This window comes from Callospermophilus lateralis, unplaced genomic scaffold (assembly GCF_048772815.1).
Source record: "Callospermophilus lateralis isolate mCalLat2 unplaced genomic scaffold, mCalLat2.hap1 Scaffold_94, whole genome shotgun sequence".
Lineage (NCBI taxonomy): Eukaryota > Metazoa > Chordata > Mammalia > Rodentia > Sciuridae > Callospermophilus > Callospermophilus lateralis.
In genome coordinates, this window is record NW_027517559.1 from 2,480,059 (window position 1) to 2,552,147 (window position 72,089).

Genomic DNA, 72,089 nt, shown 5'->3' on the forward strand with positions numbered 1-72,089 from the left:
AAAGTCTGCATTTCTTTCAGGAACAAATGCTGCATCCAGTTTAATTCACAGAATGAAATAGATTGGTGGTAGTGACTGATATACCTCTAGCCCAGCGCCAAACCCTGTGAAAATAAGGACATAAAAGGAGACACTGGCCCCACCCTCAAGGAACTCCTTTGAAGGTGGCAAGCTCTTAAGATCCGAAGGCTGTGATAGCGATGGTGTCACTTCAGACCCTGTGCAATCTTCCATGGAGCATTGATGACTCTTCATTTAGTCGAATCTCATTCTTTTTCATAAAACAGATAACCTTATGTCTATTAAGCTTTGCTGTGTCTAGCATCTTTTAACTTTCTTGAGGAACGATAGATTGGATGGTGACATGAGTGAGAATTGCCTCTGAACCCTTTCACAAAAGGCCTTGTAAGTTAAGAGGAAGAACCTGATTCGGAGCAGCCAGATACTGATTCAAATTACTGCGTGACCACATATTAGCTTAATTCCGCGAAATGGTGATAACCTACTTCTAAGTGTTTTCCAAGTGCCTACCTCATGCCAGGCACTTTGTAGGCCCTGATTCAAAGGTCCACTGTGTCCAAGCCACAACTAGCAACCCACGTCAATGTCAGAAATAGGAGTTAGCAAGTTGCTTCAAGCTTTCATGTACAAATAAAATTGTACATAAAAGAACTGATGGTATAAACTGCTTGAGAGTGTTGCTTACTGTCGCAAAATCTTGAGTAGCCACTGACCTTTCAAATGTCCTCAAATGACATTAATTTATTTGTTTTTGTTACTTTTAAAGGAAGTCTGAAAGGGGCTAGCTGGCGATCAATACCGTACTTAGAGAGATGGACGAAAGGAGACAATGCCCAGTCCTTGGTGGAGGCAGGACGGATGGAGCTGCTCTCTGCGATCCTCTTCTGATGAGGCTCAGTTGCTGCACAGAATCTGGTCTTCTCTGTTGTAAGTTGTGGTAGAGAGAAGCAGAGACCTGGCAGCCAACAGCTGTGCTTACTCACAGAAACACCTGTCATGAAAACATGTTTAATTCAGGCCAAGAAAAAAATATATATTCCTTATTAACCTGATCCAAATGGTGGGAACCATTCAGAACTCTCAACCTGGGCCAGGCTTTGCAATGGGGCTGGAGGTGCCATGACTGTACTACACAGAAAACTGACCAGGCTCCACTTTTTATTTACAACAATGTCTATCACTCAGTGGGATGAATGTGTAATAATAATTTAGGATCATCACTGGTGAAGGAATACACAGGATATTCTTTGTACCATGATTACAATTCTTCTATAACATAAAACTATTCAAAAATTAAGTTTGTTTTTAAATGTCTGACACATTTTCTATATTAGTATAACATGAAGTTCAGAGGTGACTGAGGAAGCTTGGACATATTTTCAGGAAACAATGACAATTAAGCTTAAAGCTTAAAATATGAGTAGAAAGTAAGGTGTATTAATAATGGTAGGGAACCATGTTTGGAGCCTAGTCTTTTCAAATAATATCTCATAGACATCTTTCTATGACAGTCACTAAAGATCTACTTAATTTTTGTTGGGCTCATAGTTCCTGGAATAAATGTACAATAAGTCAATAATTTCTTCAATTATGGACATTTATGGAATTATCATTTTCTGCAGAAAACATACAATAATGTTTCCTCTCATATTTAAAGTGCCTGTTTAATTTTCTCCTGTTGAACTATAATCTTCTCAAGGACAAGAACTGTGAGTTATCTTGCTCCCTCCTTAGTCATCAGTATATAGTATGACTATAAAATTTTAAAGTAGCATATGTAAAGATATGGACAGAAAAATAGCAATAATTAAGAGATTTCCTTAAAATAGGTTTTTAAGATGTTGATGAAATTTTATTTATTTATATGTGGTGCTGAAAATCAAACCTAGTGCCTCATACATGCCAGGCAAGCACTCTACCACAGAGCTACAATTCCAACCCAAAAGTGTAAGATTTGCAAGTAATTTTCTATAGTGGGGTTAAAGGCTGCCTATTGTGGAATTTTGAGAAATAAGGAAGGAATTGAAGGGGTTTACAATCACTAAAAGTAAAAAAAAATATATGTTAATTTTGGATTCATTTGTGCTTAACACTGTTACCACAAATATAAGGAGACAGAATTGCTCACCCAGAGAGGGAGTTTATGAGCATGTAGAGCCCATAATATAAAGGAATGTCCTTTTTTCTTCCATTTAAAGACTACAGAAAGATTTGTAGAAATGTTAGAAGGACTTTTCAAATCAGCTCCCTTCTCTGCAGAAGGAAACAGAGAGGTAATGTTAGGAAACAGATACTCAGCTGTAAGTTTATGCAATAACCTAGAAAGAAACAATTAATGATTCTACTAAATTACTGTGGAGACTGAGAGCATGGTTGGAGGGGTAGCCATGACATGCAGGCAGCTGTGAGGAGAGATGCAAGAGGAAGACGGGTGTCTATCAGGGTACAGTGTCAGGGCTGCTGTAGGTCTGCCTGGGTGTGGAGGTAATGTGCACAGCCTTGAAATCCAAGTCCTTATCAATGGCTGGTATCACTGTGTTGACAGAAATGGCACCTGCCAAATGAGATCATCCAGAAAGTTAGCACAGTTTGGTGTATGATCAGAATGGGATGCCCCAACCTGTCATGGTGAAGGAAACTAGAAGGCTACTCAGTGAGGGTGCCCAGCAGGCAGGCAGGTATGCTGGATTCCAGGGAGACAGCTCTGGGCCGAAGACCAGGGTCTCTGAATTACACAGAAGCAAATACCACAAGGTGAGTCATTGTAAATGAAAACCTGCAATAGGTTTAACCAGAAGAGAATTCAGAATTGGCTCTTAAAAGAACCAGCATTTAAAATGGAAGAAGAAATTAGAAACCCATTTTAAAATCATGGTCAGAATGATGGGAAGGAGAACTCACTGAATTTGATTAAAGAAGAAGGGACCACTTTTAGCACTACAGGGTGTCAAAAAGGGGTTGCATTACAAAGCCCCATAAGTATCAGGAGTTCTCCTTTGGACATCATCCATAGCCTTCCTTCAAGCAGGGCTGGACCCTGTCAATTGTTTCACATGGAGGATCACATTTAATGTACACAATAGCTGATGAGATAGGTCATATAGTCTTAGTTTTACAGATCAAGAATAAGTAGCTGATTCAAATATATGATAAGTCAAGGTCATTGTACTGTCATGCATAACTAATTAAAACAAATTTAAAAAGTGGAAAAAAGCAAAAAAAAAAAAAAAGAATAAGTAGCTTTACTAACTGACTCACACACATGCAACTAGTTATCAGTAAAACTCTGATTCAGACCCAGGAAAGCAGGTGCTGAGAGCTGCACTCTCAACAACCAAGCTCTACTGTGCCACCCACAGACACATCTAAATATATTCAATTCCCCATTTCACAACAATTTGGAGTTTTGTTTTGTCCTCTAATTTTTCATAACAATAAATGGTAATTCTCTCATGCTATTCTAAAGTATCATCAGGATTCAGACATGTCATATGTGTTGTCCCAAGTTTTTAGCCCAAATAGGGATACCCAGTGTAAAATCCATTCAGTAAATGATATTGAGCAGAAATAGGCGTTGAGGGTACTAAAGCCTGGCAGACCATCCAGGTTGTCCTCCACTGAAACAAATAACATATCAAAAGAACTATTTGATCATGGCCTGTGTTCCTTAGTTCTAAACTCTCCTTCACAGTACTTCTCCAATGACTTACGTGCAAAATCTCCAAGGTTATAAGACTAGGCCACACGCAGACCTTGATACCTCCATAATGAGTTAATAATGTATACTCCATACTTAATGTATGAGGAAGCAAACCACAGAAAGTGCACAAAAGGGGTCAAACACACATCTCTGGTGGGCAGTTCCTTTGAGCTTTGAGTCTACAACAAACTATTGTGGAAAGAAACTGCTTTTCATCTTCCTGCTAATAAATAAGAGGTGAGGCAAAGAACCTCACCCCCCCACTGGTGCATAGACCTATCCACAAGTATGGCTGCATGCTGGACCGGTAGTCAGTGATGGGTATGATCCAGTTGCAGTGGTATCAACCTAAGACAGGAGGCTGACGCCTAAAGGTCAGTTTTCCAATGACGGGTAAGAACCATATGTTGAACTGGACAACCTACCAGGCAGGGTCCTTAAGCCACATTACTTGTTGTTTAATTAATCAGAAGGGGAGAGATGCTGGGAGCCATCAGCCAAGTAGGTATGACAATTTCCTTGCCAGCGTACTCCCATACTTTCTAGTGGAAGGACTCCTGAAAGGTGACCTTGCTCAAGGACCAGAGCGGATCCGTGTTTAGGGTGTTCCCGGTTTAGCATAATAAGAGATTAGGATGTTCCCCCTTTAGAATAGGGCGTATCCTGCTTCTGAGTTCCTCTTGAGTTCTTAGGGTCAGACAGTATATTTTGGGGGACAGAAGCCCAGTGGGTGGATTTGGGCAGAGAAGGTGGATTTCCCCAGAACGTGTTTGTAGCGTGCCGGTGACAGTTCGGGAATAAAGAATTGCTTTTTGAATCAACAAGCTGTGTGGATGCTCGTGATTTGTGCCCAGCCGGAGACTGTGGCACTCCATCCCCTGCTTCTCCTGCCTCCCTTCTCCAGGAGGATGTTCACATTGAACATTCTTCCATGTTTCTCCATGCTCATATAATTGAAGACACAAAGTCATTTATACATATTCTCTCCCTCCACAATCCCTCACTGAAATCCCCCAGTTACTGGGTTTAGGTGTGATTTTATTTGGGGACATTGTTGGTATTCCCTGGTGTGGATCTAGCATAATTTCTTTAGCTGTTCTCCTATTTATGAGAATTTTCTTTAGTTTCCTCCCACTGCTTTTGGCACAAAGATTGATGCCATTATAATCATTCTTGTACAAACATCTTTAGTGTACTGTTCTTCCCATGAGCTGTATTCCCAGGAGCAGGAATTGTTTTGTGTTTCACTGGATGTAGCCTTCTTCATAGAAGCTGGACTGACCTCTAACACAAATAGTGCCACCCAAGTTCCTAAGTGGCATTAACTGAACAGTGGTCTAGGAATCCTCCCTGTTACTGGGCAGCCAGCATGGACACAATATGGCCTTGGAGTGAAACAAGGGATACTAGAACTACAATTGGCTTGGGGTAAAAGTAAAAGGGAAAGTCATTGGGGGAAACCAGAGGGAGGGACCTATGTATTACAGTGGTCCCTTGGCCAAGACTCCTCACGGAACTCATCTCCTTCCAAACAATCCATCCCATGAAAGCACCGTCCTGAGCAGCTCCCAGCATCCCAAATACATGACTCTGCTTTCTTCTCTGTAACATAAAGAGTCCCTATTCCAGGAGCCAAGCACTTTGGCAATCCAATGGGAATATAATCCCCTAAGACTTTTGAAACACGAATCTACTCTTTTGGGTAGAATCTTGTGAATTTTTCTTCTACTTGCTTTATTCTTATTTTTTTCTTTTTCAGTTTACTACTCCTTTTTGTTGTTCATTAAGTTTATAAAATGACCTTCTAAGAAGAGTCTACCCTGTTGGAAAGTATATAGTATTGCCCCCTCAGTTACTCCTGGCTTGGCAGTGTCCTGAAGGCTCTCTCAGACCTGTTCAGTCTCTGGGCTGGTCTACAGCTGCACTGGGCTCCTGTACTTTGAGGCTCACAGTGTCCAGTTCCAGCACTGCTGGACTTGAAGACAGTGATCCTGGTCCAGGTCCTACTCCAGGCCCATATACCACCCCTATAACTTCCTTCACATATAATAGCCCTTTCTGTCCTATATCCAAACATATTAAATAGAAAATTCAAAAAAAATAAAAATATATATATAAACAAAAAAATTACATGTTGTTCTGAGTAGTACGAAGAAATTTCACACCATCGCACACCATGTCACCTAGGTTGTGAATCATCCCTTTGTCCAGTGTATCTACACTGTATATGCCACTTGCTCATTAGTCATTTACTAGCCAACTCAGTTATTATCAGACTGACTGTCACAATATTAATAATTCTCATATATAAGGTTCAGACTACCCACAGTTTCAAGTATCCACCAGGGGTCTTGGAATTTTATCCCCAGAGAACTGGGGGAGATGACTATATTTTCTCTTTTCTCTTTTCCTGATCAGATGTAGAAGAACCATTAGAGAATGGAGAGTCCTAGAAATGATGGAGCCACCGGATGGAATAAATCTGTATTCCTGAACAACTTCATGGGGCAACCCTCCCCCAAATGGGCCTGCAAAGTATTTACCCACTGAGAGTTGGTGGCTGTTTGTTGCAGAATTAGCATTCCCTGATTAACACTGAGCAACCCAAGATCAAAAGAGCAAGCCTATAAGAATACCATAATGCTCATCCAATCTCAGACTTTTCCATACAAAATGCCTGATGGCCCCAGAGCCTGAGTAGAATATACCTCCATGATTACTGCCTCAGGCCCAGGAAGCTCCCATCTACAATTAGAAACGTCTGTTAAAAAAAAAAAAAAAAAAACTGTGTCCAGCCAGCCCTGCACCATCTCTGCCATCCCATATTTTCTCTACCTGAATCATGGAGTGTCTATGATCACAGAAGGAAAATGAAATATGATTTGAGGTGTCACCTTTCAAAGGGTGTTAGTGACTGTCAGCTAAAGTGATTCAAGCCCTGGAAAAACCCCTGTGTCCTCTTAACATCCAAAATGAATCCTCTTCACACCAGACATCAATGTTAAATAAACAGAGATTTTCATTAACCTGCACCTCTGTACATTTATTTTTAAAAAGCAGTGTCACTCTCCTTTAAATGAACATACTAATTAGTGTATTAATAAATAGCTGAATGGAATCAATGAGACATGTAATCAAGGTCTGACCGGGAGTCAGGGCCAGGTTGAAGGGGGTGGAGGAAGAAAAGAAGAGGAGAGAAAAGAATCTTATTAGCAGGTTTCCTGAGGAGGGACACGTAAAATCAATGCCTCACATGCAGCCAAGATGTGGCCAAAGTTGACAGTATGTGGAAAGCTAAGTGGTGGCCCCGCCTCCCCCTTTTGACAGGAAAGCTCCTATTGAGAGTTAATGTGAGGAACAGGGAGGATGTTAATTGGGGCTGGAAAAGCCATTCTGAGGAGATGTCCAAGATCACAGAACTTCTGTGCTGGAGACCTAACTCCTAGACCTTTATTTAAAGTACTAAAAAAGAGCAAGCTGAGGAAAGCTGATTTAGTTCTCAGCAAACATTCACTCTCAAAAAAAAAAAAAGCCATCATAGAAGCTGTTTCTTTAGGTCTCTTTGTTAGTTTACTCCACTCCAAAAATACTGGCTCACAAGGAGTGGCTGGAAGTACCTCTGTCCCTGCATGCAGGGCACTGGGAGGTCAAGGGGTGACCCTCTGGAAGCAGCATTAGGGAGGGGATAGGTGATCTGCTTCCAACAGCAGCTCGCAATTTCCTGCAGCACACCTCATAGCAGGAATGTTCTAGAAGGTGAGAAAAGGAAATTCTTTTGCAGGCATGAGGTTTCCAGCTGACGTGGGGATCTGATTACCTATACTGTTGCTGCTGGAGCTCAGGTGAGCACAGAGGCTCCATTTCCTCCATCTGGAGACACAACTCTTTGGGCTGCAAGTCCCCAAATAAAAGAAGCTTGGGTTTCCAGTTATTTACCTGGATATGAACATAGGAGAAACACCCTCCTGCATAGTCACTTGGGTGCTTGGATCCCTCCCCTGCAGTTAGCTAAGGGATGCTGGCTGAGGGGGACACTGCATTATACTGAAAGGGACTCAAAAGAGAAATTTTGTCCTGGGCCCGACACTGCCCACATCGCGCCCTCCAACCAGGAGACACGATGGGCTTCTTCGCCCTGGAAAGACTGCAGTGGGGCCCCACATCATGAAAATGAGGCTAGTCCTGCTACTGGTTGCTGGAGAAGTCAGTCTGGGTGAACTTCCCAAGCAGAAAGCCTCATGCTCGCTGCTCCAGCGGACTCTCTCTGGCACCCCCATCCACACAGGCAGGATCTACTACATCCTGATGTCTACTTCTGCCAGCACCAGGTGTGGCCTGTGACCCTGAGGGCCACATTTCCTGGAATGACAGTGAGGACACATTAAAGGAAATGTGCCGATGTAGGGGGAGGCAGCACTCAGCCGCCCCTGAGCTATTTTCCACATTACTGCTAATAGTGTGTGGTCCCAGGAGGCTCATAGCGCTGCTGAACATCTCCAGGTCCCCCAGACCTGCCCAGACCCATCAGAAAAGCCAAAGGGTGACATCCATCAGCTCAGGAGCAGGGCTTCCAGACAGGATCCACACAAATGAAATGCAGAAGTAAGGGCCAGACCCAGCTTGTCCCTCAGACAGTCTGCAACAGACACATGGAGCAACAGGGACACACAGGCCTCCCTGTCTGGTTTGAGAGGTTCTAGCAAAGTGCCCCTGTACCAATCAACATCCACTGAAATGCCACAATTGTCACGTTGCTTCTTTGGGTCAAGTGGGATGCTGTCTTTCAACAACCTGTGTCCCCCTTTATCACCTCTGTTTCCTTGTGATTAGGGGACTCTGTGGGAGAGCAGAAAAGGAGAGGAAGGAGGAAAGGGTACCAACTGCAAGGTCCCCACTGATGTACCTGGATACTTAGTGTGACTTAGGGAATGCTGTGCCTTCTTGTCAACCAGATCTTGGTGGGCAGAAGGCATCTTGGTGGAAGAAAAAGGCAACATTCTCCTGAGCAAAGAGATGTAACAAGGCTTGGCCAAGGGACAAGGGCAGGATGTCAGCTCTTACTTGCCCCTGGGCCACTGGTATGCCAACCACAGTATAGAGCACTGGAGGTTCTGTCTAAAGAAGGAAGGACAGAGGTAGAAAGGAGACATCTAAAGTGGTTCTTACAGCAAAATTTAACTACCTCTCATTTTTTTTTCCAAATGGACCCATTTGAATAGAGATTGGAGATAGATAGATATATAGGCATTGATGTAGACAAAAGTACAGATACGATGACTATTTTCAAACCAAAAAGTATCAGGACACGTACTCCAGGAATCGTGTGGAATATCCGGGACGTGGGCTTTCCTAGGGTGTATTGGCCTGTGATCATTCCAGATGTGAGGAAGAGTAGAGTGGCTGGGCAAGGATCCCAGGGAGAGACAGTGAGCTAGTGAGATGCCTCCTTTCCTTTGGGGACGAAGAAGACCATCTTACTCAACGCCGGCTGACTCTATTCACAGAGGCTCCATCATCTTCAAAATATTCAAAGCTCCCAGCCTTTGTTCCCTCTCCACAGTGGCTAATCACCTTTCTCGATAGTCAACCAATGGTTCCTTCCTCTCTTAACCAGAATGTTGCTGGAATAACGCAATATTTCAAGCTTAATAGCTTGTCCTTATGCAGAGATTTCACCGATTTCAGAGCTGAGGTACCTGGAAAAATGGAGATGCTCTGAAAACCAGGGTGTCTCGGGGCAAAGGATTCTGATTGGACAGCAGGACACATGGTGAAGACCAAGAAGAAAAATCTCAGAGGCCCTTACCATGTAGTTTGGGGCTAACTTGCCAGTCAATCTGGGCCTGGGGCTGGAGACCCTGTATCCAACTCCTATACACCCCCTGTTGGATGCAGGTGAGCATATCCAAGTATGTGGATATGCTGGGCACATTGAACACACCCCTCTGGTCTCTGATGGACCACTTCAGCTTTATAACTCTGTTACAGGCACACATTAGCAGATGTCTCATCCTGCAATGCTTGGCAAAAAGATCAAATAGACTCCAAGCAATAATTACCCATTCGTTATGAGCCAAGAGTCTCCTATCTGCTCTGTTCTAAATCAAATTTAGTCTTGAGTGGCAAAACTGAAGAAAAAAAGGAACCAGATCATGGCCTGGAAAGAAAAACACATTATCTAAGATGTCTCTCTTGGTCCTATAAAAATAATGTACATCTACATATGTGCACTGACAAATGGATGGGGAAATTGAGCACAGATTGGATATATAAACATGGCTGCTAAATCTGGACTCTGGGGAAATTCTGGATCTTCCAAAAGTGAAGGAATTCCTGTAAATATTTTTAAATCTTTTTAAAGAGGTCATTCTGAGAGGGAGAGCCAGGATTGATGTAATAGGAGTAGCCACCTGCTCTTCCTCTCTTCCCATTTGCTGGTAGAACCTCAAGGCAGTAGGTTCGTTGGAACCCAGTTTTAGAAAGAGATGTGACTATTTATAAACCCAGAAAATTGAAGTGTCTTAATCCAATGCAGGGGGGTGAGAAGAAGAACTAACAAGGTTTAGAAACCTACAGAGCAGGAAATAGCTTCCCACAATATAATACCTCCATTGATGAAGCATTTAATATGTGCCAGCAGTGTACAAACTAGTTCCCATTTTTCTATCTTTTAAGTGTCACAGTAGTCCTTAAGTTTATTTTACCTCTTAATGATAAAGAAACAATATCATGGTCATGGTCACAGAGTTAAAGGACTAACACTTGATGATATCTGTACATTACAGTAGTGCCCTGCTTATTCACAGGTGTTTCATTTAAAGACCCTAAGTAGATGCTTGAAACTGCATATTGTTTTGATCCCAACATGTACTATGTTTATTCCTATACAAATAGACCTATGATAAAGTTTAATTTAAAAACTGGGCACAGCCAGGCACAGTGGCACATGCCTGTAAATCCCTGCTGGGATTAATCCCAAGCTCAGGAGGCTGAGGTAGGAGTATCACAAGTTCAAAGCCAGCCTCAGCAACTTAGCAAGGTGCTAAGCAACTCAGTGAGACCATGTCTCTAAATAAAATACAAAAAGGGGCTTGGGATGTGGCTTAGTGGTTAAGGTTTATAAAAATAAAAATTGGGCACAGTAAGAGATTAAATATAATTATTGATAATAAGATAGAATAAGTATAATGAGATACTGTCATAAAAGTAGTATAAATGTGGAAATGTGCGTGTGTTCTCTCTCTTAAAATTTTATGTACTGTTCTCATTCTTCTTCTTGTGATGACATGAGATGATACAATGCCTATACAATAAGATGAAGTGAGGCAAATGTTATAAGCATTACAACATAGCATTAGGCTACCACATACGAATTACTTACACACAAGCACTACAATACCATAACCATCAATCTGATAAATGAGATGGCTGCTAAGTGATTAATGGGCAGGTAGAATATACACTGTGGATACTATGGGCCATCCAGGAGGTCATGAGATTTACCATGCTACTCAGAATGGGGCACAATTTTAAACTTTTGAATCATTTATTTCTATAATTTTCCATTTAATATTTTTTTGGATGACCACTGATACAAGTAACAGAAACAGTAAAAAGTGAAACTGTAGATAAGGGGGGACACTACTATACTTAAAAATTACTACATTGTGACATGATAAGTTAGTTTTAGTCCACACCCAAGGATGTTGTAATGAGAAATGAATACCCCAGCCAGGTGTGGTGGCACGTGCCTATAATCCCAGCAATGCAGGAGGCTTAGGCAAGAGGATCACAACTTTGAGGTCATCCTGAGCAACTTAGTGAGACCCTGTCTCAAAATAAAAAAATGAAAAGAACTGGGAATGTGGCTAAGTGGTAAAGTGCCCTTGGGTCCAATGCCCAGTACCATATGCACACACACAAATTTAAAAAAAAGAAAGAAAGAAAAGGATATCCAAGGTGGTAAGTGGGGTTTTGAAAGTGTTCCTTCGGCATCTACTCTGTTTCAACCACACTTTCCCCAAAAGGCACTACTGGGTTTGTTAAAGAGCATAAGAGAGGCTAGCAATAATTTTCACTGGGAAGTTAAATGGTGCCAAAGACAAATGATTGTTTAGAAATACTGTCCTGGAATCTCTGCCTATGGACATGAGAATCTGGCAAACCCAGAGCCTATTGGGGCTCCGTTTTTACATAGGGCTCTATTAGTTCTGGGTTCTAGCTCTCAAAGTCCTCTGTCCTCTGATCCTAGTAGAAGGAGAACTGAACCTTGCACCCAAAGTATGGTTGTAGCTGCCTCCGAAGCCTTCCCTCCCATGGCCTCTGCAGAGTCAGAGATGGTGTTTCACTTCCTTCACTTGCAGAAAATGGTAATAGTGTTGCCACACTCAAGGGTCTCTGCCTGCCACATGCCTTATGGGCCCTCTGTCCAGCAGGGAGAGGGTGGGTTAAGGTGACCCACCACCTCAGCAGACTAGCTGGGGCAGACAGGAGGACCCTCTCTGAGCTTCCAGAACAGGCTGAGTGGCTGTTGTGCCTGTAGACTGACGAAGACCCGTAGGAGTGGGAGAACTGAGTCTGCAGGGACCAGATTGCAGCAGAAGAGAGTGGAGGATGGGGAGACATTCCGCTGCCACCTACCTGTAATCACTGGAAGATGAGCCCCCAAATGATCAGACCACGGGGCATGGCCAAGCTGGCACAGGTCAGGTGGCGCTGCCAGGCCTGTCTGACTCCAAGGTCTATCCTGGGTCTTCAGGGCTCCTCTGCTTCTTGGGCCCAAAGAAGGTGAATCAATGGTTACTTGTCAAGCCCAGAAGCAACACTCTCCAGAAAATGCCATGCCAAAGGGTTCTGTCCTTGGTGGCTATGCTGTTTCATATTTTTATCAGTAATTTGAATGGAGACAGGGAGTCACATTTATCAAATTTGCAGATGACAAATTCCAGGGCTTGTGAAGGTCAAATGATATAATATGAGAGCAGTCGTGTGGCATTACGGGAAGGCTCAACCCTCTGAAAGGAATAACAAAGTTTAAAGATATCTTGGCAGCCAGGAACAGGGTCCAAAACAGACCCCGGAAAGAAATTTTATGTGATTAAAAAAAAAAAAAGTTCAAAATTTAAATTTCAAAAATGAATCGATAAAGTACCAGACAGATGACACAAGTTCACGTAAGACATGTACAAAATGGGAGTGAGGTAGGACTGCCCCTAGTTCCTGGGGAAGCTTCTGACCAAGAACCCAGACATACCATGACTTGACTTTGGACTTGGCGCTCTCTGCACAGTGCAGACTGTGACCTGCCAGGTAGATGTGGAGCCAGCCCCAACTGCAATGTGGAAATGCAATAAAAGAGAGAATCCTCCGTGGGTGAGACCAAAGTTGGGTTGTTCCCATTCCCTGGAAATTTTCCAAACTTGCCAGCTCAGCCAGGATATTTGGCTCAGAGATAATGGATGGGAAGAGAGTTGGTAAAAGCCTGAAATTGAAGATCTTCTTCACAGACGATGGAAGAGTGGGGGAGGGAGAACATGAAAATAGACCATCTACTGCCAAGCCACAGTGGTATGTGCCCTTAAAGAAAAATCTCTTTATTTCCATGAATTTCATTTTGATGTTTTCCTTTATTTTTAATTTTTCACCTTTGTGGAATCTGAGTAACTTTCTGCCCAACACAACAGGAAGTCAGTCAAATTTAGTGTAGTTTTCGTATGGATAGAAAGTATCAGGAGCTCCTATGTGCCTATCAGGAAATGGGGTAAGTCTGTAGTCAGGACCCCAACTCATTGGATGCTCCACTCCCTATGCATTAGGGAGCAATAATAGTTAAAAGCAAGAATAAAAGCCACAGCATAGCCATCACCACATGCAGACTTCTCCATGAAACTACTTCCGGCTTCCTGAATTCTCAGGGTTGCTACAGGATATGTAATGTCCTCTACTGTCCCGACATTCTAATATTCCTCTTTGCAAGTACAGAAAACCCAGCTGAAGGTGAAAAGGGAGAGAAGAAAATCAAACAACTTTATATTGGGTCCAAAGGGAGCTGTAACTGTTTGTGAGGCAATGACTGCTTTTGAGAAATTTGCAACTAAGTAGATGAAAATCCCATAAATATAAGTCAATAAATTACAAATTACCAGGAAAATCTTGGCAGTCTGAATTTTTCAACAGTCTCTAAGTAAACTATTGTCTTTTTACAAAAGCACTCAGACTTGGCTAATGCCTGGAATGTGGAGAAGGCTACTTGCAAAATTGATTAGTGGGTTAAAAACTCTTCCACGTCTAGCAATATTTTAAAGTTTGCAAATATAAGTTTTAGGTGAAATGCCATTCTTTAAAAACAATATGTGCCAGGGAAATGTTATTTGACATTTCTAGAAAATTAGTTTCTATTTTTGGCCATGTGATATTCCTTAGGCTTTTTACTCTGGTTCTCGTGAACACTCCAAAAATGGGCCTCATCAAATTAAAGTGGGAACTCTTACATCACCTTAAATCCTAGAAGCAAATAAAATACCATTTCACTTGTTAATGATAGTAATATAAATATAGTGTATACCAAGTACTTCATGAGTTTCAGTATCTGCAAGAATGGCCGGTCTTGCTAATATTTACAAGAGGAGGATGGACGGCAGCGAGTTCCTCACGTATCAGGGCTGGGATGGCAATGCTGGCTCTCTCCCACTACCCCCACACCCAGCTGGGGCTCACCAACAGCCCAGATTCTCTGTCCATTTACCCCTGTGCCTGGTCACCATCCTATGTCAGAGCATTAGACTCATTTCTAGGATCTTCACATCTGACCATAGAAGCTGTCACCCGCCGAAGGCATCTAATAACCTCCAAGTCAATAAGAAGTCTTCAAATGAAAAATAAGAAGAGGATTCAAGGAAAGCAGGAATAGTAGAGATTCCTTACCTTTTTTCAGGCTTGGGGACAGCCTTGGAGAGGACTCAGCTACCCAGGCCTGGAGGCCCCACCACACTGGAGAGTGTGCAGGGACTATAACCAGGACGCCCAGGGTGGTGTCCACTGCTCCAGTTCAGTCCTACCCACATGTCATTGTGGTTAGGTTGCTTCCTTTCTTGGGGTCCCAGGTCCTGCCCTCTGTCCTCCTGTAAGGAAATGCTGTACCACCAGATAAACTGGGGGAAACTGCAGAGTTTCCTGAGATCAGAAGTGCAGTTACACCAATATGCCACATGCTGAGAACAGTTGAGTAATGAATAAGGCTGGAGACAGAGGTGTGAGCAAGGAGGAACAGACATCCTGCCACCTCTGTGGGGATCTTGAAAGGTTAATACCCCCAAAACGCCCCAGTCCCTGCTCCTACCCACAAGAGAGCTCCCAGAACAGCCATGTTCCTTAGACATTCACAAATGATCCAGAGGACAGAGCAGATCCATCATCCCATTTGCAACTGTATTGCCATATTGCAGCTAAAGTTTTTTGATTCATTGTACATAAACGGAGCAGAATTTTTCACTTCTTTGGTTGTGCATGAAATAGAGTCACACCATTTGTGCAATCATACATGTGCCTACGGTCATGATATCTGTCTCGTTCCACCATCTTTCCTACCTCTTTGCCCCCTCCCAAGTTTCTCCACTCATCCCATGCCCCTGCCATTATGGATTAGCATCCACTTACAAGAGAAAACATTCAGCACCAAAACAACAAACAACCCAATCAATAAATGGGCTAAGGAGCTGAACATACACTTCCCAGAAAACTACACACACACACACACACACACACACACACACACAAACATACAATCAATCAACAAATATATGAAAATAATGTTCAACATCTCTATTAATTAGAGAAATGTAAATCAAAACTTCTCTAAGATTTCATCTTACTCCAGTCAGAATGACAGTTATCAAGAACATAAGAAACAATAAGTGTTGGCAAGGATGTGGAGGAAGAGGCACACTCATACACTGATAGTTGGATTGCAAATTGATGCAGCCAATCTGGAAAGGAGTATGGAGATTCCTTAGAAAACTTGGAATGGAACCATCATTTGACCCAGCTATTCCACTCCTCAGTCTATCGCCAAAGGACTTGACTCTAATATGTTAACCCATCAATTTTTCCCCCACATATTGGAAAGAGAAGGAATAAAAACTAGTCGAGTGTCTACTAGCACTAGGCTGTGTTTGGTATTTTAATTCAAATGTCTTCACCATAGATGTGCAAAACAAAAGTACAAGACTATAGTGTAGATCCTGTGACACCTTGGAAAGACCATCACTCCTAAATTTAGGCAGTAAAATAATAACTCTTTATACCAAGCCACAGCTGTCTAGTGGCTAGATCCTTCCCAAGGGCCTTGGGTACGCAGAATGACTCCTACTACCCAGGATGTGGAATTAGACAAACTAAACATCATTCCTCAGGAGTAAGGTCAAAATTTTAATCACCATCTCTTAGCTCATGGTGGAGATCATTTCACTAGATCATGCCATTTGCAGTGAGTGCTCAGTGAACCTGGGGGGCACGTACCAAGAAAGGGAACAAGCTCAGGTGCAGATAAAGGTTGGTCATTTGCCATTGACGTCCTTATTAGAGTTTGCTCTGTGATAGCCAAAGTACTATTCAGCCTCCTGGGACCTTTTCTTTTCCATTGGAAAATAGCAGGGCTCTCATAGGGGCACCCTGGAGTGCTATCAGAGTAATCTCAAGTAAATCGTTCAAGATGGTATGTTTAATTCAAAACACGGACCACTTGAAAATGTAAAAATCTACCTGTGGGTCTTCTTGCTTCTTTACCAAGCTTTTGCCAGATCCCAGAGGGAATTGCTAAAGTCTACAACTGGGATCAGAAGCAAACAGCAGGGTAAGCACGAAAGGCAGCTGCTAGAAACACAAGAGCCTCACATTTGTCAGCCTGCGGTCACCTCCACCTGCAAATTCCATATGGGCCTCAAGCCACCATGTCCAGAGAAGAAAGCACCACCCCTCACCTGACACGCACCCCCAAACCTGGTCTCATTCTAGAAATTTCTACCTCCATAAACCTTCCACTAGCTACCCAAGCTAAACACCTGCAGGGCATCCCCAACTTCCTCTCCCTTGCTCCCACCACCTGCACCACCATATACAACATCTGTTATGGTAGAGCCTCTGTACCTCTCAAATATGACCTTCGATCAGCCCCCCTCTTGGGTCTCCCCTGGGTTGCTAGAGTCGCTTCACTGCCAACTCTTGTCCACATGAACCCCATCGAGGTCTGTCCACTACATGAATCTGACTGTGTTAATTGTTTTACTTGGAAATCTTAGAGCCCAGCCACTGCCTGCCAGATAAATCCCTTGGCTGGACACTTACACAGGTCTTGGCACAGCCTCTGATACACATCACACTCAGCTTTGAACTACTGCAGGTGGCCCAAGGGCTGTGTTTTTTCACCTCTTCTTACCTGTGTTGCTTCCTCCACCTGAAACCTCTTCTCCTGATTGGATGCTCCCTGCTTTTGCAGGAGGTCTTCTCAATGCTCTGCTTTTCATATCTGACAGGTGCCAATCTTACAATTCCCAGGGTACTCTCCTCATGCCCCCATCTCATGCCGCATTGCCCCTAAATTCTCTATTCACCTTTGTGCTGGGGCTACACTGCGCTGTAAGCTCCTTATTGACAGGAACCATATCTTTCATCTGTGTCCCACCAACTCTAGCATGCACAGTACCTAGCACACAGTGGGCCTCAACAAATACTGCCCAAACTCACTGATTGATCAATTAGGTGGTTAAGCATTCCATCACATCCCATCTAACCTCCCTATCTAAATTAGATGGAGCACAGTGAAAGCCAGACATAGAGGGAGGTCATGACCTCTTTCCTTTCTCCAAAGTCCCTGGTTTAACCTACTACTATCAGTACTGGGATCCACCCTCACCCCCTAATACGCAGGTCTTTTCTCCTGTGCTAACCCTTCCCCCCCCCCATTGTCTCCTGATACCCCAATTACGGTCTCTTTTCTGATCCTCGGCAAGTGACTTTTGCCCCTTATAGCTCTTCCCCAAAGCAGCAAACACAGGAGCTGGTAAAGGTCTCAGGTGAGAGGCCCAGTTCCGTCTTCATTCTCTCTTTCTTGATCTTCCCTGACTTTGTGTGCAAATACAATCTGCATGTAAACAGAATCTAGTGACTCTCACCAGGTCCTTGAATATGTATGACCACATTCATGTTCACCTACTGGCTGCAGATGGGGGACAGCAAGGGTTTATTTCCAGCCTTCAAGAAAAAGAAATTGAGGCCTAAGCCAGAAAGAACTCACTGGAAGATATTCAGCAGATCTGGGATTAGAAGCTAGGTCTCCCTATTCCCTGGCCAGGACATAATACTTCTTCAATTGCTCTGAAAATGAAAACCTCAGGATTATTCTGCAGGAGAAAAAGGGGGGACGCCTGGAGGAGCTGGAGCCACATTTCCCACAAGCTCCATTCAGAGGACACTGTAACTTACATAAACAATTTCCTATTACACCACAATTGTCACTGCAACATGACAGTCTTTGCCGCTTCCTTGAAGTGCTCTCTTTGTTGTTCTCCTGTGCAGATTCCCCAGAAAGGAGAATCAAATATGGTCCGAGCAGGAAAACAAACCACACGACACCAGCAGCCCCAGATTCTCCTTCCACGTGATCCACCTAAGCAGGACCAAAGAGAATGCGAAGAATAGTCCCCCATGGACCTGAGCCCTTTCCCACCTGCCCTCTTCCCAAGACTCTGCTGTGTCCCTGCAAATAGGATTCCTTTTCTAAAAAAAAAAAAAAAGAAAAAAAGAAAGAAATGAAGTGGCAATTTCTCAGCATGGCTGGGAATCAATACAAGCTGTTGTCAGGATTTTCCTTTCAAAGAGTGGCTGCCACGCTTTTCCAAAGTCAAGAGCGACAGAGGTCCAGTGCTTGACTTACAACTGTTTCATCATAGCAAGATATTTTTAATTTAAAACTCACTGCAGTTGGGTTTGAACTCAGCTGGGACTTGATTTACTGCTAATTCATTTCTCCGATTCCTATATTTCTAAACTCAGTCACCAAACAGTTTAATGCGGATAGAATCACCAGTGCAATGCTTTATGAATGGGCACCAGGGGAATTTTGTTAGTAAGTGTGTGTTAGCAACTGTTACTCACTTTGGAATGGAGCGCAGTGCTTGGGCAAAGCATGGCAGAGGCCCTACAATTGGGCAAGTGAGTTATTAGAGGGTGTTCCCAGATGATCCAAACCCAGACATCTCTGAAGTGATACCCTCCTTTACCCCAACTCTTTCTCTCTCACAGACACATCATTACCTATGTAAAATGGTCCCAGGCGGTGACAGTGATCCCCATGGGAAATGCCTAACTTTACTCTCTGGGTCACTACCTAATGATGAAAAACAGGAACATACTCTCTAATCAGAAACCTTCAGCCCTCTCTAGAGCAGCAAAATCTACCCACCCCACCACCAGGAGAAAATTTGTTTCAACCATCCAAAATTTACACCTGAATAACTCAACGCTCCTTTGTTAATTTGATCAAGAACATTTATCCTTGTCAGTTATATTGAAGCCTCTTATTCAATAAGTGTAGCTGGAAAAAAATGGAGAAGGTGAATGTCATCACTCACATAGTTTGCAAACATCCATCTTGATCTGTAATGAATAATAATAATGATAATAATAAAAGTGCTACTTGTTGGAAACAAGTCCAGAATCTGTCAGAGCTGCATTCACACTTCTAGAAACAATCCTTTTAGAAAATGGATACCTGACGGCAGATCACAGAGCCACGGTCACTGAAGTTATATGGGATTTCACAGTCATCTCTGGGATTCTCAAAAGCAAATGACAAGAATAGGAGGCAGGCAGCACCTCTGAAAGTTGAGCCTCACGGGTCTCCATTACACCACCTCAGTGAATTTATTTTCCTATTTTTCTTTTCTTCCTTCAAACTGAACTTGAACTTGAAAGCTTCCAGTTGAAGGCCAGCATCTTCCAAAATGCTTTCTGTCATACACTTGTTCCAGGATGTCAGCAGGTTGAAATACACCCACACAGAGGGACCCTCCACCCCTAAATAAACTAAAAATAGCCAGATAAGAATTAGCAGGCTTCCCAAGGGAAGGTGTCCTTCCCATTATTCAATGCCTACTGGGCATTTCAAGTCTCCACAAGGAAGACACAACTCAAGGTAACTGCAGAACGTACTTGGCCCTGGAATGTTTTCCGGGAGAGGTGCCTTGTGGACTGATCTTTGGAATACCCTGGGAAATGCAGCTGGATCATCCCTCTCAATCCACTGACACCCAAACCATAGCGAGTTTCACACAGAAATCAAGACCAATTCCATGCCCATCCATGCGAAAACACCACTGTGCCCTCCCTCCCCTCAAGCCACCCTCACCCGGGACATGGTAGGGTGACTGATGAGCTCAGCCTGAACTGATCTCCAGCTTAATCCTCTGAAATAGGTCAGTGGGTCTGCCTTGATATGCTCCAATCCAAGCCAGCTGCACAGCAGGGTCCCGCCATGTCCTTGCCTAGTTTTGCCTTTTTAATGTGTTCTTCTCCACCTTGTCTACTCCAATGTACAGAGTCAGCAAATATTTATCAATCACTTCCAGGAGGATAGGATCTGGGTTGAGCATAAAGTACAAAAAAACCTAAGAAATGGTCCCTCTCAATCTAAGACGTAAAGATACACAGTCATCTTTGCCATCCACAGGAAATTGGTTGCAGGACTCCCCACAGAAACCAAAACCTGAAGATACTCAGGACCCTTGAATAAAATGGTATAGTATTTGCACATAACCTATGCATACCTTCCTGTATACTTTAAATTATCTCTTGATTACTTAAAATACTCAGTTCAATGGAAATGCTATGTAAACAGTTGTTATATGGCATTATTTAATACAGACGCTGTTGTTTATTATTTTCAGTCCACAGTTCATTGAATCCTCAGGTGTGGAATTCACCAATATGGAGGGTCAGCTATACATAATTTCAATTGTCATCACTACCCATTCAGCAGCAGCTTCTTTGCCATTATGAAAAAGTATGAAGTGAGTTCCTGATTGCACAAGAGCTTGCTTCAGGTAGGGGCTGGCCCTACTGCCTGCCCTCAGGAGCCAGAATGGTCAGGGAGACCCAGGTCTCTCCAGGTCAGCGTGTTGCTCACATTGGTCAGCAGTTAAGGGCAAGTGCATTTAGGGGAGGAAGAACAGGGGTCGGTATCTAAAGGGGAAGACAGCTGAGACAGAGGTCTTGACCATAGTGCAACCATCAGTCCTTTGCCCAGCCTGACCTTCAAGGGGCTTCATAGCACAAAAGTTAGTTTTTGTTATTGTTGTTTTTAATGCAGGGAAGGGCAGACCTGGCTAGAAGCAATGACTTTTGGAAAAATATTCATGCATAAATTTACTCTGTTTGATTTTATTTCAATGCTTAGAATATTTCTTAACACCAGGAGAGTAGCAGAGGTCATTTGCCCTCAACCGCTTCCAGCAGCCGTGCCCCTCAGTAGCAGACATGCCTGGCACGTCCCCACACCACTCCATGAAGGCACTCTTAGGGTTCACATACCAAGTTAAGAAAACCTCTTGAAATCTGACTGGCACTCATTCTGGATGTGGATCCCATGGCGTTCTAAATTGGGAGACCCACTATGTGGTTGGCTGGTGCTGCCATAGCTCTGGGAGTTTGGAGGGCTTCTTAATGGAGCATCCTGATCAGGACAACGTTCTAAAGAATAACATATCCTTTATGCAGAACCAGCTCCTTATCCCTGGTTCCCAGTTGATGCACCTGCCCTTGATTTGTCCCCATGTCGGGCATCATGCCCCCCACCTCTTTGGTCTGCTTCTCGCGAAGGTGGCCCCAGTGATGCTCTTGTCTTCCTACAACTCCTGCTGCTTCTCCATTTGCAGAGGTAAAGGCGGGTCTCCTATAAGGGTCCCCCTTTCAGGCAACACTAGGGAGAACCCCACCTTATGGACCTGAGCTTGGAGCTTATCTTGACCTTGTATAACAAGGTCAAGTTGAAGGGGTTGGTTCCTCGTGGGGTGGCCTCTGACTAGTGAGTGACAGCAGATTGGAAGGACCCACAGATGAATGCCTGGCTGTGCCTACCCTCCACTCTGTTCTGAGACCCTGTGTTTCTATCAGACCTCTTCTTCTACATCCTGAGTGATCAAGCCTACAGCTGGGTTCCCGCTAAGCTTGACTAGCTCGGGAGTATTTGTTTGCCTTCCTTCCCCTCTCTGTCCATTCCCTTTCACTAGTGCCCCCCCTGCAGCCCCACCCCTCAGTAAAGTGATATTACATGAGCTTCCAGGGAAGCCAAGCTGAGACTGGGGTGACGGACAGACAGGCCTGGGTGCAAGCCCAGCCCCCCAGCTTTACCCAGAACATCTGCAGTATTTGAGAATCCCATGCAGAATCTCACTTGACAAGAGGACATACAGATTTAATTTTTTTTCTTTAAATCACTTACCTAGAACGACCTCCTCATTTCATAACTAGTAATGCTGAAACCCAAAGTGACGCCTTAGCTGCTAAGGGACAGAGCTGGGATTCCTACATTTTCCTGTGTCCAGAGACTACCTCTTCCTACAACATGAGTGCTTTGCAAGCAAGAGAACTTATAGAACAGGATTCTTCTATGAACCTAAGAAAATGTGCACAAGCTTGAGAAAGTCTACTGCCTGCAAAGGTCAAGGGGAAGAGTAGGGCATGGAGACAGCTGAGCAATGTGGAGGCTGGAGGTAGATGGCTGCTTACCTGACACAATTCAGCTTGAGAACCTAGGGCCTGCACAATCCCCCAAACCCAGGACTTGATGTCATACTAAAGTTCAGCTGAAATTACTCAGTCAAGAATGAAGGTGTGTGGACATTCGTATGTGCAGCTATGAAACTCCTTAATCCAGTGTTTCTCAGTAGATGCCATAGTATGTCTACTTGGGTGGTTTCACAATCCCTTCTAATGTGTTAAAGGCTCTGAGAAGTCCTGCAACAAGGAACTGCTTTAGGTTTGCTTTACCCCCAAGGTTTTTTTTTTTTTTTTAATTATTAGACATGAAAACTTTTGTGTGTTACACCAATTCACATCCCACAGAATAACTTTGGGAAGGTTTGCTCTCTTATAGACATCACCTTCAGGACGAAGGGCTGAGAAGATGGCAAGAGAGAAAATGGACACCACTGATGCCTGCAGTGTGAGTGACATTGAGCACAGGCTGATGCAAGTGCCATCCCACCCCCATGCCCTCCTCTCTTTCTCTACTCCCTCCATCTGAAGAAGCACAACCAGCTCTGCTTTGCTTAGTTTCCCTCCTCTTGACCTCGGGCTGAATCCAAGGTCCACTTGTCCACCCTCTAGGTCTAGGCTCACATGGCTCCAGGGAAAAAGAGCTGGGCTCACACAAGAAGAGCCTCATGAGTGTCAGACAGGAACAGTTTGAAGAAATGACCAGGAAAGCTTTGGAGTGGCTGTGATCTTCCTTCCTAAATTCCCAGGACCTCTTACTCCATTGCTTCTCTTCTCACACTCCCTAATGAAAAGATTCTTCCCTGTAAAACCTGGGGAATCGATTGTGCTAGGCCATGGTGAGTGCGCTGACTGCAGAGACAAGATCCTCTTAACTGGTGATCTGTTTTGTGTCGGAGTGACAAAACATCCTAAAATCCAATTTGCTATTGAGAATCCTGGTTCGTGGAGAAGACACGGTGTAGAGGAGGGGACTGTCCATGCTTAGCAGCCCAGAGAGGGTGCCCGACAGTTCAAAAACCCCTGTTGGTTTAAGAAGGTGTAGTTTCTGCCACTCTGTGGCCTCTGAAGAGGTGATGAAATTCTAAATGCACCCCTTCTAGCCACTCCAAGTTTGACAGAACTTTCACTCACTTTAGAGCAGAGAGGAGAAGCCAAACAAATAATGCATGGAATGAAAATTTATCTTTTGAAGAAAAGAAAAAACAAAACAAAACAAAACAAAAAACTAACTAAACACCAGGACCTTACTTGTGACTACTCCCTAAAATGTGCAGAGAAGAGGGGCTGAACTTTCACCCTCACTTTGGGGTAGGACAGCACCCAACCTGGTCTACGGTGATCTCAGGACCTTATTGCCCACATCTCTCAGCATCGAGGTGTGATTCCTCAGGCCTCACCCCAGCCTGTGTCATTGCAGGTCCTGATTCTTTTCTCTACACTTCTGGGTCTCTGACAAAATTCTGCTGGACTCTATAGGCCATTAGCACGGATTTCTAATGAGCCCTGCCCCAGCTACCATCAGGTTTGGGCACCCAGCCTGGCATGACATCCATGACAGAGATTCTTTCCTGCCTCTGGATTCCAAATTCTAGAATCCTAGAGTTAGTGAATGAGTAGCACAACGGTAAGAATCCTTGCCCAAGAGTGAACCAGCCATGGGAAGCTTTGTTAAACCTGGGGCCTGCAGCATCTCACTGAAGCCCTTTCCCAGCCTACGTTCTACAACCCCTACCTCACACAGTCACTTTCAGGATTCAATGAGAAAGCACCATTTCCACAGCACCAGGATTTCCAAGCAGTCAGTAAGGAGAGCCAGACTCCCACTACACTTAGAGCATTCAAGAATCAAAACCAGAGATGGGGACTTCACTCATTTCCTCCCCCTTAATTTTTTCCAGGAGAAAACTGGAGATGCCAAACAGAGTAACACTCACCCTCAGGAAGAGAACATTCTTCTGGAAAGATGCTTACAACTTTACACCACAGCCAAGGATAACAATCATCTCCCTTTGAGAATGGGGTTGGGGACATTGAGGCTCAAAGAAAAAATCTGGTCAGAGATAATCCAAGGGCAAAAATAGGGCCAGATATTCTCACCTGGCCCCCGCACACTCACCCAACACTGGGAAGCATCTTGCTGAGCGCATACATTGTCAGGTGGCCAGCAGCAGAGTGACCAGGGGCCATGGCCAGGTCAGACTGCTTAGGGCTGAGCTGTGGCTCCACCACTTGGTGGCCATGTGACCTTGGACTAAGTCCTTAGCCTCCCTCATCTCAGTGTCATCCTGGAAAACATGGAGATAGCATTAGCAACTGCCTTTCTGGACAGTTCTGAGGAATAAATGAGCCAACATGTGTGAATTACTTGAATGATGTCTCTCCCATCGCTGCATAAATACTGGCCACCGTTATCATTATTAATTCATATTATTTTCCATTCCCTTGTGTTCATAAGGACTAACACCAACACTAATATCCTCACAGCCTCTTCCCCAGAGAAACTGATGCCCCATGATTGTAGGACAGGGATCCTCCTGTAGACTCCAGGAGCTTTTCCTGGAAGCTGCTTCATACCAGTCAGAGAAGCAGCCTGTTCCTTCTAGGACAAGCCTCTGCTGAGGAGCCCATCCGCCTGGTCCACCTTCCCTTGAAGGTCCGTCCCTTACCACCTGGCAGCAAAGCCCCCTCCAGTCTCCCCACTGGATCCACCTTCCTGCCACAACTAGAATGCTGCAGCCTGGGCAGCAAGGACAGAAGACCCAAGACTAAGTCTGGACCCTGAGAGGGGATCAGGTGGGCTTTCTGGGGGAGGGAGTGGTGGGACTCACAGCTTTTAAAGAGACAGTGTCCGCAGGGCTCTGTGTGGACTGAGCCATGCTCAATGGAGCCTCCAGGGCAATTACCCTAATCACTAATCACGTGCCTCTCCCAAACAGCCTTTTGATTTATTAACGCAACATCTTTTTAAAATGCCGCTCTTAAATATAAATAACACTTATTCATCCAGCTGTCGTTAAATTCATGTTATATTGATTTCTTGGAGTGCCGCAAATTTGAAGGCAAATGGGCAGGCGGAAATGTTCACAAAGCCAAGAGGTGGATTAGCAAGGGGGCAGCAGGAAACCAGGAAGAAGGAAAAAAAGGGTGTCATGGGAGAGAAATCAACCCTGTTCAGAAGCCCAGGGTCAGAACCAGTTTCAATATGGGTAGCACCAGACACAAATCAGAGGAGCGGAGAGGATAGTACATCTGTTGCACAGACTAATAATCGCAGTTAAGATCATGATCGGCTGTCGGTAATGGGTAATGTTGCAGCCCCGTCATGGCCAGTCACAGAGCCACTCCAACAGGTCTCTGATGTGCATTGTCTGTGAGGTGCCTTCTCAGGGTGAGAATGGGGAGAAGCAGCTAAGAAATGCCCCCTAGCTGACTATGAGGAGACAGGCTTGTTGCAATTTCTTTGCATCAAAGCCAGGTGATAACTATGAGCTAAGAGTAGTTACTAAGGCATCCCCCCAGTCCCCACCCCCAGGACTGCTGCTGCCCTAGAAAGCCCCCCACTCAACTCCCAGCAGCCCTCATTGTGATTAAAAGGATCTGGAGGCCAAGTGTAGGCAGAGTCTGCCTTTGCAGATTTCCCTGTCTGCAGGGAGCTGGAGCTGGGGCTGCAAGAATAGGAGAGGCACCGAGAAGCAGAAAGGAAGCAAGTTGGCTGCCTCTGATTCCTCCGGAAATGTTTGCAGAGCGTCAGTGGGCATCCAGGATGAAGTCCGGGAGGACAGAGGGAGCCCTGGGATTCCAGGAAGGAGCTGCTGTGGGGGTCCCACACCTCGTGTTCTCGGGTGAGCAGCGGGAACACAATCCAGCAACAGTGAGGGGCGTGGAGAGGATCATTTGTGCCTGGGCCTTTTCCAGGGTGGCTAACTCCCTTCCTAGTGAGGAAGACCCTGGAGAACTTGGAGGGAAGGCATCAGAAGAGGTATGGAGGGAGAGTGACCCTGTAGCATATCCAGGGCTGGGCAATGAAGCCAGGAAAAAAAAAATTAGAAGATGTATATCCAGCTTTACACAGATGTTAATTAATGCCTGACTTGGCCTAGAAACCAAACTGGTACCCTTAGAATAGTGCAGAAAGTGTGGGGGATTTTTGGACCCTGGTATTCAGCTTATAAGCAGCATAATGAGTGTTGACTTGGCATTAAAATGACAGCTCCTGAGACTGCAAATATGCAAGAAAGGAAAGACAGGATGTCGGGAAGCAGAGAAAGGAGCCCAGGTCTGGGAGGGACAAATCAGCAAGATCTGCACCTTAACTTTTGCCCCTTCCACGTCCCATGAGGATGTTACACTGTTGCTGGAACTCACTATTCCTACCGCAAACCATGTGCTGCCCTGCCCTATGTGTTGGTGGGATCTCCCTGTCCACGCACTCAAGGGTATGCATGTGGAGACTGCCGGTTTTCCACAGCCCAGAAAACAGAGATGGACCCCACTATCACACATGGTGGGACCGATTGAACACATTTGACTAGACTCCGAGAACACGTGTGTCTATCTGCATGCGTGTGCACAAACCCACCATTCTTAAAAAGAAAATAATATTTCTTCCTCCATGCACTGAGCTCTCCCCAGCTTGAGAGCTCTGCTTTATTCCATCTACCCTTTTCAATCAAACAAAGGGCAGCTCACACTGCACAGCAGGAATACAATCTCCCTCCTGGGGCGTCTGCTCTTCTCCCCAGCCTAGCCAGAAACATTTGCAGGAACTGAAAAGTTTGAAAATAGAGCTGGGGGTATAGAAAAAGCCCTCTATTTCCACATCCATCTTCAGGATTTTTAAAAGCAACCCCAATTCTGTGCCCAGCACTGAGGCCTTCTTGTTCAAAAGAATATTTGCTCCTTGCCCCTCATGTTCCAGAAGGCTTCTAACCTATTACTCCCATTAGTGGGCTTGTGGGACACTCTGACCACATGACTTATATAGAGGGTGAAAGCTTATTCCTTTCTTGGAGGGGACAGGTTGCCCAAAAAACCATCCCAGAGAGACAGCTATAGAAATATAGAAGTTTGTTATATGGATATTCAACCCTGAAATAATGAAATACTGTTTTATTTGACTCTCCCACTCTTCTTACAATAACTGAACCCCTAAATGAGTTACTCTTAGGCAGCCAAGATGGGAACTAAGAAAATACCCCTCTAGAACCTCAACTACCTTCTTCCTCCTCCTGGAAAAGTTTGAAAATGAGCAGCCTGTGAAACTCCAACCTGAGAGAAAAGGAAAAGGAAAGGTTCTAGGAAATAAAACCTGGAAGCACTGGCTTCTGGAGAGATTTCTACTCTCAGGAGCAGCCAGGGCTCTGGGGGATGCTGCCAGACCTGAGAATACCTCATACGGGGGGCATTGCCCACGTGGTCATGAGAGAGAGGACCTTCTTCCCTTGAAGACTACTCCCCTCTGGCTCTGGCTCCTAGGTCTTTTTCTCAAACCCACACCTCCAAAGGCATGTGACAGGTGTTGGCCAGAGACAGGGGAAAGGGTAGGGAGGTGAGAGGGAGACCCAAGTCCTGAGTCCCAAGCTCTGCCTGCTTATGTCTCCTAGCGACTGGGGATGTGAATAAGGTCAAAACTTTTAAGGAGGCTCTGACCCAGGCACCTTCCCTAGACAAGCCGCACACACCCCAGCGATGCGATGCTGAAACCCCTTACTGCCTGAAATCCTGGCGCATTCCCGGGAAGCAGTGCCACGCTTTGGAAAGGCGTTTGTGCTGCCTCTTACTGGGGAAACGCAGTGTCTTTTCCATATGCACCGCCCTACAAAACTGCAGCCCCATCCGCCTATGTGGCCTCCTCCCGGTGTGCGGGGCTACCACGCTCTCCAAAATTCTGTCCGAATATCTGTCAGTCTGCCTCTCATTAAAACCTCAGGGTGTCCAAAGGTCACAGGGCAGCGACGCGTTGGGCGGGTCTCCCAAGACCTCCCATGACTTCTCCCGTTTTAAAAACCAGCTAGAGATGAAAGGGGCTGGAAACTGAAATATCGCTCCCTCATCCTACCCGGGTGGGAGGGAGAGCCATTCATACACCGAATCCCACCCTGAAAGTCCTGGGTAAGAGAAGTCTGAGTCCCGGAGCGTACGAGGAGAAAGAACCCGGGAAATCCCTGCTCTGGCCGCGCTGCACCTATGCCGGTGTCCAGGTGGGATGTGGGCAGGTGCATGAGCGCAGTGTGTGCCTGTGTGTATTTGTGTGTGTGCGTGTTTGTGTGTGTGCAATGAGATGGCTCCGGGTCAGCGAGGACTCCCGGACCAGACCCGGTATCTTCGCCTGCGCTACCCTTGCCGCCCGCCCAGCCCGCGTCCCAGCGGATCGGTTCCTTACCTGGAAGCACCGCATTTCCCTCCTTCAGTGGGAGCGCCGCATTGACACTGCAGATGGTGCCTGTGCCACTGCCTCTCGCCCTCCTCTGAACGTGTGCGTGTGCGCGCCTGTGGCTGCCTCCTCCAGCCCCAGCCCCAAACACAAATACTCCACCGAGGCACAGGGAAGCCGGGAGCAGCCAAAGAAAGCGGAGGGGGCCAAATCAGAGCCTGCGGGGTTTGACAGCTCCTCTTGCAGCGTCCAAGGTGGGCGTAATGTCCAACAAAAAGGTCGGAAAATGTGGATGAATTCCAAGAACCCCTTTCCTCCACCTAGCCCCGGAGCCCAAGCAGCAGCGGCGGCTCTCGGGGGCTGCAATGGCGATGCGGGGCTGCCCCCATTCGTCCCCACCCCCGCGGGCTGAATGTCCTTGATGCCAAGCGAGCACAGTGGCGTCACTCCGCACCGCCCATGCTCGCTCGGTGGGGCCGCTGCCCGGGTGCAGCGAGTGCATTGGGGACCCGCCGCGGAGCACTCTCAGCGCCTCTGCGTGCCTGACTGGGCAGAGGCTGCAGCCCCCCCCCCACGACCCCCCCCCCCGCAGTCCGCTGCCGATCGCGACGCTGCTGCCCCTGCCCCTGCCGAGGGACTCGCGGGGTAGTTCCCAGGGGCTGGGGCTGGGCGGCCGCGGGAGCCCCCGGCTGCTCCCCTGGGAGGCGCGGGGCTGCAGCGGTGGTGGCAGCGGCGGCTGGCACTGCGGGGGCCGAGAGCGCGGCGGCAGTCCAAGCTGGGCCTCCCGGGTGTGCCCCAGGCCCCCCGGACGGGCTGCTCGCAAAGTTTGCAGGGGGCAAGGAGCCGGGCCGCCACTGGCTCTGCCGCCGCCGGAGCTCCCGGGCTGCCTGCTGCAGCCGCGGCTTGCTGCTGCTGTGCATTGAAGCCTGGCCAAGTGCTGCAAAAACTCCAGCTGCCTGGCGCTCTCTGGGTCCTCCTCTCCTCCGTCCCGCCCTCCCTGCTTCCCTTCCTCCCTCCCTCGCCTCGCCTCCTCCCCTCCCCGCCGTCCGCCACCTGCCGCCCGCCGCCCGCCGCCGCTCCCTCTCTGGCTCGCTCTCGCTGGCTCGGAGCTCGAGGCTGACACGTAGACGGAGGGAGAACAGCCGGCAGAGGGGGCAGGGGGCGCCTCCCCACAGGCACACGCCCGCCGCCGCGGGTTTGCCCGCTCCCCCCAGCGCGGATGTGTGCAGACACCCTCCTGGGTCCCCTTGGCTTGACCTGAGACATCCTGACCTTGGTGATGTGGGATGGAGGGGTGCAGACACCGAAACACCCGCGCACGATGCGCACTCGGGGCAAGGCACATTCAGCCACCTCCAAAGGTGGTGATGTGGGCGTGGACCATCTCATCCGAGGGACCGAGGGTCAGAGATGACATAAGGCACTCCCCAACACCAAAGTATACACACATATCTAATCAGAACCCCCCCAGCCCCCCCCCCCAACGAAGGCACCCCTGTGTGGCACCCGAAGTCACCCCGGACCAAGGACTGAAGACCTGGGAGAGAGAGCATGAATGGCCAGGTGCCCCAGAGCTCGCTGGTTACCTGACTTGTCCAATGATGTCTACATGATGAGGCTGGACTGGCTGTTCTTTGAAACCCTAGATCCTAGACTACATCCTAAACAATGATGGTATCAGGGTAGTTTCAGAAAGCCCCCAGAAAGAAATCAGAGGTGCTCTGGTTTAAAAAGCTTTAGGACAGGGAGGAAATAGAGGAGAACAGGAAGTGAAACCCTTGCATAGACCCCCCCCATGAGCCCCATCCACCAAAAGAAATCTCAGGGGTGCCCACCTTGTTTACTCAACTCTGGAAGTGCATCCCTCACCCCTGCTCCTACCATAGTTCCAGAGAAGTGGCATAGTCTTCCCCGGATGGACACCCATCAAAGATGTCCATGGTTTCATCTCCTCCCCACATGTCCTTTCTCCCACCTAACTTTTCCTCACACCCAGAACTTCCTGCCCACTATTCTCCCTCCCATCCAAACATCTCAAAACCTTCTTATTAGGTGGTAATGACTGACAACAGCATAAAATCCAACACCTTCCCATAGAGGTTATATTTTCACAGAAATCAAAGTTGTAAACTAGGGAGACTTTGATGACAGGTTATACAAGTCCCAAAGTGGGCAACACATGTGGGTCAGGCTGGACTTACCCACACAGGACTTTGCTGAAACTGCTCTCACCGAGAAGGTGATGAATCAAACCGAGCAGGAGGAATCCAATGTTTGATTCTTTGGTTAAAGGGTATTCCAGGAGACAGCATGGAGCCCTGTTACTCTCCAGTTCTCCTCTGAGTATTACATGACCCAGAAGGCAGCAAGGAGTCATCTTATTAGCTTACGTTAATACATTGATCTGACTCCTCTCTTCTCAGAAACCCTGGATCCCAGACTCTAGATAAAGCACACAATATCAAGTTAGTTTCAGAAGTACATAGAAACATATTACAAAACAACTCAATGCTGCTGCTTCTTTCACATCCTTCTGGGGCTGAGGAAGCCTGTGGCCAAATGTCTGTCTATGCAGGACGGAGACCAGCATGAGTCCAGCAAGACATCTTGGAGAGAGAATCTAAGGGGCCCCCACTCTCAGGGCTTGTAAACCAGGCCTCTGTGGGTCCTGGCCCCATGTCCAGGGGTCTCCTCTAATATTGCTGCATGGCACTATTATAGGCCATGCCCAGAGATGACATCAAGATAGTCCTACAGAAAACCCTATTGGGTTGCTTAAGGAATATATATATCAATCAATGTGTGTGCAATGGAGTCTTTTCAAATGCCTATTTGCCTCGGAGCTTTCAGGATATGCTATAAAAATATTGAAAGGAGAGGGAAGTAGGAAAACAGCCCTTGCTCCCTGCTCAGTCATTCCAGTGTGTAGTTTTAATACCATCTGATTGTTTTTTCTGCCTGTTGTAACTCTATGTGTGTGTGTGTGTGTGTGTGTGTGTGTGTGTAAGAATATAGCTGCAAGTTCCAGACCCATTTCCTGATGGATGGACCAGAAGTCACAGACTGTTTTTCAGAGGTGGCAAATAAAATGTGTTTATTATTCTTTATCTGCCGTCTAGCATGTGGTGTCATTTATTTTCATTGAGAGAAATGAATGTCACGAGGTGTCTGAAGAGTCATATCAGAGCTGAATGATGGGGAAGAAGTGTACAGAAAGCGGGGTGACAATGGGCAGGTGAGGGACACCCCCCCCCGCATACCCAGTTCTCCTGTTCTTAATGGGGGCCCTACCTCACACTGCCTTTCCTGTCCTTCCATTGAATGACACAGGTGAAAGGCACGGGAAGGGGCAGTGACAGTGTAATGGAAGAGCAGGAAGGGTCAAACTAACTCCCTCGTGCGGCTTGTTAGTGGACTATTGGACTTGCTCCCTCAAGTCTGGAGAAGGGGATGAGGGGGCTGAAGGTCTCTGTGCTGCAGGTAAAACCCCTGTGTCCTGTTCCTGGCTCTGCAACTGCCCAGCGCTCTCATTTGGAGAAGGCCATGTGCTTCCAGTGAGACTCCATCCCTCACCTGCCACATTTACGCCTAGCAGTGAAAGTCAAGGAAAGCACTATCTATTGGTGTTTTTTGAGACCCTAAGGTAAGGACACTGCCCACGTGAGGATTTAGTATCTCTTTTCAGGTGAACATGGCTTTTTTTTTTAAAAAATTTCAAAGGGCACATCACAATGAGGGCAGGCCCTCTGCTATTTTGACTCATCTCTGAATAAAAGCACTACGAAAAGAAGAGCCGCACGGCCTTTTGGGCGTATTGGTACAAGCCCTCCAGCTCCCACACCTCTGCCACCTGCGGCAGCTGGTGAGGGGGAAGGGAGACCCTCCAGGGCAGTCTAGCTGCTCCCTAAGGGCACTGTTCTGTGAGTCACCTGCTCTACCTCTAGCCTGTCATTGCCTGGCCCCATGGCCACAAGAGGGAGAAGTAAATGGCATTTTGCTCCACAGACTCCTATTTTCTAAAAAGCCTATTTTTTGTGTGAGATTTGGTTGTGGTTTATTGCCATGTTTGGGGAGAAAAGTACTGGCTCATCTCTCACAGCTGAATAAAAAGGGCCAGATTTAATAGAATGGAGAAGAAATGCTCGTTTTCCCTCACTTAACTAGCCCCATTTTATTAGCGTAGAAACAGCAACACTGTTTTAAACCCAGATATGCCTGTTAAACAAATCGCCAGAGCCTGGTGGTGCTAGAGAGGAATGTTTTCTCCAAGAGCTGCCCCATGACTGGGCCTGCAGGGCTCGGGGTGAAACCTCAGGCCGGCTGCGGCTTGAAAACCTACATTGTGGCGCCACCTGCAGGAGAGCAGAAATATCAACATTTCCCAAATCTCAGCCAGGAATGGGAGGGAAGAGGAGCCTGGCACAGTGGTGTTTCCCTGCTCACGCTAGGCCAGGGTTATGGACAGAAAGAAGGATCCCGACTGCCCACTGACCCCTATGTCCTGCATGAGTCACCAGATGGCTTCCCTATAGCCAGTACCTTTCAATTAGCATCCTCCTTGGAAGCTGCCATTTCTAGGGATCCATCCTTGGCAGCTCTAGAGACTGTCAATTCATTCAAACTTATTCTTTCCTTGGTTTACTAAGAGGCTAAGTTCCCAATCTAGGAGTTCTGTCTTCAGGATTTCAGGCCACAGGATAGGAACCCAGAAGTAACCCTTGGAAATAGGCAGGGAGAGGAACATCCCCTGGCCACCCCAGTCCCTAGCTGTGGATTGAACTCTGTGGTCGAACTGCTCCAGGTTTAACCAGCCACTGGATGTAAATAGGATCAGATATTGACATCTGAATCTCAACCCCAGTATTCTCTGCTCTTCTAAGACTTTGGCCCCCGGTGATGTCCCCCTTACCAGTCAGAGACTCCCAGTGGTAATAGTGCTTAGGAGTCCATCATGTTAGTCTCCATAGGTCTCCTCACTGTGTCCACTGCCCACGAGCCATTTGATGGGAGGACATCTCGATATTGCCAGCAATGCTGTGTCCTTCTAAGGACACCATGTGGCTATAGTGCTGTATGTGGTCAGCTCTGCAGCTCTGCTGTGGCTTTCTGGGCCACATGAGGGTGGATACCAAGATAACGAGGGTCCCCCATTCCCAAAAAGAGAGGGAGAGAAAGAGAGTGTGCATAAGTCTTCATCCTCCAGGCCTCAAACAGCTCCTGCCTCCCATGGCCCAAATCTTATTCCCTTTCTCCCCACAGCCCTTCCTCCACTACCACCTCTACACAATCATTCCTTCTTTTTCAGCTAAGAAGCAAATTGATCTTTTCAATGGCAGAAGTCAAAAGTTAGAGGAAGCAGTGGGGTGAAGGGAGATGGGAGAGGAAAGGGTCTGACCTAATTCCAGTGGCCAGAATTAACAGTGTCCCAGATCTGGCCAGATCCATGTCTTGCTACAACAAAAACCATAAATATAAATACTTTAGCGTGACCCTTCTTGTAGGTTTAATCCTAGAAGGTACAAAGTCCCACAGTAGGCCTGAATTCCAAGGACTGCAGGAAGTTTCAGGCTCTTTCAGAAAACCTCTATCTTGGCATCACCAGTTCATTTGCCAAGTGGTTTAAGTGAGACACTTGGCCTCCCTGGGATACAAATAGCACAAAGGCCCCCAGTTGTTTCCTGGTAGTGAAGATGGATTTATATTGGTGGATTGGACGCTCTTGTCTGGTAGCAGACGAAACATGGGTGACTGGGTGTTCTGACTATATCTATCTAAGGGACTATGGTAGACAGCCTCCAAAATGGCCCCCGTGAGCCTCACCCATTGCTATATTCATGCCTTCATGCAGACCCCTCCCACACTGAATCAGAGCTGACGTAAATGACCAAGAAATTACTGCAGAAGGGACAGTGTGTTCAAAGCTAGGTTGAAAGACATTTCAGTGCCCAGCTCTGTCTTTTGCATCACTTAGGGGTGGCTGTGGGGTAAGAAAGTGAGGCCACCAACAAGAACCAGCACCAACTTGTCGGGCCCAAGAGGGAGCCACCTTGTAAACAAATCCTCCAGCCCCAGTCAAGTCTTCAGATGTTTCCAGCCTTCAAAATCTTTCAAACGAGGCCCAAGACATTGTGAAATACAAACAATATATTGTTCTAGGATGAATTTTTATGCAGCAGAACTTGGTGAATACAATGGCTTACAGAGAGAAATCATTCCCCTGGCTTTATTTGCCTCTTTATCTTATTATTTGAGCCCATTTGGCTACAGAATAAGAAGGACAAAAGGGGGCATGTCTGACATGTCATATTCCCATATGAGGCAGGACTGGAGCCAGTAGTTGGACTGTCAGGACCTCCCTTCGGGGCTCCAGGGTTAAGCCTCTTAGCACATTTCAGTATGCTCCGTGAAAATGAGAGAACCCAGCCCCCAGGGCTGGAAGGCATCTGCCTATAGAGTGCTGGAGTCCAGCGCTCCTGTGAAGTGGTCTATCTTCAGGTCCGGGGTGTCAGTGATCAGAGATATCCAAGAATGGTGTGGAAAGCATTCTGTGTGCCCTGTGCAATTCAGCAAGCTGTCTGGCTCCTGCCCCTGATAGAGAGCTTTCTGGGGGCCAGGTTGCTTGGACCCTAGTGTGAGACCTTGTGTCTGCTGAGCACCAGTCCCCTTGGGGCTAAAAACTTTTCCTGCACATGATCCTGACCCTCACCATACTGCAGGGCAGGAAAGAGGTCCAAGGACACTATGGTTGACAGAAAGTACCGCAAACAGAGACCAAGCAAGACTGGAAGCTGATAGTCCAGATTTTCTTCCCCCAATTTCTATGAGGACCTTCTTGCATAGCCTTCTCTCCTCAGTCCTCAGCAGAGACTGAGAGTTAGTAGGACCAAGGCCAACACAAGGGTTGGGAGGCAGGGGAAGTAAAGAGGAAGAGGAAGAAGGGGGGACGTTCTTGTCCCGAGTCAGAATAGAAAGAGAGCCAAGACGTTCCTCAGGGAGGTCGTGGGCACAATTCTCAGGCCTAAGGTGACCTCTTCCCTCTTAAATGTCTCCACAGGCCTCTGTACTGTTCCCATTCTCCTTCTGGCTCTATTTTCCTAGCCAGACCACATTCGTGTACCTCTGTTTTTAAAGTGCTTCCTCCCCAAACACAGGGGCTGGCTGTAGACTTTGCAAGTATGAGGTGCCCTTGGGAAGTTCAGAGGGAGCAGTGGCCACCAAAATCCCAAGGCCACTATGGTGTGCAGTGGCAAATGAGGGTTTGGGAGAGCCAACTATGCACATCTCTCCTTAGCTCCTCTTTCAGTGGAACCCTGCTGGCGGTCAGAAACCAGCCACTATGGAAGTGTTTACATCGTGGCAATCAGGTACTCTTATTTTTGTGGAGACCCAGTTATTTACAACTTGCCAGCACACCACTGGTGAGGGCCAAGGACAAACCAGGTATAGCGGGTCAATCCCCAACAAGCCTTCACAACCGGTCAGGAAAGTTTTCACAGGAGAAAATTATTAATTTTTTGTTATTATAATAAAATACCAGAGACTGGGTAACTTTATAAAGAAAAGAGGTTTATTTAGGTCACAGTTCTAGAGATTACAGTGCATGGTGTCTGCCTTAGCTCAGCCCTGGTGAGGACCTGGTGATGTGTGGTATACAATCCCAATAAGAGTATACAATAGGGAGAGATCACATTGCCAGACAGGAAGCCAAAGAGACTAGGGAGTGGTCAGGCTGATTCTCTTTTAACAACCCTCTTGCAAAAATTAACTCAGGGATCTCAAGAAAACAACCATAATCCCTTTCCAGGGCAGTGCTGCCAATGACCTTAGAGTCTCCCACTCAGCTCCACTTCTTAAAGATCTTCCCAACTCTACACTGCATGCTGAGAACTAAGCCTCCAACACAGGAATACTTGGAAGATGTCCTCAAGCCATATCCAAATCAGAGCCCCATCAGGGACACCAATACATCAGTCTAGATCACTATTGTTACAACCAAAGTTAGGGTTCTCTTCTGCCTACACGCCACATTTTCAATATAAGAAAATGTAAAAAGGTAAATATATACTATTTCTATTTGCTGTTTTCCCTAAGTTCTATATTCAAGGAGCCTAACTCTCATTTTTTTCACACTAGAATCAAGAAGGAACATGATTCCCTTTCATTGATAAATAAACTGAGGCAAAGATGTTGATCTGACCTGGCTAAGGTTATACAGGAAGCTCAAAATGTACACGTGTTAATGCCTCTCGTTCCCTTCCTCCACTTCAAACTTAAGAGTAACACCCTGGGTTTGGCATAAATTCTGTTTTCATTCCTTCCAAGCCCAGCTGTTAAAATTATGGTCCACCCCTATGGTAGAACCCAGTACAGATTTACAAGATGAGCCAAATCCACATATACCCCTCTGAACAACAGCAGCAAGAAGTGCAGAAGAGTGTCTTGGGATAGACACTTGCCTATTTCTAAGTATACAGAAGGGTGTGCTCATATCTACATAGGCTTACATATGCAGAACATTTTTGGAAGGGTGCAAAAAGAAGCTCAACAGCAGAAACCTCAGTGCTGGAGGCAGAGTGATATATATTTTATTGTTTTATGGTATCCTTTGTTCTTTTTGACATTTTATCATGTGCAAGTACTACATTCTCCATTTTTTGAAACAGCTCGTTAAAATATGAACAACAACAAAAAAATACTGCTGCTAAAAGGATTTTCATCCATCTTCATGCCAGTCCCCTGTTCTCTTGAATCTCAAACCCAGCCAACCACTCCTCCATCCCATCTGTATCGGATTCAGACTTGCCTTTGTTCTAGATTACTATTCTGTGATCCACAGTGCTCCTCTTTTGTCGGGTGCTACGGGGGTCACACAGCAGCCTGCCTGCTCTGGTGTGATGTGGTTAATGCCCCAGAGAGAACACCCTCATCTCTCATCTCCCAGAGACCAGCCAAAGCCTGTTTGGCCCGAGGACCCCTGACTGGCACAGGAGATTCCAGGGCATCCTTCCTATGCTAAAGCAAGTAAATTTAGATCAAGTCAAAGTAAATATTCTTCTGCACTAGGGTCTGTCCACTCATGACAACCAACACCCAGAGACAGTACAGGCTCAAAATAGGATAAGGGCAGGAAACACTTAGATGACAACAGGAGAAAGCTTGGTATTGTTATTCTTCTTATCAGGAACTGTGTAGGGAGAGGCAAAGAAAGGCTAGAGATGGGTAAATGTTATTTGAGTTTTGCAAAACGGGAAAAAAAATCAAGTTCTGAAAACTACAAACAAATGAACATGGCCAGAAATTGATGTTGAATCCATAAAAGGAAGGAAACTGATTCTTTAGAAACTGATGTGGTCGATTACTTGGAGTAAGCCTGAAATCTATAAGCTATGATGAGATGTACACTGGGTGGCTTGAACAACATGTGTTTATTTTTTTAGTTTTGGAAGCTGGAAATTGGAGATCTGGGGGCCAGCATGGAGGGGTTCTTGGTGAAGACTCTCTTCCTGGTTATGTTCTCACATGTTCATGCGGGTGGGGTAGGGGGTGCATCTTAATTGTCTCTTCCTCTTTTCTAAGGTCATCAACCTATTATAGGTGGGCGCTCCAACCTCATCTAAACCTCATCCCAAGACTTCATCTACAAATACCATCCACAATGGGGGATGAGGCTTCAACATATGTATTTAGGGGAAACACTAACCTTTAGTTCATAGCAGTCATGTCTCATTCAGTACCCCCAAAAAACTGTGAGGCTTTTAGGTTAAGGAAACATAAGAGAGATTATATATATATATTTAAAATGCATTGATTTAACTGGGGATTTAACCTAGAGGTGCTCTTTGTATTTTTTTTTTTAATATTTTTCAGAGACAAGGTTTTGCTAAGTTGCTTTTTTAAATATTTTATTCAGAGACAAGGTTTTGCAAAGTTGCTTTTTTTAATATTTTGTTCAGAGACAAGATTTTGCTAAGTTGCTGAGACTGGCTTTGAAGTTGTGATCCTCCTAGCTCAGGCACCCAGGTCGCTGGGATTATAGGCATGTGTCACCATGCCCAGCTTGATAGCCTTTTAAATAAAATTCTCATAGAACATGAAGCAACATGGGATGGTAAATTTATTGACTCAATGGTTAAACCCCAAGGATGTTCATTAATGCATCAAAGACAACATGAGGAAAGGTTTATTTCGGGATGTGTGTCAGAGCTCTCCCAAACTAATCCTCTTCTACACATTTACTGATAACTTGGATAAAGGTAAAGGAAACATGATCATCAAATTTATCTATGACTATAGTAAAATGAAAACATTAAGCATCAATATTTACAATGTTTCTCCCTCCTAACGATAAAGGAAGCTTTGTTCGATATTGGGTATTTGGTGGGGAGGTTCTAGAGCATTGTGGCATTGGCTTGGGGTATCATATTAAGGAGCGCAAAAGGTCAAAGAAGGTAAACAGAGCTATGTTTGAAAATATATGGAGCTTTCCAGAAAGAAAAGCATTTGGTAATGGAGAGGAGTATACAACAGGAGCCAGGGAGGGAAGCAGAAGAAAGAATGGGAACTGCCAGGCAGGGCAAGCTGTGAGGACAAGGAACCCAAGGAGAGCTGAGCTGCAGCCGAGAAGGTTTGTAGGAAGTCTTCCAGAGCATACAACACACTCCCCCTCTTAGGTGCTTCCTTCGTCTTTCCAAGAGGACATAGTAAAGAAACGGTCACTTTTCAATGCTTTGAAGGGGTTGATTTTGCATTTCTTCTGGATACCTCATCAGGTTGCAGGGGTTCTTAAGTCAGCAGCAAACTTCTTGCTGTTCCTTATTCAGACTCCAAATTCAGGATCAGCAATGAAGAATCAACTGTAATCAACTGTGCTTGCTCCTACCTCTGGGGAAGCTTTAACAAAATGCAGTGTGATCTGGATCAAACCAAAGTCCTATATGTGACTGTAGAGAACAACTTTGCAAGTATAGGACCAAAGAGACATGACCACAGGTTTTTTTTTTAAGTACAAGCTAAAGTTGCAATAAGCTCAATATGAATCAACAGTGAGATGCTGCCAAAATCAATGGGCTCATAAGCTACATTAATAGAGAGTGGAGTCCCAAAGGGAGCCATGATGGTACGGCTTCACTTTGAGATAGACCATAATTGTGTTATTGTATCCTGCCCAATGTCCCTCACTTGATGATAAATTTGAGCAGATTAAGATGACAATGGCCAAGCTCAAAAAGAAAGGAAGTAATCAAGAGAACTGGAGATGTTCATCTTGTGTTAGCATCAAATATTTGGGGATCTGCCAAGGGCAAGCATTGCTTTGTGAGTCCTACATAACTTCAACATGGAAGGAGGACCAATGAATGGCATTTATCTTATGTAGAGACATTTTGGCCCTGTATGAGGAATATCTTTCTAATAAAGTTCTCTGAGGACAGAACATATTTCTTTGGGTGGTAGTGAGATCTCCACAATTTGATGTGTTTAGGAAAGAACAAGGCAGTGCTTCCATGAAGATGGGAATTTGAATTAAATGACTTCAGATGTCCTGAAGGGTCTGAAATGTTGGTTGTGTCTATGGTCATATCCATCTCAGTACCAGAAGCTTTGCATGGTTTAATTTTGCATCTTCATTGATTTGAACTGAAATGTTTTTGAGGTAATGCCTAGGGAAGATAACTGATATCCCACCCAAGGCCACCATTAAGGAGGAAGGTCAAGGATGAAGTCAGAACCACTGAGTCAAAGAGTGAGAGGAAGCCAATGAGTGGGCGCAGAGCCCCATGAGACCCCACTCTTCCCTGCTCTTTCACAGACACAATTCACCAGGCACAGGTCCCCCCAGCACTAGCCAATGTGGAGCAATCATCCGATTACTTCCCCAGGATGCACATGTAATTCCCTTTAGTTTTCAAACCTGCCCTCCATCCCATGTCCCCATGGTCCCAAGTCTTTCTCCTTTGTGGGCCCTGATTGCTTCTGTCTTCCTTTTTATGAGGTGGTGTGTCCCTTCCCTGGAGTGGGGGTGTGTCTTTCTATTCCTCCATTCCTGCTCCCCTTTAGCCTCAGAAGCTTTCTATAGCTAATAAGGGCCTGAGAGGCCGGGGATCTCAGTGACTCAGGGCGTCTCAGTTAATTGGTGTCACATCAGGTAGCTTCATCTTATCCACTGATCATAAACCTAGAGTCAGGGTGGGCATTTGTCCTACCCCTGCCCACACTGTGGACACTTGACACACTTTAAATAGTGACTGTTCCTTCCTCCTCCAGTTTGTCTCGAATGGCCAGAGCGATGATATCCTCACCTCTCCCCTGGGGGAAGTGATTCCATCATCAAGCTCTCATCTCTGGGAGGGACTGTGCTTGCTCCTACTGCAGGAGCTCCAGACATTCAGTCTAAGTGTCCCTTGGTCATTCCCAACCATGCTTCCTCCATGCTGCCAGCAGTTTCAACACCCACATCATTTTCTGCGGCCAACAAACGTCCCCAGTGATGTTATCAACACCTTTCAGGAGTGGAATCATTTTGCCTCCTGATACCTCATGCTTAAATTCAGGCAAATAAACTAAATGAAGAGAGAACACATCTCAAAAGAGAAAGGAAAAGAAGAGAGAGACACAGAAGGAAGAAAGGATAAGATAGTGACAATGACAAGGACATCTTCCAGATACCACAGATTTTCATGGGTCTATAAAGGCTTTTAAATTTTTTATTTTTTTACATTTCATTGTAATTGTACAGAAAAACATGCCAACAGGATATTATGTGTAACTCATATCATGTTTAGAAGCATCCGTTAAGAAAAAAAATACATTATGGTATGCCTACCAGATGGCACTGTGCTGCAGATCAAAGCTGTTTCAGCCCAGTTGCTCCCCTCAGGGGTTTCCAGGTGAGGGGGGACGTAAACATAAGCATGGGCATGGTGCTTATGTGAGATACAAGTGTTCACCTGTGGCATGAAGTTGTAAGGGAGAGTGTGTCATCCAGAGAGCAATTCTTCTTAACTCAGACCACAATACCATATTCAAATTATAACTATATTTTTTATTAATAGTGTCTCTGCTGTTTCAATATTTTAAAACTCATCTCAATGAAAAATAGTAACAGTAATATATGTTCTTCTAAGTTAGGGTTTTAAACTGTAAAAGTTGATGATGGCACAATATTTAATTAGCACATTACACAGAAAGCTGATGGCGCTGCCTTTTAGTATCCCCAGTTAATAAATATTGAAGTATTTCCTTGGGGAACAAATCCAAGGACTCAGATGAGCTGGTACCTCAGACTCACTCACTCTTTTTTATGTCCTGGTCATGTGAACATTCTGAGCTCCTAGGATACGCCAGGCGCTGCATTAGGTGCTGGGGACAAAGTGGAGCTCACGGCCGATGAGGTCCTTGCTCAAGTGCAATGTGCATTCTGGGGAGAAGCAAGAATTAACAAGTTAAATGAAGGAGCAAGATCACTTCTGGTTGTGGTGAGTCCTAGGAAGAAAACGAGAATTTGGTACAGTGATAAGTGGAGCCTCGCAGGTGAGGAGAGACTCCAAGGCGATGACATAGGAGGACTTAGAGGCTGGAAGGAGCCAGCCAGATGAAGAGAATAGCAAAGAGAGGAAGGAGGGGGTTCAAAGGTCCCAACAGAGGGGGCTGTGCAGGAAGAATAATATTTTATTCTAAGGAAAGCTTGTATTGAGAACCATCAAAGGGTCATTTTGGGTGGGAAGAACCACACAGAGGAAAAAGATGGGAGGAACCATCATCAACACTCAAGTGCCCACAGAGTGATACGTCATGGAAGGTGATGCAAAAGTGTTCGAAAATCAGTCATAGCTCTAGGAAGATCTTTGGGTCACATGACTTCTTATGCCATATGGGATTGAGCCTGGTCCCATAAAAATTAGTGTGTAGACGAGGCACCAAAGGAAACCGAGGAGAAGAGTAAATATGGACAATACGAATGAGAAATAGAGGCTGGGTCCGTTGGGAAGGCTTTTTTGTCTGCACTCATCTCACGGAAGCAGCATGGAGGTAGGTGATTTCTGGTTCAGTGCAGGGATTCGGGAGGTTGGCAGCAGCCTGTTTCCTTTAGCAAAGGAGCCATGTCTCATTCTTGGCAAGTTGGCTATTTACCCTCGGACTTAGTTCCTCATGGCCAGAAGAGGACTGGTCTCAGCTTTGGGGATCCCACACCACATCATCATATTTAGGATACACAGAGAGGAGAAAAAGGGTTTTACTAACATTGATTTGGACGAGCCAAGAGTTGGAGTCATCCCCTGCAGACACAATCAACATGGGAGCCTTGGGATGGAAGTCAGAGGGAATGGTGGGCCAGGGAACCCCAGGGCTGTGCCTCAGGACCCACGTGGAAGGCAGAGGGTAGGAGCAAGAAGAGAGGCTCTGGAATGGGAAGAGCCAGGATCTGCAGTCTAAAGACATGGGTCACAACCCCATCTCTGAGCAAATCACTAAAGCCATGTCAGCCACCATTCTTCCTCTATAACACAAGAGCGACAACAGCTACGTGTCAAGCAGACTGTGAGGATTGGAAATTGCCAGAGTGGGTGGGCTATGAGCACCTAGCATCTGCCCACAACTTCATGGGGATGCAGGCAGAAAATAACTTAACTTCTGTCTCTATTTATTTTTCTCAGCTTTTAAAATTACATACAGTTGTGCATATATTATAGTATACATAATACATTACAATAGCATATACATAACTCATAAATAAATACATGTACATATGTTGGGAGTGCTCAAAAAAATTTACTCATAAAGACCCAAAGTTTTTAGGTTTGGAACATGTTTTTAAAATGAAATGACATAAAGTACTTAGTACGGGAGTGGGTACCTATTGGGCCCTCCAAAAAGGCTGTCTGTGTTCTCCCTTTCAACTGTACACATAATTTCTAATGGCAAGGACAGGCATCTGTCACACTCCTTTCTAACTCCACTCACAAAAACTGTATATAATGTGCTTCTTTGGGCACCTCAGATCCCTCTCCCAGGAAAGAGGATTACAAGCACCATCCAATACGAACAGTCCCAAGGTCTTTATCCCTTAGCATCCCAGTCCCTAGTGTCCCCTCTTTCCACTGCTGTCCATCTTTGGAATTTTCTTTGACTGGTGGGCACTTTCAGGAAGGGATACATGAAGGAAGGAGAGGAGGGGAAATAAAACCAGGCAGGGAGCTGACCCGCTAGCTCAGGAAGGAAAAGTCCCGTCCAGGAGGGGAGGATTGAAACTCGAGATCTGGGCATTAACAGTGCAAGTCAGTTCTCCCTGGGAACCCTGCCTCCTATTAGCAGAAAAATGAGAATTTCTGGCCTCTACTCTCCATCTGCCTCATCTTTCTCTGTAAGTACTCCAGACACTTCTTGTTCTTCCTCCTAGGATCACCTTAATGTCAGGCAAGAGACAGAGATGGGGGGCACACACTGGAGAAACTGAATTACAAGGTCACTTGGTGGCTCCACTAGGATATGCCCAGGAGACCTAATTTGTGATTCAAATCACTTTTCTTATTAAAAGCACAAAGATAGCCAGGGATGGTGTCACATGCCTGTAATCCCAGTGGCTTGGGAGCCTGAGGCAGAAGGATCACGAGTTCAAAGCCAGCTTTGGTAATTTAGCAAGGCCCTAAGCAACTTAGCGAGACCCTGTTTCTAAATAAAATATAAAAAAAATGTCTGGGGAGGTGGCTCAGTGGTTAAGTGTCCCCTGAGTTCAATCCCAGGATCCAACAAAAGACAAAAATGCACACACACACACACACACACACACACACACACACAAAGATAAAACCCCTTTTATAAATCTGAGGCCCTTCCATAGTATCCTTCAGATATACCTGCTGCATGGACACTGTTCACTTATGCACCTTCATCACCACCCCACAAAAGCTTTGGAGTTTGCCATGAAAAATCCACATTAAATTCTCAAGGAACAATTTGATTGGGTCCCCTTTAAAGGAGCTGCTGATAAAGAAATGGACTTGCTGAAGAAACAGGGAAAGAAGCCTCCAGAACAGCACGGTCTTTCATACTGTGGTTGTCCAGCTGAAACCCCCTCAAATGAACTGAGAGAAAATGCTAATGGAATTACACATGGGACTAGATCAGGGGCTGCCACAGAAAGATAAACACCAGGGCAAAGCTAAGGCAGTTAATCAAAAATAAACCTCCTACATGTCTAGTTTTATTTTTTTCCTGAAAAGGGGGAAAAAAATTAAACCCAAGACCTTCCTTAGTTTGCCACAGATACCACTTCACTTGCCTTGATGCTATTTTTTCCAAAAAATTTGGTGGAGAGGTTCCCCCGCCCACACCCACACACATCTCTGAAAGTGAATTAAATTAGGAAGAGTGACCCACCCACCTATGTTTACGGTCACATAAATGGCACCATGGCAAACGTCTCAGAAGATAAACCACACACGGATTAATTCCTGGAAATGATATAGTGCTTATCTGTTTTGTTTAGGCTCAATTTTAACAAGATAAAATCACTGGGCCCTGTGATCTGCCACGGGTGAAGCTGTTTCCCTGCACAATTGACATGCAATGTGGGCTGTAGGGGAATATGAATTAGCATGTGGCAGCTGGCAGTCGCCTGCTTTCCCTACCCAGCTCCAACCTGGCTGGGTTAGTCACGCCTTCAGAGAACAGCTCTCAAGTCTCAAGCAGGGAAAAAAGAAATCCATATCATAATAATTTATTACCTTTTAGGCCTCGTGATATGTTCTGACTCATTCTAAAATTAAATAAATGTAGTGACACCTCCCCTGATGGCTGGGGACACCTTGGGTGCATCTATCAGAGCTTGCTTCTGCAAGTAGAAGAGATGGATTCCTCTCTTGGGCAAAAATGGAGTTTAACTGGAAGAACATCAGGACTCAGAAAAGCAGAATGTCAGGAAGTTCGGAAGAGGGACCAGTGAGACCACCAACAACCACCCTGCAGGGACAAGCTGGTCTAGTGATGCTACAGTGCAGGAAAGCAGAGTGGCTTCCGTGGGCGGCTGCACTCACCCAGGAGACAGAGCCCAGGAGGACACGGTCTAAGTCACATGTCCAGCACTGGCTCACTGGAGACAGAAGGAGCTGGTAGAGAAAGAGAATAGAGTGCTTTCTGCCAAGGAAGTGCCACCCAATGGGGGAGTCCCCAAAAGAGAGATTAGGTGCTCATCAAAACAGGTTGGAAGAAGAGACACCCCAAAACTGATCAGAGGCTGATATACTATGCCTACAAAGAGTAAGTTTGAGAACCCATGGTGTCTTGAGCATCAGGTGGGAGGCAGTCGGCAGTATGGAGAGACTGAAGGATGAATCTGGAGGTGTAGACCTACCTTGGGTGTCACTACTAGTTAAACTGATTTTCTTTAAGCTCATTGTTATGGATTTAGCTGTATCCCCCCACCCCCCAAATTTGTATGCCAAAGTTCTCATACCCCACTACCTTAGAACGTGACTTATTTGGAAATAGGATCACTGCAGATGTAATTAGTTAAGATGATGTCATACTGGAGTAGGCGGGCTCCTAATCCAATTTGACTGGTGTCCTCATAAACCGGAAATTTAGACCCTGATACACAGAGGGAGATTGCTGTGCTCACCCTAATTGAAGTTATTTTGTCATAAGTCAAGGAAACAAGAGAAAAGCTTGGTAGCATGACCCTGCCAACAACCTGAGCTTGGTCTCTCTGCCTCCTGACTGTGTGACCGTAAATTTCTACTCACAAAAGCTACTCAGTTTGTGTGTGGTACTTGGTTATAAGCACCACTGGGAAACTCAGACATTCTCCATCATCAGGTGATGCTGTTAGAATAGATCTGTAGCTTTCAAACTATTTGAGTCTTAACTTGACTTTGATATTGGGTCTCAGAGTCCTAAAGCTTCTTGGCAGCACCCTTTGAAAACCATGGGGCCAGGTGATCTCTAAGGTCCCTTTAGCTGTCATTCTTTATATCAAAGACCCTTTCAATTTTGAGAAACGATTGTTCAAAAATTTGGAAAGAATGTTCAAACACAAAGAGTGTTCTCCAGCTGTGTGGAAAATTAGGCCCCTGCTTGGCCCCCTGTAGACCACCATCCACACCCATCCCATCAGTTTCATCAGGCACAGATTCCTGGAAGGAGGAGGTTACTCCATCCATGAGCCAGAAAGTATAGAAATTTCTTGATCTGCTCCTGTGACACTTCCACCCAGACATTTATATCTTTTCTGGGCTTGGATATCAGAGATTGGTGTCTCATTTTAGATCATGGTCATCTGCTCAAGCTCCCCAGTGGTACAGTCAGTTGAAAGGCTCTGTCACCTACCATTCCCCTACCTCCCTGCATGACTCCCAGCATCCAGTGGTGAAGTCCAGTACCTCAAAGAACAATAGACACCACTTTGAAATTATTACTGTGTCCTATTTTTCCATCTTTAAACAGAGAAAGAAAGATCATGGTATCATCGATATTGGGGCTGGGGGATACTAGGCATTATACCAGCCTTGATTACAAGTCTATCAGAATCCTCCAGATGGGAAGATTTCATTGTGGAGACTGGATTACTGATTATTCATATGTCTCCCAGGCTACACTGGAGGGCCATGAGAATTGGGGTCCATTGTGCTCATCAGTTTTAATAATCAGATACAAATGAATAAACCGTAAGTACTGGGAAGACCTGAACAGCTATCTTCCTCCTGAGGCTCACATTATTTTATAAGCTGGAAATGCATATATTCACAACATTCAGACACTAAGTCACAGAAGGGAGGGACCTTGTTCAGATAGACTTGCCCAAGTTGACTCAGTCACAATCTTAATAAATAGGTGATCCTGACACAAAGATAGAGGTTGCTGATCTCTTTCCTGCCCCAAGTATTGTTATAAAATTGATTTATCCCTCCACAAACAGTTTAAAAAGGAGCAAAATGAACTGATTAATGTGCTCCATCTAGACCCCCAAATTATCTTTTCCACGTTCATAGATGTCATGAAATTCCACTCAATTCTAGTTATATCAGTATGCCTCTCCTGATAATAAAACATATATACCTATAGTACCATCATCACATGTATAAAATTAATAACTCCATAGATATTACCTAACACTCAATTTTCCCTTGTTTTATAGTTGTGTTGCATATTTCTTTTATTCAGAATGTGTTTTATAGTTGTTGCTGTTGCTTTGTCCAATCAAGATTCCAAATTCACAGATTGTACTTGGTTGTAGCATCTTTGTCTTCCAGTACAGTCCTTCAATTTCTTTCTTCATGACTATGGCTTTGTGAAGAACCCAACCTAATGGTTTTATGGGATGCTTTACATTTCTGACTTGTTTAATTGTCTTCCCCATGATGCTCTTTAACTTGTCCCTCAATCCTCTTGAGATGGCTACCATCTTGACCTACCAAAAACTCTTGAGTGTGAACTTTGGTTAAGAGAAAAATAGGAGCACTAATCACTAGGATATATAAAAAACTAAAAAAATCTTCTCTCTCACACACACACAAAACAAATAACCCAATCAATAAATGGGTCAAGGAACTGAACAGATACTTCTCAGAAGATGATATACAATCAGTCAACAAATATATGAAAAAATGTTCAACATCGCTAGCAATTAGAGAAATGCAAATCAAAACTAAGATCTCATCTCACTCCAGTCAGAATGGCAGCTATTAAGAATACAAACAACAATAAGTGCTAGTGAGGATGTGAGGAGAAGGGTATACTCATACATTGCTGGTGGGACTGCAAATTGGAGTAACCAAACAGGGAAGCAGTATGGAGGTTCCTTGGAAAACTTGGAATGGACCCACAATTTGACCCAGCTATCCCACTCCCCAAAGGACTTAAAAACAGCATACTATAGTACAAAACCACATCAATGTTTATAGCAGCACAATTCGTAAGAGCTAAATTGTGGAACCAACCTAGATACCCTTCAGTAAATTAATGGATAAAGAAACTGTGGGTATATATAAACAATGAAATATTACTCAGCATTAAAAGAGAATAAAATCTTTTATGCTAAGTGAAATAAGCCAAACCTAAATGACAAAATGATGAATGTTTTATGAGGATGCAATCCATAAGGGGAATGGGGAGAGGGGGAGCATGGGAGAAATGGAGGAACTTTAGATAGGGCAAAGGGGAGGGAGGGGAATGGAGGGGACAGGGGAGTAGGACAGATGGCGGAATGAGATGGACATCATTACCCCAAGTACATGTATGAAGACACAAATGGTGTGAGTCTACTTTGTTTATGACCAGAGACATGAAAATTTGTGCTGTATGTGTACTATGAATTGAAATGCATTCTGCTGTAATATATTGCAAATTAGAATAAATAAATACTTTTTTTAAAAAAAAAAAGAGAAATGGGACTGAACGTTCCCAGGATCCCTCTCCACAAAAATGCAGGCTCCATGCCAGCAGTTCCCCATGACACAGCCATCCAATGTCCAGTCTTGCTGAGCCACTGCTCCAGGACACTGGGAAGAAGTGCCTGGTGCCTTTGAGGTTGGAGTGAACACAGCTGGAAACATACATAATACCCCATAAAAGACCATGAAGATTTAAAAGTTTCTCAGTGATTTATGTCTCTTTAATTAAAGGCTTTTAAGCTTTAATTAAAAAGTTACAGAAGTTGTCTTTACTTCTGAAAAATGTGTTTATGGTTGACTGCTTTAGAGAATTAAGTGGCTTCAGAACCCTGGGTTGGTTCTATGCTAGAGTCCTTGAGCTCATTGTCAGGGTAAGGGGAAGGAGGTCAGTGAGAAATGCCATTAAAATGGGAAGCTGTGACAACTTTCATTACTTTTTGATGATTGTGCAATAATTTTTCGTGATAAATCATCTCATTAAATCTACAAACTTGGAGGCAGAATCTAAATGCCATGGTCCTGAAAAACAGAACACATATACACACATACATTGGAACCTGGTCTTACAGGGATCTATCTTCTCTCTGAGGATACAGGAAAAAAAAAGTTTATATTTTATTACTAAACTTCCAGTTGGTTCTCAGGTCACTCACTTTGGTGCACCATTGTGAAGAGCTTTAATGTGGACTTCCACACACTGTCCACCAACACCAGCTTCCACTTCTGAAACCAGATGTAACCCCTGACTGGCCAATTGTCACTTGCCCAGTACCCTGAATCCTGGAATCCCTATTTGGCATTATAATCTCTTTCCTTTGAATTCTCTGTGGTATTTATTTTAATAATAATTCACTTTAACTTTTCCCTCTCCTCCTTTGCATTATATTATTTATGCCCATGCCTATCTCTCCTGTCTTGGCTTCTCTACAAGACCACACCTCATCTCTCTGGACCCCAGCCAGATAGAAATGGCTACAGCAACCTTTGTATCTCTATTCTATCATGAACAAAATCATTTCAAAATATCTAAATAATTCTATTCCATTTTCTAAGCAAACTATGTCCCTCTCCTTTATTGAATTGTAAATCCTGATGACAACAATTTGGTCATCTCTTTTTTCTTTTCTGTTCTGCCTAACATTAGGTCAAAGAATTGATTCAGCCAGACTCCTTACTCATGACACATTAAATCCTGCATGGTCTATATATTTATGTGTTCCTGTTTCTCCCCTTTCCCAATACTGTTATCTTGATCACTGACAACCATTCTAAGGAAGCGAATGAAATTCTTTTATTTATTTGCATTCTTATAAAATGCGTAGACCTTTTGTGCATTTAGAATTTTAATTTGCTCCATTCTGTTTCTTATTCCTTTTACTCAATGTTATGCTTTGGAGACCCATCCATGTCTCTACATGTATATACACTCTGTAACTTTTAACTTCTACTAGGATTCCATATTCTGCTTTTAGTGCATTGTACATTTTTCACTCCCCATTAAGAGACACTCAGATTGCTTTTAACTACCCTCAGGTACCTGTAAAATGGAATTTCTGGATTATAGGGTTAACAAGTATTTATGACTAAGCTGTGCTATGTTGCCCTTAAAAACATCTTCCCTTAAAAACACTGAGGAGCCACGGCACCTGTGACCCCAGTGACTTGGGAGCCCCAGATAGGAGGATTGCATGTTTGAGGCCAGCCACAGCAACTTAGTGATAGCTTGTCTCAAAATAAAATAAATAGATGAAAAGGGCTGGAGGTGTACCTTAGTGGTAAAGCAAATTGAGTTAAATCTCCAATACTTACTAAATAAATAAATAAATATCTGCAATGCTATACATCCTTACTGGTGGAGAAGGAGAATTTTCCTTATTTCTCCACACCCTAAAAAGCACTATCTGACTTTCTAATTTTTGTCAGTTTCATAGACTAAAGTGATATTTTAATTCTCATTAAAAAATTAGATTTGGATTTCCTCTACATACACTGGGTTTCATTTTGGGTTAACATTTTGGGTTTCCTCTTCTATAATTTACTGTTCCTAACTTATTCCCATGTTTTCTTTGGAGTTCTTATCTTTTGCTTGTTGACTTGTAAGAATTTCCTATGAATTCTAGACAGTAGGTTTTGTTCATTTTAGTCACAGAAAAACATCGTCTCCCAATTGTCATCTGTGAGTTAATTGTCCATGGTACATTCCATTCAATAGAAATTAAAAATTTTATATGAATATGATTAAATGCAACAGTTTCTGCCTAATATTTTAAATTTTGCTGAAGAAGTCTTGTCTTAGCCTAGCTCTCAAAAGTAGTCTTCTAAACCTTACAGTTTAAACTTACGCTTTTTTACTTAGGTCCTTAATTCAATTCACTCTTGTTCAGGGCATTACCTAAGAATCTAGCTTAATGCTCTGCTGTAGTAAGTAGATGTACCCAAGTACATTAATTGACCCATCTTTCTCCTCATTCATTTGAGAGCCACCTACACTGTATTTGAGTTCTCACCTCAACACAGGGCTCCTTCTGGGCCACACTGATCCACCGATCTTTGTCCTTGTCCAACTACTCCACTGTGCCTTTCTAATGTGTCTTGATGTCTGGTAGGTATTCCTACTTACCCTTCCATTTCAAAGTTGATCTAGCTTTGTGGTTGGGCCACTACCTTCCATATACACTTGAGAGTAGATTATTAAGTTCCTTAAATAAATTGAAATTTAGTTTCAAAATTGCAATAAATTGGTTAATTGGACATAAATTCCCATCTTTAATATGCTGAAATTTCATATTTAGGCAATGCATTTGTTTTTTATTCAGACTAAATTTTCTGGACCTTGTGACAGTATTAACTTTTTCTCTGAAAATGACTCAGATATTCTTAATTCCTGGTTACTTTTCATGCTAATAAGAATATCCTGTTTTAAAATATTTTGTATTTTATTATTGTTGTAGAAAAATGCTATTTTAATACAGTAGATCTGTGGTCCAAAAATCTTTTGTTTATTATAACAGTTTTTCTTGTATTGTCAAGGTAAATGATCATGACATCTGCAAATGATAACACTTTTCTCTCTTACTTTCAGCTCTTAGACCTCTAATTTATTTTCTTGATTTATAGCTGTATTGTCTTAAACAGTGACAGTGATAATTTGGAACTCTTATTCTATCCTCAGTCTTAAAAGAAATGTATCCAAAATTTCTCCAATAAAGATTTTTACTATATACTTTAAGTGTAAGACTTTTACCAGTGTAAAGAGTTCTATTCCATCCCAGTTTGCTAAGAAATTTGTCATGAATAGTCATTGAACCTTATCAAATAATTTTTCTGCATCAATTAAGATAATGGCATGAACTTTCTCCTTAATCTATTGATTCGGTAAATTACATTGATAGATTTTTCTAATGTTAAGCCATCCTTGCTTTCCTAGAATAAAATCTACTTGATCATGATATATTTTAATATACTGATGAATTTAGTTGGCCAGTATTTTAGTTAGCATTTTTGTACTTACATTCCTAAATGAAATATGCTTACATTTTTCTTGTTTTTTATATTGGGCTTATCTCATTTGAAACAAAGATTACACTAATCTCAGAAATCAGGCTGTATAGTTTTATTCTTTTTCTCTTCCCTGGAATAGCATATACATGTCCAGCAAGGTGGTGCACACCTGTAACCCTAGCTGCTCAGGAGGCTAAGAGAGGAGAATTGCAAGTTCAAAGCCAGCCTAAACAATGGTGAAGCGCTAAGTAACTCAGTGAGACTGTGTTTCTAAATAAAATACAAAATAGGGCTGGGAATGTGGCTCAGAGGTCGAGTGCCCCTGAGTTCAATCCCCAGTAGCTCCCCCCACCCCTGAAAAAATAATAGCATATACATAAGGTTGGAATTCCCAGTTACTTGAATGGGAATTCCCAGTTACTAGAATGAAGCATAATGAAACATAAAACTATCTGGGACAGGATTTTGAAAGAATAAGAGGTCTTTGGCTACCATTCTAATTTCTTTTCATTATTTTAATTACATTCTCTAATTTTTTTATCTTGAGCCAATTTTGGCATTTCATATTTTCTAAAAATGTATCCATTATATCTTGCCTGTAATTATTCACAGTACTTTTATTATTTTGATCCCTGCTTTATCTCTAGTAATTCCTTTTTTATTCCATATTTTATTTATTTGTATCTTCTTTTTTTGTCTTAAATAGTCTTTTCAGAAGACTATGATCTGGGAGTGTAGCTCTATGATAGAGTGTTTGCCTAGCTTTTGCAAGGCCCTGAGTTCAATCCCAACACTCTCAACACACACACACACACACACACACACACACACACACACATAATTTCAGAGGTCTAGCTATTTTACTATTAATATCAAAGAAACAGCATTTCATTTTATTGATTAATATATAAAATGTAAAATTATAATTTTTCTCTTGTTCTCAGTCTTATTGATGTATGCCCTTTTGCTTTTTATTTACTCTTTGTTTCTTTGGTTCAACTCCATAGTATGCTCTTTTTTTTGATGTTATCATCTCCAGATCTCAGCATATACTTAGTGTGCAGAAGCTTTTTATCAAATATTTATTTTAAAAATGAATAAATTATAAATACCTTGAGATCAGATAATATGTCTTGTCCATCTTCCTTGAGATTGGGAAATGTCTTATCCACCTTCAAAGTCCTCCAAATACCTACTGTACTCCCTAGTAATAGGAAACCTCAGTACTTTTGAGAATATTTACCAAGGGAATATTTAATATAAATAAATACACTTCTGTCTAAAGGAACCCCAGGGGTCATCTAATAAAATTTTCTGAGTCAAAAGCAAAAACAAAAAAACAAAAAAACAAACAAAACAAATAGCCACATCTGATGGTGATCCTCCATTCTTTTCCTTTTCGTTGGTGATAATGCCCCTAATTTCAGTCAGATATACAAACATTTGGAAGAAAGACAAAGGGACCAGATTCTGGCCAATGGGATATAAGTGGAAATGCCTGGTATGACCTGGGAAAATGTAAAGGGGAAGACATGTGTCCTTTTTCTTCCTCTTTTCTCATCTTGCTTTCTGGAATCTGTGTATAATGATTAGGGTTCTAGTAGTTGCAGGGAATTAGGTGACGCCCTTGGCAATAAAAGCCCTCTACGTGATAGAGCAACAAGGCAAAGTGCCCAGCTTCTGTGTTTCTGGAAGCTTCCATGGTAGCCCCAGATGATCATTTTTAAGAGTGCTCCTATTTAAGATCTCATTTTGGTTCTTTTGGTGGGGAAGTAAGCAAAGCATCTTTGACCTGTAGCTGAACAATGTGACTAATTAGAGTAAATTAGATTAGTAACTGACTCAGTGGGTGCATGTCAATCTTTCCCGAAAAATGTTCTTCCTCATATAACAAAGACCTAAGAGAAGCTGATGTTATAACCACATTTCATACATGGGAAAAGCAATGAGGGAGCTGAGAGTAAGATCATTCCTTGATCTCACTCAGACCTAAATTTGCTTGATAACTTTATTGCTTCTCAACTAAATCAATGAGAAGAAGGCTGGTCCCAAAGGTTCTCACCATAGAAGAGTCCAGGGTTTCTCATGGAAACTCCCAATAATCGGTAGCTCTAGTGATTGCCAGGGCAAAGTTCAAGAGAACCTCAATTTTTCAGTCTGAAATTTCTGAATCTGAAATGATTTTTCTCTGGTTGAACTCTCTGACTAACTAGCTAATTAGGTCCCAGTTCTTCTTAAGAAAGTCAAAGACACTTAAATAAAAATATGAAAACCTAGCTCAACCTTTGTGGCTAATGAGCTTGACTCTCAAAGGGCTACTCCACCTCCTTTTATATGATCTGGGGTTTGGAGTTCACCATCAGTCATGGTTTTGCAGGGAGATTTTGAAGTTCAAATCAGAACTTCAAGCTCCCTTCCTGGATGACATCTAATGCTCCGTAATCTATACAATCAATAGGCCATGTTGCCTCTGTCACTCCATAAACTTCTTCAAGACCCTGTGGCCTCCTTGGGTGCTTCTTAGAATGCCTTCTCAAAACCAACATCAAAATCAGCTGAGATTCAGAGTTAAACAGGACTTAAATGGGAATGAAATCATGGCTTTTATTTTAGCAGGAGGCAAGTTTAAATGCAAGACCAAAGCAAGCATTATTTGGCAGATCATAATCTACTCTTTCTTCCCAAGTCCCAGAGCTGGTCCTCAGGCACAGGGAGGTTTGGGCCTGCAGAACAGATGTTTACCTGACTACGAAGACAGTTACTCAGGATCCAAAAGGGCCTGACCACCTTCTCAGCCAGGGAAAGGAGTGCAAGAGAGACCAGAACCATGAGAATTAGCCTTGGATGCAGATCTTACACCATGAAGAGACACGGCCAAAGAGATGTCAGACTGTTACCACTTTACCTGTTAGTGGAAGCCCCCTTTGCCCATGGAGAAGCCAGCAAGAGGTAAAAAGGTATTTCTGACACTGACAGGAAGTGTTTGTACAATCCTGTGAACCAGAAGAGTCATTGAGAAATAAAGAGAATTTCTCCCCTCCCATAACTCCAAATTCCCAATACATATGCTCATCAATCATTTACAATTGATTAATTAATACAAAAATAAAATAGGGCTGGGGGTGTAGCTTAATGGTTGAGCACTCACCTAGCATGCATGAGGCCCTGAGTCCACTTCCTAGCACCACAAAAAAATAAAATAAAATAAAAAATAAAGACAAATTCCCAAATACCCAGAAAAGGGGTCTTAGCCTGGAAATGAAGGTGTTAAAAAACTTGAACCAGCTCTCTTTCTTTTTCATGCCATGTTTCTATACTTCTCATAGCCAGTTTGCTGGTTTCAATTTTCCTTCAAGTAGTTCCCACACTATTGTGGCTGGTAGTTTAAATATCTAAAAGAAACGGCATAGACTGCTGGGATCTGTATTCGCTTTCTTGAAAAAAAAATATCAAATGGACTGCAGAGAATTAGGTGGAATTAATTCACCCTGGGAAGAGAGGAGCCGAGCTGCTTCTGTCTCGTGGTTTATAAGGTCACCAGAATCCCTTGTTGGGAATTATTCTTCCGTAAATCACTTCTGCCCAGCTACTTCAGCAGCCCTGAGTTGCAGATAATCCAGACAGTGTCTGGTCTCAGATCAGAAGCTCCCCTGACCTCCCCTACAAGGATTCTGACACCAGCTTTGGCTGCAGGAAGAAGTGGGGGCCCCTAATATGCACCAACTTTTTTGATCACCTTCAGACCAGAATTCAGCTTCACAGATAAATGCTTTGGGTAGAAGTCACTGCTAAAAATACAGACTCCAAGGTAGGCAAGGACCCCTGCACCCCAGGATCAACTTCGATGGCATGCAGGAGGGTGGAGTGTACATTAGGACTTGGGAGCTTGGGTGGCCAACTCCAATCAAGGATGCTACGCTCCCACTGCTGAGGGCTGGTGAGCATTTGTAGGTTTTCTGTGCATATGTTTTTGCATTTAAAAAAATATGTCACACTGATTAATCCATCTTTAAATGAAAATTATTTGGCATTGGACAAATGACTTTATTCTGAGTGGGGGACTTAGTTTCAAGTAGATATAAATTAAAACCCTACATCTGCTACATATCAATAATGCCTTTGAGCAAAAGATACAATCACACTGAACCTGTTTCTCTACAAGTATATGGAGAATGCTAATTCACACTTCACAAGGTTGTGATGAGAATTGTAAAAATAACACAGAGCCAGGTACAGTGGCACACACCTGTAATCCCAGAGGCTTGGGAGGCTGAGGCAGGAGGATATCAAGTTCAAAGCCAGCACTCAGCAAAAGCGAGGCACTAAGCAACTCAGTGAGACCCTGTTTCTAAATAAAATACAAAAGGGCCTGGGGATGTGTCTCAGTGGTTGAGGGCCCCTGAGTTAAATCCCCAGTACCAAAAAAATAAGATAAAATAAAATAACACAAAGTGCATAGAAGACCACCTAGTTGTATTAGGCTCTAGTTGAGGTTATTTGACCAGCTATTTCTATCTGAGAAGTCTCCGTGTCTCCTCTCCAGAGATATAGGGTGGGTGCTGGGGTTCTATGGTCTAGGGTGGGCACACACACCATGCCAGGCCAATAAGAGTGCCCTCCCACCACCAGATTTAGCACTGGATGGGTGCTGAGAGAGATGAGCCTCCCTCTGGATAGTGGGCTACAAAAATCCACTAGCTCAGGAGATGATGGGGACCCCATGCTCTGCCAAGAACCTGGGGCAGAGGGAGAAGTCAGTCTTCTGAAGAGGATCACAGATCTATGGAGAGGACAGGGGAGATGGAGAGCAGGTCACCTTCAAGTCCCTGCCTTCTAATTTAACTTTATCTGTGGGCTCCAGGAAGCCCACACCTGTGTGTCCTCATAAGAATGTTCTCTCCCTTGTTAGCTTGTGGTGGCTCTTGTTACAGGGAATAGAACACTGGTCTATCTCGTTATTCAATAAACAGTAAATATCAACTATGTAAAATGAGAGAATTGGCCAAGAAGAGAGGCTATCTGTTCTCCACCCAGCCTCCCCCCCACCCCACCTCTAACTGAATATAACTGGTTCCTGGGAGCCCTTCACCATCTACATCTTCTACAGCTACCTCAACCTAAACTTGCTATTCACTGATTCATGCATGTGATAAGCCATTTCTCTGTGGGCAGGAACCATGACGTACCTCTAGTTCCACATGCAAATGGCTGCACCTCTCAGCCCTGTCCCTGCACCAGACTCTGTCCCTGGCCACAACCCCTTGCTGGGACCTCACCCATGTGCTCCTGCACTTTTCTCTTTATCCCAGCCATGGCTGTCCCTTCTTTGTTGACTCCTGTTCTAGTGGTACAGAGCAGCCCAGCCTTGGCACCACCCAAGAAAGGGGAACTTTTAAAAGCCAAACATCCTCAGTACTCACAGTAAAATTCACAAATCTGTGGCCCCCTGCTGAGCATTCCCCAGGACTCATCTCATTTAACTCCTGTGATAACTTGCAACATTGACAGTTATTGGCCACATTTTGTTGATATAGAAGCTGAGGCGCAGAGAGGATAAGTAATTTATTCAAGATCACACAGGTAGGAAATGGCAAAGCTAAGATCCAAACCCATGGCTGTGTCATGCCAAAACCACTCACAGTTTTGGAGGCTCGAGTCCATGGCTGGTCAGCCCCAATTTTAGGGGACCTGTGGCAAGGCACACATCATGGCAGAAACATGTGGCAGAATAAAACTGCTCCTTTTATGTCCAGGAAGCAGAGAGAAAGAGGAAGTAGCCAGGGACCCACTATCCCCTCTGAGGTCCTGCCCTCCTGTCTCCCACCCTGTGACATAAGGGCCTCCCATTAGGTCTCACCTCTCAAAGATTCCACCATCTCCCAATAGAACTACCCTGGGGACCAAGCTCTTGGGAGACTTTCCAGATCCAAACTAGAGCAGAAGGTAATCTAAAGTCAGACAGGTGGTTGTGACATCAGATGGGACAGTTGTGGCTTATGACATACTCAGGGAACTGAGGTAGCCCGCTGCTGCTTGAGGGATGATCCATGTGCATTTTATACCTTCTTAGAACGCTCAGTTCTGCCACAGTCATTTTCTGCATTCACATAGTGCTTCTAGAGGCTAAATCACATGTAAGTAAATGTGAAATTCATGTTATGCTCAAATCATTCCTTAATCCATCAGTTGCGTTGGAACAGATTTGCATTTCCAAAACAAGCATGATTGCAGAGCCGGGTGAACATTCAAACTCACACAGGGAGTCAGTGCTAGAGCCCGGCACAGTGGACATGTGACTCTCCTGAATTGCAGGGTCCAATCCACTTTTAGCCCAGAATCAATGGGGAGGTTCTGATAGTGTGGCAAAAGTTTCATTAGTCATAAAGCAACTCAAACCTTCATAGATGGAGAATTATCTGCCTTCAACATAAGAAGAAATAAATCCCAAGAAACAAGCAATATCTGAAATTGAGCCAAACAGCATCAAGCACATGTCCCCAAATGAATTCACCCCATCCCTGAGCCTTCCACACCTAAGTGTTAAGCGGGATAAAAATTGGCATTCTGTAATGGGATTTCTGAATCGTGATCCTGGGTGCATTTTTGAGTCACCAAATCAAGGGTAAACAGTGTTCAACATTGAAATGGCTGAGGAAGGAAAATGGACTGATAACTTTTAAAAAGGAGTTGTAACCAGCCTGACCCAAACAAGGATTTTAGACAATCCACAGTAAACCAGTAAACCTACACCCGGAACATCCCTGTTCTAGGAGGCTAGCTGGCACCTGTCCACGGCAGGTATGACTTCTGAGCACACAAGGTGTCTCAGCTTAGAGTTCTGGAGAAATCTCCTGTGTATTCAACTGGTCTAAGGTGAAGCTGCCTCTCTCTCCCTTCCTCATTCTCCCCCACAAACCTGGCGCCACTGGCTTCCCTGGAGGCAGACAGGGCTTTCCCTACCTCCCCAGGAGCAGCAGAGTTTACAACAGAATAGCAGCCACAGTCTGTACTGAGCAGACAAGGAATCAAGGGGATGTTTCATAGATGGAGAGATGAGCGGTTCTGAAGTGTAATAAGCAGGCTAAGAGGATGGGAGCTTTCTACCTTTGATGAAGAGCCGTAAGAGGGCCCCACGTGAGCTCTGATAGCAGTGATCACTGTGTAATGGGACCGTTCCCTGAGCTGATGGCTTCTTCCAACCTAGAAGTTCCAATCAGGGCACTTTACTCACATTAACTAATTAAGCCTCCTGTGTTCCCAGAGAAGCTCAGAAGCATTATGTTCTGGAAAGAGGAAGGTCCCCAGCAGCACCTCATCACCATCGATACCATCATCACCATCATCATCATCATCCCTCAGGGGCCATGCTGGGGGCTATAAAAACCCAACTGGACACATATAGTCCTCCAGGGGTTTAAGTGTTTTAGAGACAGAATAATAGCTCACTCCTACATGCATTTATTTACCTATCAACATATTATTTCTGTGGTCATTAACACTGTTCTGGATTAGCGTAAGGGGTACAGGTGGAATTCTAAGACAGAGTCCCCACACTCAAGGAGCACCCAGTCTAACAGCAAAGGCAAAATAAACTGCAAGGGTGACAACTGAAGTGTCCAAGAGAAAGTTGCCCCAAGATTCTAGTTACCTGAGAAAGAAATAAGGTAAGGGCCCTCAGCCTCCTGTCACTCACCCCATGTTCAGTTCATCATCAAAACTGCCCTGGCTTGAGGAGAGTGAAGGGGAGGGTAGGAATGAAAGTACCATGAATCGGACTTTATTTTCGTATGTGCATATATGATTGCGTGACCTGTGTATCTCTACATCAGGTACAACCAGGCGAATGAGAATGTATACTCCATTTATGTATGATGGGTCAAAATGCATTCTACTGTCATGTGTAACTAATTAGAACAAATTTAAAAATATTTTTTTTAAAAATTGCCCTGTCTCTCCTCTCAAAGTGACTCACATCTGCCCCTCATGCCACTGCCTTGGTTTTAGGCCCTCGGGGACCTTGGAATAGCTTCAAAACTAGACTGTCCCAGTGCAGTCTGATGGAGGCCAAAACCTGGAGGAGTCGCTCAGTCCACTGGCCAAAATTTTTCCTTGTCCCCAGGCCCACAGTCAGGGTGGACCTTCCTCTGGGAATTCCATGGGTCTCACTGCTCCCTGGAAGAGCTGGGCACGGCCACACTCCAAGGCCTTGCTCCAGCCTGTCCCGCCTGCCTGGGTGACCCTTCCTCCCCTCGTCAACCTGCTGCAATGCCCCTTGTGCCTGAAGGCCCAGCTCAATGCCTGCATGAGTGACATCTCCACACTGCTCCTTCCCACTCCAAGCAGGGTTCAGCACATCTTGATTATACATTTTAAAAGTTTTATCATAATTATTTGTTTGAATGTATATTTAGACTCCAAAGTCCTTGAAGGCAGAGCCAGTCTCCCAATGCTGGGTCAGTGACTGACACAGAGGAGGGGGACTCAGTATTGGTGGGTGGAAGGAATGATCAGGGACAAACTGCCTGCTTCCAGAATTTGTGCCCAAGGCCCCTCCCAGCACATGAACTGCTCTATCACATGACCATAAGCCACACAGTATAAAGAACCATCCTTCCTTCACATATGGCTGACTACATCAGCCTGTGGTTTGTGGGAAATATTCTAGCAAGAAGTGGAATGTGCCCTGGGCCAGTCACACTCCGTGGTCCCTCTGCCAACCCTCTGGTCACCACTGTCCTTTGTAGCTGAAGGTTGGATGGGGTCAGAGTGGGGTTGGCAGCCATTACTAATAAGCAATGGTTACAGAAGTCCTACCACATAGGGCTCCTTTACCCTCATTTACTTAGATTAATAAATACTGTCATCACATTTTATAAGTGAATGAGCAGCCTCTCTGGAGGTACCACAGCTGGGATTTGAACCCGTGGCTGCTGACTCAGAGCTGGGGTTCATTCTGCCACTCTAAGTTGCCTCCCAGCAGCAATGGAAGGGGGCAGCCTGTGGCCTGTGGAGGGCAGTTTGGACAGCATTGCCTCTGTATCCTGTAAGGCCCAAACTCCATGAAAACTGGTTTTTATTTACCTTATATGGTGAAAAGAGAGGTGCCCATTTTTTTTTTCCCATTTCTGCAGACTCTAACAGACGGGTGCTAATTTGGTAAGTGCAAATTGTCTGGCTTCAGTTCTATCTACCATCTGCCTGCGTGAACTAGTGAAACCAGGGTGACTTGTAATTCTGCCAGTTCTCTTCGCAATGTCCTTCCATCCCTTCAGATGAGTTCACCCTCTTCCTATTTTAAGACAGAGCTTTGCAGAGCAGGGCACTTATGGAACTCTTCCAAGGACTAGAGCAGAAAGTGATAAGATGAAACCAAAGCAGTCATGCAGACAAAACCCTTCAGCGAGATGCCAGGAGACCCAGGCTGGCTGCGTTCCTCCTAGGGAATTTCTGGAGGAGGGGCAATGAGTCACTACAACTCTCTGGGCCTCAGTTTCTCTGCCAAACCACTGGCACTTGGAGTCCCTGAAAATAGAATGTGGAGCGGTGCTGTGCCTGTGGTCTGACTGCCCTGGTGTTGCTGCTGATCTGTGCACAGGTGTTTGCAGGGACCATCCCCCAAACTTTTCATCCTCATAGTCCTAAAGGAGCCCTCTAAACTCCTTTGGAAGATTCTCTCTACTCCCCCAACCCCTGCTAAAAATAAAGGGCTGGGTTTCATCTCATTCAGAACACAGCTAGGACACAGCTGCTGGAGGTTCTACCTCACTGCTCTCTGCAGCACCTTCCCCAATAGCCAGCCTCCAAAATGGTAAGAGTGTCCTAAGGCTCAGAGAAGCAATTTGCCCTACCAAAGCACAGCCTTTAAACCCCAGGTGTCATTCATTCTAATCTGAAGGAAGACTTTTCATTCCTTCACCTAAGCTCTTCCTTTCCTGCTAGTTTCCACTTTCTTTTCTGCATCTTGTAGGAAATAATCACCCATATGATAAAGGCCTGGATTCCCCCTTCAGTGTGCTGATTCTGTTTCTCAAAGAGACAAGTGTCTGGATACCTGCAAGGTGGGTGAGCAGACATGTGGGTGGCCCATGGAAGTGGTTTCCTACCTGATTCCACAAGGAAAGGAGACTTTCTCACATGCTCAGGAACCTCCTTTCCTCCCTCCTCCTGTGCTGGACTCCCCAGCCCCAGCCACATGCCCCCCCCCAATTCCCCCATCTCTGAGACTGGCAAATGAGCCAGTCCCTCCACCAGCCGCCAAGTTAATTTTATAAAGTCTCTCTTTTACAAATTAAGAAGGAAAGTTGGCTGTTTTATTTGGTGGTTTTCTTTAGCAACACTGAAATGTCTAACATCTAAATGTGTGGTGTTTGCGAACTTAAATATGTCGCCTCTGGACGAGCCATTCCTGAGGAACATCTGCTCTCCAGAGGAGCAGTAGTGAGAAACCACAAAGTTGCATGTCTTGTCTTTCCGTAAAGAAACGAAAGGTGTTTCTCTCCCCCTCAAAGTAACAGCTCCTTCTCCACTGCACATCAAAACTCCAGCCTTTGGCAAACACGCCTGAACACTTCCAAATCTAAGTGCGGGTGCAGAACTTCAGGCTTCTTAAGTGACATTCCTCAGTCCCGGGCTCCATCATAACTTCCAACCATCTCTTAGGAATCTCTGAGTTCAAGGAGGCTACTGCACTGTGCCTGCACCATAGCTTCCCCCACAAGGCATTAAGCATGGTGACCTGGAAGATGGGCTCCATGCAAATCTCCTCATCCATAGCATCTGGCCTAGAACTTGAAAATTCTGTCTAAGGCTGCCGACAAGTTAGCATGGAAGGAAGACCAGTTCAAAGAGAAGTGCAGATGGTTACAGTGAGGACAGAGCCCTCAAGAAGAGACATGGGGCAATAGAACAGACCCTAGAATTTTAACCTTCTTGATGATACTTCAGCTAGACATAGATTCAATGGCATGTTACAGGCAACTCAAGTAAGAGATGTCAACATGCAGGGTGCATTCTTTCATGTAAAAAAAAAATCTGATGGCAGAGAGATAACGAGTCCAGAGTAATCATGAAACCATCAGAAACCAAAGCTGCTCCTGACTTTGTGCTGTCATGTTCAAGGTAACCTCAAGGTCATTGGCATTCAAAGATGGCTCTTTTGAGCAACTGCTATTGCACAGTATTCTAGGGAGCAAGAAGATAGGAACACAAGAGAAAATGTCCCCTTGACATATCTGCAAGCCAAGTCAACTCTATTTTAGCAACTGGACCCCAAAGATGAGACATTTCTGCTTATATCTCAGCAGCTAGAACTTAGTCACTAGCCACTCCTAACTGCATGGGCACTAGGAAATAGCCTCTTAGCTGGATGCATTGTGACCTTGAAGAACTTGGGCTTCTCCTCTAAAGAAAGAGGAACAATGGATAAGAGAGGCCACCTGGAAGCCTCTGTGACAGCTCAGCTTTCCATCTACAGAATATGTTCATCCTGACTCTTACTCAATGTCACCACTATTGACATTTGGGGATAGATACATCTTTATTGTAAGTGTGTGTGTTGGAGACTATCCTGTGTATTATGTTTGGCAGCATCCCTGGCCACTAACCACTAGATGCGAGTAGCCACACCACTGCTCCAGAAGTTGGGGCATCAAATAATATCTCTAGACATTGCTCAATGTCCCAGGATGACAAAAATCACTCCTGGGTGAGAAACCCTGATTTATATCAAAAGGACATTATAATGAGATTATAGACATGGTATCCATAAGAAATAGTGTGTGTGTGTGTGTGTGTGTGTGTACACTTTAAAATAGTATTCAAATATATTAATAGATACCTATTTACCTAGATATAGTAATGCATGAGAATGGAATTAATCTTTATGCTTTATTGGAAAGGACCTTGAGATATGTTAAATCAGATGTTCTCTATGATGCACCCAAAGTTCCAAAGAGTCAACACAGAGGGCAGACAGGAAACTGACCTGATAGCCATTCTTCTCAAGAGGTTGCAGCTAAGTACAGTGATGCATGCCTATAATCCCAATAACTCAGGAGGCTGAGGCAGGAGGATCCCAATTTTGAGGTCAGCCTCAGCAACTTAGTGAGACCCTAAGCACCCTTGAGAGACCTTGTCTCAAAAATAAAAAAATAGAAAGTATAGGGCTATAGCTCACTGGTAAAGCACCTCTGGGTTCAATTTCTAACACTGCATCTCCCCTCACCCCCAGGGGGAAAAAAAAGACTCCAGAGGTTGCCCTAAAGAGAAAATGACCTTGGACCTCATATAATATTCTCCCTCCCTGGACTCCAGCACACCTTGGGCTGTCCCATCTCAGGCCTCCAGATCAGCTACCCCTGCCTGGGCCCCTTTTCCTCTGCTCTGTGCATAGCTGAGTCCTCATCCTGCCAGGATCTGCTTCAAGGTCATTCCCTCAAATTGACCACAAATCTAAATAAACCTGCTCCCCCCTCTGAATCACCCACGTCACAGTTTATACATGTGTATTCATCAACTCACTTTTTATTATGCCTCTCCTCATTAGATTGTGGCTTCTATTAAGGTAGAGACCATGTCTCTTCAGTCACCGGCATGCACCTATATTTATCAGCACCTGGCACCTGCCAGGAAACATTTGATGAACAAATGAGTGTGGTAATGAGGGCGAGAAAGAGGGCATGTGTGGTGTGGGAGGGAGAGGGCAAGTGGGAATGGGAGGACCTGGGATATAGACCAGGACAAAGGCCTCACCTAAGTCCAGGATGACCAATCAGTAGCAAGGGTGAGGTTCACTCAGACTTCTTAATTCCAAGTCATAGTAGATATTTGTGCATATGTATACCTAGAATAGAAAAACAAAACATGATTACCAGAGCCTACAATATGATACAGGCAATAAAGCATGCATTTTCATAATAATAATTAATATAAAAAGTGCTAAAGTGTACATTTATATATATATATATATTTTTTTTTCTTTTCTTTTTTTTTTTTCTTCATTTTGGTGCTGGGGATCGATCCCAAGGCCTTGTAAATCTACCACTGAGCTACATCTCCAATCCCTAAAGTTGGGAAATGTATAATATTTTAAGATTTATTTTTATTAGTGCATTATAGTTACACATAATATTGGGGCTGATTTTGACAAAATTACACAGGTACAGAAAATAATTTTCTCCAATTCATCCTCCACTCCTTCCTCTTTCCCTCCCCTCTTCCTTCCTCCTGTCCTCCTTCCTCTACTCTGCTGATCTTTCTTCTATTTGTTTATAGTTTTTTAAATTAGTGCATTATGAATACATATAAAGGTGAAAGTCACTCTGGCATATTCACGTGCCACCATTCATGTGCATCACATATGTGCATAGGAACGTTTGGTCAGATTCATTTCACCATTCCTCCCTCTTCCCACCCTTTCTCCCTCCCCCTCAATCCCCTTTCTCTACTCCACTGATTTGGCTTCCAATTTCGTGAGATTCCTAGCCCCCCCCCCCTTATTTAACTCTAGCTTCCACATAGGAGAGAATGCTTCAACACCTGACTATCTGAGTCTGCTTATCTCGCTTAGCATGATGTTCTCAGGTTTCCATCCATTTACCAGCAAATGCCATAATTTCATTCTTCTTTACGCCTGAGTAAAAAAAAACTCCATTGTGTATATTTTAAATATAAAACAAGTAAAATAAAAAGAGAAAAAAGCACAACATTTCTGAAGGTGGAGCGTTTACTTTTAACTATGGGCATGGAACTTCAACGGCAATGTTGGCGGGGGTGTTCTAGGATGCGTAGGAGCTGGGTAGGTGAAAGATGGGGATACCTCCTAAAAGGAAGACCAACTTAGGTAAGGCAACCTGTGTGAGAAAGCTCAGGCCTTTCCTGAGCATGTAGTTATCCCAGCAGTGTCCAGTAGAAACGTAATATGAGTCACCAGGTAATGTCAAATTTTCTAGTAGCCACATTAAGAAAGTAAAAAGAGGGACTGGAGGTGTAGCTCAGTGCCAGAACTCTTGCTTAGCGTGATTGAGGCCCTGGGTTCAATCCCCAGCACGAGCGGGGTGGGGGAGAGAGGGCGTGGAAGAGGGAGAGAGAGAGAGATAAGTGAGTAAAGCCAGCTAACTTCAATGCTATAATTTACTTAACATATCCAAAATAGAATCATTCCAACATGTAAAAAGTTACTGAGATGCATACTAGCCACATTTCAAGTGCTGAGTAGCTATATGTGGTAGAGTAACTATATGCAGCCATGTATTGAACCTGCTAGTCCACGTGGCCCAGGCCCACCCTGGGAAGACAACAGAATGAGGCAGATGGAGAGGGAGTTGGAACAGGCTTTTCCAATACTTTTTCCATGATGCAAGTTACCAGAAATGAAGCTCAAAGATGGGGAGGCACACAAGACTGAGGGAACATCCTCCAGAGCAGAGGTTTATAAATGCAAGACTCACAGGGATGGTGCCCAGGCCCAGCTGAGAGGATGCAGACAAGCAGCCTCAACTGTGGGTAATGATTTGACTGCCTGCCACAACTGACAGACAGAGGGATCTGGCCCAATTGGGCTAATGAGAAATTTCCAAGGAACTTGGGACTCATTCAGTTTAGTTGGATCTATTCAATGGAGGAGATGTAAATACCAGGGAGATGCAGGAGGTACCTCCCACCACAGAAATGAGCAGCAGAAAAACAAGTGGCAGAGAAAGAGAAGGAAGCAGATGTGCAGGGAGAGGCTAAGATGGCTGTAAGAAGGCCTTGTATCCCCATCAGTTTTCAGGGTCAAGCTTCTGAGCATCCCCTGAACTTCTGACCTTTGGTTTTATGATATGTCCCTTACCCTTGAGTTAAAATCAGACTAACTTCCTCTCCCTCTCTCTCTCTCTCTCTCTCTCTCTCTCTCTCTCTGTGTGTGTGTGTGTGTGTGTGTGTGTTCTCCCTCTGCTGTTTCTTTCAGCTGCCCACTTCTTTACTCATTTCAGAATATTGACTTCTGTTCTTGCAATTAAAGATTTAGAAAGTCCTGAAAGACTGTCAGCACAGGGCTTTGTGACATTTCATGATTTTCTCATCCTGAGCTGGGCAGAAGGCAGAAGGTAGAAGGAATCCACATGAGAGATGAAATTGCCAGGATTTGACAATGGACAGGAGAGGAAGGGGTGCTACATCAGCCTGGGTGACTGGAAAATAGATGGTGTCCATCGTGGAGGAGAGGGAGGAAGCCAGTCTCTGAGGGGAAATGGTGCTGTGTTCTGTAAAAGATGTGGACACTCAACCTTCTGCCTTGCCTGCAGCTGTAGAGATCCTGGGAGTCTGTGCCCTGGATGAGGGGGACATATGGGGCTGGACTCCTCCTGCTCATCCCCAGGCTCACCGGAACCCAGGCCCGGCAGTTCCCAGGGCCTTGGGATCACAGGCTTTCATCTCCATGGCTTTGGATACAGTGAAGTGTCATTTCTGGTCCTTACTCTAGGATCTGTCTCCTGATCCACATAGCTACCACTGACATCTGCTCCTTTTTCCTGCACCTTCTCCTCTCCTTGATCTTCCTCTCTGTTTATGGTTTAGAAATGAAGCATCCCCAAAACTCATGTGTGAGACAATGGGAAAATATTCAGAAGTGAAATGATTAGATCACGAGAGTTGTAACCTATTTAGTGAATTAACCCACTGCTGGATTAACTGGGTGGTAACTGCAGGCAGCCAGGGGTGTGGCCAGAGGAAGTAGGGCACTGGAGATGTGACTTTGGGTTATATTTTGTCTCTCTCTCTCTCTGTTTCCCGGTTGCTATGTGCTGTTTCCTTCACCACATTCTTCTGCCACGATGCTCTGCCTCACCTCGAGCCCAGAGCTATGCAGTTAGCCAACCATGAACTGAACCTCTGAAAATGTAAACTAAAATAAACTTCTCCTCCTCTATTTTTTTTCAAGCATTTTGGTCACAGTGACAAAAAGCTAACTGAAACACTTCTCTTCAGCAGCTATGGACAGAAAATAACTGTCTTTCTTGTCCCAAATGTAGAGAGCTCACTGTAACCAGAAGAAAAACAGACAGACTCTGTGGTGTCAGCTTCTAACAATTTGTACAACCACACATGCACACACACACACATGCACACACATGCACACACACACACATGCACACACACACACATTCATTCTCTCTCCTCCCTCCTTCAATCCCTCCACCTCTTCCCTCCCTTCATGTAATCGAATTAGCCATAAGGCACTTCTCCCTCACTTTATCCTTCTGTCTGTCTCTCCCCCTTTTCCTTCCCTCCTTCATTACTCTCTCCATCAGCTAGATTTATACAGTAACCCTCTTTCCTTGGAGTGAATTTTTCAAAGACTCTGGCCACTACAGGAAAAGCAATGGCAGGTGACATCTGAATTCCCTGGCTCTGCTGCCCTTGGGTCTCCAGACTGAGGCAGAATCTTCTCCCTGACCTCTCACTGCACCCACACCATGCATCTGCTTGCTTACAAATGCACTCCACCTCTTTGCAGTGTTTCTGCAAAGTGCTCAGCTGCTTTTGCATTTGCTACAGAAAAAGAGTGGAGAAAAGACATTTACCCTAATTCTACCCTGTCTCAGCCTCCAAGGACTTTCTGGGTATTGAGTTTATAAGCTGATGAAAAATGAACGATGATCATGATCAGAATTTCATGGCCAAGGAAACCGAGTCAATGTGCTCTCTGGGTTAAGGATTTTCAAAGAGCTCTCAGCATTTACAACCTAAGGTTCTCTGGGTTCTCTTCTCCGCCCAGTGGACTCTAAACATTTTTGATTGCTTGCCCCATCCGTAGAACTTTTTTGAGCGTCCACCTCCAGTATATACATATTTATTTATTTATAATTATAATCACGTACAACCACATGTCCAAAATTATGTATATTATAAATAGACATACTCATTATAATGGAAGTAACAGACACACTCAGAAAATAGAAATTGTAAAAGAAGATAAAGAATAAACATAAGTAGACATTTCATTATGTTCTCTCTGCACCCTGTGGATCATCTCATGCACCTCCTGGGCATGTGCTTGATCATCTTGTGCACCTCCTAGGCACACATCTGCTTTGAAGCCCCTCTGGAATTGCCCATCAACCTCTTCACAGCTCCTTCACAGATAATCTCTATTTCAGTTCCCTTCCTGCACACACACTTCCCCTTGAAGTCCGGAGTGGCTGCATGAATTTCTTTGTCCAATCAATGGGTCAATTCCTACTGGGCATCAAGAACTATGACTTTTCTTCTTTTTTAATGGCACAACAGAGCCTGAAACCTCCTGTTGGAATATGTCTCATAAGAGGATCATCCCAAATGTCTTGAGTGGCTAAAATGAGCAGACATTGCCACCCATTTTGGATTGGAAGATTGGAAGCTTTTGTTACTGCAGCACAAACTAACTTATCTTAACTAATCATATTTTGAAGAATATAAGCACCATTGTGATTGTGGTAATGGGCTTGTTCTCTGAGATCTGATCTCTCCTAGCAGTCTCACTGAGATGATACTCCTTGGTAGTGATGATAAGCCACTGCACCATGGAAGAGGAAGAGCAGGGAACATGGGATGAAGATGAAGAAATAGCCCAGAGTCAGAAGACCAAAAACAGAGATCGAGAAGGCACCATCTGGGAAGATTTAGCCCAGGAATTGATGGGCATTTTCCACTGTGGTCCAAAAGCTATCAGGATCCCTGGCTAATAAGCTCCAAGCCAGAGAGTGAAAGATGATGCTGTAATCCTGGTTTCTGCATGTTGTGTGCCTTCCTAATAAAAAGAATTTTGATTTCAGGCCAAAACAGGAATTTCTCCCTTTTAAGGCTATTCTTTCAACTCTCAAGACAGTGGATCTCTGTCACTTAGAAGTTTCCAGGAGAATTAAGTAGAAAAATACCTAGTTAACTGAGGTTACCTCTCCATGGAATCTAGAACACTGACAGCCCATTTCCCAAATGCCTCCCATATTATTGACCCAAGCTATTGAATTTCACTGTGGAGTCCCAAGTGGTTAGAAAGAGGAGATTAGGAATTTGGAATTGTCTTTTAAATCTAATAAGATTTAACATATTGGTGCAAATACCCTAACTGAAACTAAATAGCAATTGAACTTTTTTTTTTCTATCTTAAATAAACAGACTGCAGGTCTTGGGCTGGTAGGGCAACTCCACTGCATAAAATTATTCCAAATGTGTTCTTTTTCCTCTGCCACCTTTACCATTGAGCTTCTATCACCTGGGTCTAAAATGGTGGTTCCAGTTACCACCTCCATGCCTACATTCTATTCAATAGGAATAGGAGAAGAAAGGTATACCCTTCATGTTACAGGCATAAACTAGAAGTTATATACATTACTTCTGCTCACATATCATGAACCAGGATTTAGTCATATGGCCAAACTTAGTTGCAAGGAAGCCTGGGAAATGTAGTCTCCTACTATTATTTGAAAAAGAAGAGGAGAAGGGATACCTATGGCTGGCTGGTATGCTGTGTGGCCTTCTTCAGGAAGCCTTTCTCCGACCTCCTCCTAGCCCCTGAGCTTTCATGGTGCCCAGAGCATTCATTGCAATTCACTGAGTTTATTTACTCCTCTGTGTCCACTAGATGAAGCTCCATGAAGGCAGAGCTGCAATCATCCTGTTTATCCTTGTATCCCAGGCACTTTGTAAGGACTTGATGAATGTGCATGGGAGTCCTCCCTTATCCTCACCCATGGTTTTGTTTTCCCTGGCTTCAGTTATCCCTGGCTATTGAACCCTACATATACAGTACAATAAGATATTTTGAAAAAGAGAACCCATGTTCATATAAAGTTTTTATTGCAATATATTATTTTTAAGACCTTTATTAACAGATGCTTGCAGTTTGTTGATTTTTTTGAAAAAAAAAATCAAGTTGTAAATTTTTATTACAAATTAAAAATGAAGTTCTTAAAAATCTCAAGTTGGCCAGATATGAAGCAATATATTATTATAATTGGTCTAGCTTATTATTTTTAATCTCAGTATTACTGTGTTTAATTTGTAAATTAAACTTTATCATAGATATGTATGTATAGGATAAAGCATGTATAGGGTTCGAACTATCTACAGTTTCAGATATCCACTGGGGATTCTAGAATTTAATCCCCCTTCCCACTCCTGAAAAGGGGGACAACTGTATTGACTAAGTGAATTATTATGCAAATGAGTATGTGAAAAGGCAATCCTGAGGAACCTCTGACTGTTTCTCTTTCTCTCCCTTCTTCCCTGGTTCTGTCTAGCTTCACCTACCCTATCTCTCCATCTTTTCTTCCCCTTCTCCAGGCCTGGCATCTTGTGGTGTGCATGTATGTGGAAA